The following is a 71,546-nucleotide window of genomic DNA, read 5'->3' as shown; positions in this document are numbered from 1 at the left end:
AGGCCAAAATCGTCATGTCAGATGTGAGATTCTATAATTTTTATTTTATAGAGAGTTCAGCTTCTGTTGTCAACAGAGTTTGATCTGGCTTCTCAATAGACAAAATTATAATATGAATTTTGAAGTCATAATATATTCTTCCTATGCCATCTTCATATATCTATTCAACTAATTTCTTCATTGTAATTTTTTGGATGATATACATTGTAGTTAGGAGGAAATTTTCCTTTTGCAGAATAATCTGTAAAGGAAATGATTTTTAGAAAATGTCAGTGTTCTTAAAGTTGGCTTTAGGATGAAAGGTTGAGGGGAAGAAAATTTACTTGTTTAAAGCCTTTCATTTTGGGAAGAATAGGGGCTGATAAAGGAGGATAGTAAAGGTCAGAAGATTTAATATCTTAGAACAAAGAAGCAAATCCATGTCAAAGAAATTGCCAACTGTTAAGCATATCATCTTTGACCCTCGTTCAGAGAAAATTCAACTTTGAAATTTTATTAACTATTTGGTTGTATTCTTGGATATTTCTAGTTTTGTATTCTTTTTCTTTATTTCTGATTGATTCCTGTCTATAGCTTTGAACCTCTTTGATATATTTGATCCATGATCAGGCATACTGAGAGAAAGTGATTCACAATGCTTTAAAAAATCTTCATATATCCATATTGTAATATTTGGCGCATTTTCATTCTTTTGGAAACTTGTTTTTAATTCATTGTTCATTGACCTAATTTTTGATGAGCAGAGTGTACCAGCTTCTGCATGTCTTAGAGTTCAGCAGTTCCCGCAAAAGAATGTCAGTGATAGTGAGGAATGCAGAAAATCAATTATTGCTCCTATGCAAGGGTGCAGACAGGTTTCAATAAATATCCACATGCTTTGTCATTAATGCAGTTCTAAGTAGTAAGTTGCATGTAGTGATGTGAAAATTTTCATTTCCCTGCATATATTCAGTGTTATGTTTGAAAGGCTCTCGCAATATGGAAGACAGTTTGAGGCTGAGACCAAAGATCAAATCAAAAGATATGCGGAGGCAGGTTTAAGAACTCTTGTAGTCGCATACCGCGAACTTGGTGAAGAAGAATATAAGCTGTGGGACAAGGAGTTTACAAAGACCAAAACTTCTGTAGCAGCAGACCGAAATGCACTAGTGGATGCTGCTGCTGATAAGATGGAAAGAGATTTGATACTTCTTGGTGCTACAGCAGTTGAGGATAAGCTGCAAAAGGGGGTAAGTATAAAGTTTTGACTTTTTTCTTACCTTTATTTATATAACTTTTGCTTTTATTATAGTATATATTTTGCAAACTTGAAACCTGTTACACATTTTTATATAACTTTTGCATTTATTGTAGTATACATTTTACAAACTTGAAACCTGGTACAGTTTTTTATGCATAGTGGCAATGAAATGAACTACTAACAGAAAAATAAAAAGAACTCCAGCTTCAGAAGTAGACCACCAAAATTGGGGAAAAATTGACCAAGTAAATAGCTATTAACACCATTAATTGTGTTCTTGATTAGTTGATAAAGTTTACTTTGTTTACATGAAATACAGGTTCCTGAATGTATTGTAAAGCTTGCCAAGGCAAGAATCAAGTTATGGGTATTGACTGGGGACAAGATGGAAACTGCTGTCAACATAGGGTACATCAACAAGGCTTGTTCTGGATTCTGTTTCTGTGGAAGTTGCATAAAGTTTACTCTAGTTTTTCTTTTTATAGGTATGCTTGTAGTTTACTTAGACAAGACATGAAACAGATAGTGATCACTCTTGATTCACCAGATATCCTATCCTTGGAAAAACAAGGGGACAAGGAGGCTCTAATAAAGGTACATCATCTTGGAAGTTTTTTGGCATTTAATTCTCTCTCATTATTATAGATTTTTGATACAAGGATTGCTTAGGCCTCTCTTGAAAGCATTAAGAAGCAAATTAGTGAGGGAGTATCACAAATCAAGTCTGCGAAAGAGAGTTCTAATACAGATAAAGGAAGTTCTTCTGACTTACCAAAGAAAAAAAAAGGAAGTTCTTCTGAATTTGCCTTGATAATTGATGGGAAGTCCTTGGACTATTCTCTTAACAAGATTTTGGAGATGTCCTTCTTTGAGCTAGCAATTAATTGTGCTTCTGTCATATGTTGTCGATCTTCACCCAAACAGAAAGCTCGTGTGAGTATTATGGATGTACAATTTAAATTTCCATGCCATATAAATAATAGAAATTCCATGTATATAGTTGGTTCTTGGCATGTCAAAACATTGTAGTCACATCAGACAAAACAAAAATGCAGGTTACAAGATTGGTGAAATTGGGAACAGGAAAGACAACGTTATCTATAGGCGACGGGGCAAATGATGTTGGCATGCTTCAGGAAGCTGATATTGGAGTTGGCATAAGTGGTGCTGAAGGGATGCAGGTTTAAAGATACATTTGCTTATGCTTATTTGGGCTGTGCCTTTTATCTGTGCTTAAATAGATTTATACTCTCTCCCAGTCCATATTATAATGAAGAAATTGAAGAGAATTTTTAATTTAATTTAGTCTACCATACCATGTTCTCAGTCACTTACGGTCTTAACTCTTTTGTGCTGCTTAAAATGTAGTCTTTATATGTGACCAAAGACTTGGTAGATTATGTTAAATTCTGGAGAAATTGAAGAGAATTTTTAATTATACATAATCAACCAAGCCCTCAAACCCATATCCATGCAACATAGGTTATTAGTAATATAATGTAAGGAATAGAATTTTAGAAGTGCTTTGATGTGGTCTTCTGATTTTTATTTTATTTTTATTTTTTAAAAAACTATTTTTTGTCTACAGGCTGTAATGGCAAGTGATTTTGCAATAGCTCAATTCCGTTTTCTGGAGCGTTTGTTGTTGGTACATGGCCACTGGTGTTATAGGCGAATATCATTGATGGTAAAACCATGCATCCATCTATTTCTCAAAGTCAAAGTCTTACCATACAAGATTTAGTGCTCACCTTCTCAATGCTTTCATGGTTCAATTTTATCCCCCTCAATGTTCTGAAATGAACATTATGAAAGATTCTATCATTTTTCATCTTCCTTCTATGCATCTTTTGTTAACTCCTTTCATGAGTTGATTGGTTACTCATGCTGAAGATGATCTTATTTTTTTCTGTTTGCATTTTAAGAGAATTATGTGTTTGTGAATGCATTAAATTGTATCATGTCTGTTGTTCAGATATAAATTTAGGAAACTTCATCCACAAAAAGATTTGTCACTGATGACTTTTATTTGTTGATTGCAGATATGCTATTTTTTCTATAAAAACATTGCATTTGGATTTACCTTATTTTGGTTTGAGGCATATGCTTCTTTCTCCGGTCAACCTGCCTACAATGATTGGTACATGTCATTTTACAATGTTTTCTTCACTTCACTTCCAGTAATCGCTCTAGGTGTATTCGATCAGGATGTTTCTGCCAAACTTTGCCTGAAGGTACTAAATTGTCATTTTTTTTTTAAATTTCTTCTCTACATATTGAAAAATAATCAAGGACCTGGTGGGTCGATATATAGAATTATTCTTTCTAGAAGTCAAGAATTGTATGCACTGAAAATTTTCTTTCTAGGACCAGTTCTTTTATGACAATGTGGTTAGTTGTATTTCAATTTTGTGATAATTGTATAGGATCAACACCTTTTGGTTTATATTTTTCCACTTCTTTTCTGAAAGTCTTGGTTCTTCCTCTGGGTTTGCTTTCAGTGAAGTTACCCCCATTCACTCAAAAACATGCCACCTCTGTCTTCGGATGCTTTTTAATATTTTTAATGATTTATTTTTACTATTTCTATGTGTCTGAATATATTTGCTTTGATTGTAGAATCCTTCATAAAGCATTATAAAATTTGGAGCTTTGATATAAAGTTCACCTCCAAAGTACTCTAAAATTCATCCAAGTGTTTTGATTTCTAAATGACTTGGTTTATCATCAAACACACCAATCACTGTGCGTATTAAATTTTATCTGATACCCTATGTAACCACTTGGAATATGATTAAATTTTATCATCAATAGTCACATTTTAGATGATAGTGACAAATTTAATGATAGTTACTTTTATAGTAACATTTGTGGTAAGGGCAAAAATGGTAGTGAAAATGAGAGTTCTAGTATAAAAAATGGCACAAACAACACAAATGATAGTGATTTCACTAGAGGGAGAAGTTTTATGATCTCGATGAAAATAAAAAATACCAGCATTTGAGGATAGAATGTGAAAATTGTTATGTATAAGAAATTGTTTCAATCCAAAATGAATATTTGTGAGCACTGTGGATATCATTTGAAAATGAACAGTTCAGATAGAATCGAACTTTCGATTGATCAGGGTACTTGGAATTTTATGTATGAAGACATGGTCTCTCTGGATCTTTCATAAAGCATTATAAACTTTGGAGCTTTGATATGAAGTTCACCTCCAAAGTACTCTAATATTCATCTTAGTGTTTTGATTTCTAAATGACTTGGTTTATCATCAAGAGACACAGGCTTTATCATCAAACACACCAATCACCGTGCGTATTAAATTTTAGCTGATACCCTGTGTAACCACTTGGAATATGATTAAACTATAGTTTATCTGAATTTTTTTGGTTCTTTCACATCTTTAAATGTAAACATATACCTCTATAAGATGTTTATGCTAATGTATTCATGTGTCTATTATTTCTATTGCTGGGTGATGATTTTTAAATTAATGATTTAATTGGAAGCCTAGGGACCATGTGCTAATCTTACTATCTTTTTTTACAGTATCCCTTTCTATATCTAGAAGGAGTAGAGGACACCCTCTTCAGCTGGCCCCGGATTATTGGCTGGATGTTGAATGGAGTCATTAGCTCCATAGTAATCTTCTTCTTGACTACTAATTCAGTCTTAAATCAAGCCTTCAGAAGAGATGGTCAAGTGGTTGATTTTGAAATACTTGGGGTCACAATGTATACTTGTGTGGTGTGGACAGTGAATTGCCAAATGGCACTTTCCATCAACTACTTCACTTGGATCCAGCATTTTTTTATCTGGGGTAGCATTGCCTTTTGGTATGTATTCGTGTTAGTTTATGGTTATCTCTCTCCAGCCATATCCACAACAGCTTACAGGGTCTTTGTGGAAGCATGTGCTCCCAGTGTTCTATATTGGCTAGTTACCCTTTTGGTTGTTGTGTGTGTGCTTCTACCCTATTTCTCCTATAGGTCTTTCCAAAGTCGATTTCTACCTATGTACCATGATATTATACAGAGAAAACATGTAGAAAGGTCTGAAATTGACATGTCTGATGAGTTACCCAAACAAGTTCAGGGCAAACTAATACATCTGAGAGAGAGATTGAAGCAAAGGGAGGTGTAAAATGTAAAAAAATGCTTCTAAACTTATGTTCTTGAAAATTGATTTGTATTTGGTTTCTTGCTGAGTTTGGAAGTGGCAATGAGGTTGTAAGCATTGGAAATAGTCTTATATAAATATGTAATTACTTTTCCACTTTATGTTACATATATATCATACACTATATTTTATATATATGATCTTTATCATCTAGTGGAAATTCCAAAAACAACACTTAAAACATGATACGAGTTTAAAATTTATACGACACAATTATTTAACCAAACCACAACATTGATATATATGACTATGAGGGCCTTGAAATACTGTTATGTCTTGTTGCTTTGTTAGATTAAATAAAGACACTATGCCCCATGTAGCTGTAGAAAGAGATTCATGTCATTGATGACTTTTATTACTTTTGATGCCACACAAGAGAGTGGGATAGTGATGGCAACAAACGAGGAAGGTTGCATGGGAAAAATGTGCCTTTAAAATAATAATTTGCAATGGGTAAAGGTAAGAAAAGTATGGGGTGGCTATTGTTAGTAATCATTTCTCTAATATTGTACCTATTCCACAATCCACTAATTTAAGATTAGGGTTTATGCTCAGGCATAAAAAAGGAGTTCCCTTTTAAGATTTGGGAGTTGAATTTGGATTGTGATTAGCATTGTTTATTGTTTTGTAATCACTATTCACTAGTTAATGCGTGGCTGCATGCACGTGTGAAATTTTTATTTTTTATCACCCAAAGCACACAGGGTAAATTAGTGTAACATAAAGTGCTCTCAAGAATAAAGTCTTTAGTCCCCTTAAACTTTGGGTAATAGGACAGCACAACTAGCTCAGTATAATATAATTTTTTGTTTTGTCTTCTGAAGGACAATACAAGTAATTATATGCTGTATATTGTTTGATATGTATAAATATAGGACACATTAATACAAAAATTTATCATAGTACCCTTTATGTTTTAAATTATTTATTTTGAATTTAAAAAGTATACAGGTTAATATTTTAAAATTATTTAATTATTTTCACACTTTAATTTTATTTAAATTTATTAATAATATTAATATTTATTGAATAATTTTTATATTTATCATATAATGATAAATAAAAAATATATATTAGGTGGTATATAATATATTATTATAAAGGTCGATGTTTATCGATTTTGTCATGTAAATAAATTTCAAAAATATAATATTTTTTCAATCAAGTGTTTTGTTTGTTATGTTATTTAATTAAAATAATTTTTTATATTTAAATTATATCAATAATATCGCAAGTCATAATTATATTAAACATTTTTGTATTGACAACATAAATTTATGTATTTTTTTTACTCAATATTTCCATGAAACATAATTTTATCAGACTAATCTAATTATATATATCTGATTTAATTATTATTAAACATATTCTAAAATATATTTTTTTTAATTTTTTATCCTTCTCTTTGGTTTCTCTCTCTGAACCTAGTCATGTTTTAACAATGACAATTGCATGGTGGCTTGGGAATGAGAGTTAAATTTCTAATATAATATCGTCATACCTACATCCGTCTAATAAAAATAAAATATCTGTGCTGAAATGTTTTTTGAAGAAAAAAAAGAAAAAAATTATATCTATATATTTTTTGGAATACATAATTTGAAATTTTATTTTAAACTAGAGTCATACCCAATAAACAATGTGACGATAGTATAAAAAATGTTCTCAAATGAGAGAGGTGTTGGTGGATATTTTATGCTTTAGGATAACAAGTTGGCCCATGATTTAATAGGGGACAAATATTTTTAACTCAATTTTATCTTGTCCCATGATATTTTTAAATCAAATGTTGGAGAAAAAGTTTTGCCCTGTCTAGTTAGTGCTTTATTTTAAAGCAGATCAAATAGACCCTTAAAAACAATTAAAAAAGAAGTATTTTATTTGCTAAAATAATAACATTAATATAACAATAAGAATTATTATTTAACAAAGAATTCATTTATGCGAAGGATGCAGAATCTTTGAAAGGGGAAACAAAAAGAACAAAAAGGAATGGCTGAATCGAGTGAACCTAGCTAGTCTTTGCCGTATCCAAGTGCAGTGGCTCAGTTGGTACTATGGGGGCTGAGTGGTGGGAGTGGACCTCGGTTCGAATCTCACCAACACCTCTGGGAAGGGGCCTAAGTACCGTAATTCTTGGACTCACACCCGAACTCTGGATTAGTCCCATAGGCGGCTCAAAGAGTCGAATCCGTGGGATACCAAAGGGTTCTGATTCGCCTCAAAGAGGTAATTAGGATCAGTTTCCAAAAAAAAAAAAACTAATCTTTGCCGTTTGAGCCAACTTTTTTTTTTTAGGTACATGTTTGAGCCACCCATTTTAGTTGCTAAATTAATAACAATTAAATTAATAACATTAATTTAAAAGTCTTTGCTGTTTCAGCCAACCATTTCAAGAAAAAAGTCAAAAAAAAAAAAAAAGTCTTTTAGTCCCCTTAAACTTTAAAAACAATTAAAAAGAGAAGAAGTATTTTAGTTGCTAAATTAATAACATTACTATAACAATAAGTATTTAACAAAGAATTCATTCATGTCAAGGATGCAGAATCTTTGAAGGGGGAAACAAAAGAAGCATGGAGGGATGGCTGAACCAGGTCTTTGCTGTTTGGGCCACCCATTTTAATTCAAATAAATAAATAAAAAAACAGTTATTTGAAAGCAGGTCAAACTTTTATCCACTTTTAATGAAAATGAATAATGTCCAAAATCTTAGTACGAGTGTGCAATTCAAACATCGTTTTCATTATTCTTTGAAATATATATATATATTTCTTTTCTTTTTTGGTAAAGTCAAAATATATATATTCAACATAAGCTCATCCTAGCTAGCTAGTTTACATTTAATTTAATTTCGGTGACCTTTTACTTGACCTAGATGGTTCGAATATTCTTGTAGCTCCAACTCTAACATTAATGTGCCAGATGATAGGTAGGTCTAAAAAAAAAATAGAAGATGAAATCTAAGCCAAGGTTAGTGGGAAATTGTTTACAATATTATGTCGTTAATACTTAATGTCAAATCATAAAGTTAATTGAAAATGAATCATCTCTTATGAAATGTTGTATAAGCTAGTCCTTATCATGTACGTACTTCTCTAATTTTTTTTTTTTTGGGGTTCTTGAAAATGTAATATATTTTATTAAATCGTTTCTGACTTTTAACAACAACAGGTCTCGTGTTAAATTAAATGATGGATTTGCTACGGTCAATATAGATAACTTATTTATATTGAGTCCAAAATGACGTTGTTTTAAGGCAAAAATTAAAATATTTTTATAATTATAATTTATTTCAAGATTATAATAGTTTTTTATTATAATTTTTTAATTTTTCAACTCAAAATAACGTCGTTTTGAGAAATAACTTATTTACATTTACGATAGAACATTAAAACCTTAATTGTAACAACATTTCAAAGAAATAAATGAAATTTATTCTGTTATGGATCGATATAATGGACACCTAGCAACCGAGCGTATGACCCATCTTTAGGGAATTCTCTATAAAAGGAAGGTAGGCAACTGAAATCTTAGTATTATTGTTGTCACTATACACAGATATTATTTCCTTTAGCTCTGTGCCTCTTATTTTACAGACTAATTTATCGCGACCTACATTTGTCTCCTTCAAATAAAAATGTTTTCGTTACCATATTATTTAAGGAAAAAATATTTATCCTTTTTGAAGGACATAAAATTGTATCATTTTAAGTGAGAAAAAGACACAATTTAATATTTTTTTAAAAAAACAAATTTTTAATAAAAACTACCAATTTTTTCTCCCACAGATTTTCATTATTTGTCTTTTTCTCGTTTAAAATAAGGGTTTGTCTACTCTCATGTTATAGAAGAGGGTATATCTTATGCTAAGACACAAAATGATGGGACCCACTACTAAAAAAGAGAAAAGAAAAAAAAATAGCAGCACATTTATCAAAGTGTCTATGACATAAGATAGTAGTCTCCTACAACATGAGATTAATATTTCCCTTAAAATAATCTGCAAAATCTTTACCAAATGTTGTTTCTTCTCTTTTCACACCTGAAAAAGTCTCATATTTCCCTTTTCACGTTTTGTATAAGGGTTGCTGCGTCCAATTCACATCAAGGAACATAATTTGGACAGTGAATTGATAAACAAGCCCAACGACATAACTTTGGTCATAACAAATTTATATAACACATTATCAACCTATTTTTTTCTTTCACATTCTGGCTAAAGTACTGATGACATTGCATTTGAAGTATCCCTTTTCTTTTTCTTTTTTGGATTCACATTGAAGTATCCTTCGAACAAAAGGAAAAATAAAAATAAAAAACCATATAAAATAACTATTCGAAAAGACGTGTTAGTTGACTTGGATAACTATTATAAATAAGAAACTACCGTATATATATATATATATAGGGGCAGGATATTCTTACACCGGTGTAAGAGTTAGAAGTCTTACACTCAATCTTGATCATTGATCCACTTGTATCCAATGGCTCACATTATTAGAAAATTTGAGCCCTTAGATATAAATTGGATCAACGGATAAGATTGAGAGTGTAACTTACACTGGTGTAAAATGATCATCACCCATATATATATATATATATGGGTTTTATAATTTTAATTTAACATGAGAATTTAAATTTCCTTACACACCCTTCGATTTCCGTGCTGACATGGGTCCTACATATAATTTTTTTTAACACATGGGTCTCACATGTTTTTTATCTCTACAACATCAGAATTGAATTCTCATTTAACATGAGAAAATTAAACCCCTATATATATATATATTATTGGATTTGCAGTAAATTAAAATTTAATAAGATAGATATACATTTAGTACAAAAAAAGAAGATATTTGTTAAAACTTGGGACATTTTAAAAATATTGCAATAAACAATTCTAACTATCCACATCAGAAGGGTAGAGAATTGTCAGCAGTTAGGTGTGCAATAAATTGGTAGTACCAAAATAACAAAAAATCACTCCAATTGGTTAATTAATTAATCAGCACTAGTCTACCAAATTTTTTTTTTAATCAGCACTACTTTCCCTCGAAATTGTCTTTTATATATATGGATTTGTGTTTTCTTATGCATTAGGAAATATCTCCTTTTATATTGTAGATTCAAGGGCATTGTGGCCCCATCACAATAAATGAAAAAATAAAAAAGAAGCACACATATGTGTCTATAGAAAGAATATTGTCTCTCCTACTACATGAGAGACATATTCCCCTATATATATAGATTATATTTTCTTATGTAACAGGAGATATGATATCTCATGTTGCTCTCACAATTTTATGTGGGTCTTATTGTATAGTAAAAGATAAAAAAATCGAAGCGGGACCCACACCTTTTTGAGTGTGTAAGAGAGACTTGTTGTGTCCTATGACATAAGATTAATATTTTTCATATATATATATATAGGGAAAAATATTTCTACAGCCACTTTAGATAAGGTTGTCTGCAACTACCCCTTTTTCACTATGTACGACCAGTCGTACTTAGTTATAATAATAAAACTGTTCTTTTTTTCTCTTTCCTCATACATTGTCGGCTGACGTGGCGGAGAGAGAAAATGCAATTTTAATATACGACCGGTCGTACTTAGTGAAAAAATAGTAGTTGTAGACTACCTTATCTAAAGTTGCTGCAGAAATGTTTTCTCCATATATGTGTGTGTGTGTGGTTTACCACCAAAAAAGTTTATTATCTTTACAACCAACCTAATTTCTGTTGATTTCCGTCAATCTAACGGTTAAAATTTATTGAATTTATTGGAAATTAATAAATAACTAATATATGCGATCCAATAAATTATAATCGGTAGATTGACGAAAATCAAGAGAGATTGGGTTGGTTGTAAAGGTAGTAAACTTTTTTGATGGTAAGTATTATATATATATATATATATATATATATATATATATATATTATATATATATATTTGTTTGATGAGAAAAGATATTCTTATAACCTATTTTTGTTTTCAATCACATCTTAACCGTTGATTTTCATCAATCAACGATTATCATTTATTGGGAATTAATAATCAATTAATGAGTTTAATTAACAATAATAATAATAATTAATTGACAGAAATCAACGGTTAAGATATGGTTGTAAGAGGTTATAAATAAAAATAGGTTGTAAGAATAACCTTCCTCATATTTGATACCAAATCGTAATCATTGATTTCCGACAATTTAAGGATAATAATTTATTGAAAATTAATAATTAATTAATAAATATGATCCAATAAATTATAACCGATAAATTTATAAAAATCAACAATTAAGATTCAGTTTTAGTTTGTCATTAGTGTCAAAAGATCCTATCTCATTTATATATTAGAAAAATATCTCTGCAGTTATTGCAAATAAGTTATCTGTATTTACTTTCAAAACGACGTCGTTTTGGATTGAAATATTAAAAAATTATAATTATAAAGACTGTAATAACCCTGAAATAAATTAAAATTATAAAAATACCATGATTTATGTCCCAAAACGATGTCGTATTGGGCATACTGCAGATAACTTATCTGCAGTAACTGTAGAAAAAACGAACCTTTTATATATATATATATGGATTAACATATAACATTAGCATAGCTAAGGGTGATAAATGAACCAATGACTATTGGCTCGGCTCGTGAATGCCTAAGCTTACATGCCTAAAATTGGTTGATAGAATCATGCTTGGACTTGTATAAAAGCTCGTTTAATAAAAAGGCTTCAAACTTCAATTCAAAAGATCAGCCTTAGAGTCTCTCAGGCTAACCTAATATATTAATTTTTATTTTTATCTTATAATTTTTATACTACTTGTAATAGCCATCTCTCTCTTCTCAATTCATTTCACTCATTTTATTGGTTAAACAAATTTTTTGAATGATTATGCTCTATATTATGCCTTTTGGATATACATTGAATTTATGAATATTTATGAATTTTTTTTTTTTGATAACAGAATATTTATGAAATTACTATTGCTGTTGAATGTATATTTTATTTGGATAAATTTTTGTTGTCTTTTTTTTTTTAACAGGCTAAATCAGACTTTTATTTTTTTGTAAATAAGTCAGTCACATGCCGATAATTATATTCATAACAGTTAAAAAGCTTGATCATTATTTAAATACGAATTTAATCTTTTAAGATCAAAACTTGATTCCACTATGTCCGTTAAAAATCCTAACTTTTCATAAGCATTGAAATAGATCTTCCTTTATCCAAAAAGAGAGAGAAAGAAATAGATCTCCTCAAGTTTATTGGCCAAGGTAGCTGCATTATTCAATTATCAAGTTTCTTCCAAAGCGAGGTTTTGATTTTTGTGCTTAATAATCTAATACTCACTCTTTCTTATTCATCAACGTCACACCTGGCGCAGTTTTTATATAACAATTGGATTTTCCTTCTCGATAAAGTCCACGGTTTGGGTCAAAAGCATCATTAACATGAATTCTAGAATGAATCAATAAAGACTTTAAATTAATACTTTCAATTCAAGGTGTTTGATGTCAGTGGAAACTTCATTATTCATCATTGCGCTCTGGCTAAGGTAGTTTTTAGTTTGGAAGAAATTTTTTTTAGTAAAAAAAATGTAATTGATAGGAAAATGATTGGAAAGTGAGTTTGATAGGAAAATGTAAAAAAAATTGTTTGGTTGACCGAAATATTACCAGGGAAATTTATTTAAATATGCAAAATCTATGTTCAGAAGAAACTTTGCACCTGTTTTTTCACTTCCACAGTTATCTCAAAATACCACATCTCAAGTGGTATTCTATAACAGTGAATTTCATCCAAAAATCAACACAAAAGTCATTTTTCCATCTATCCTATTTGCCTAGTATTTTTTGAAAAAACCTGAACCAAACGTGATATTTTCCAATATCCATTTACACTTTCCCATCAATCCAAAATAAACCTTCAACAAAACACTACCTAAGAGTTTGCACTCACTTTCCCACTTACCTATTTTTGGTCACGAATAATTTTGGAGGCGGGAATATTGGAGAATCTCTACGCGTAATATCAATTACAAATAGAAAGGATAATTGCTCTTTACACGAAAACATTATGAAATTGTGTGAATGTCATGAATCATGCGAAGAGAAACACAAAAACAGAAAGAAAAAATTAAAATTAAAAATTAAAGATCACTATCAATGATAAATTAATTCCTATGAGATTTCGTATAGCGTTTCTAAAGAGCAATTAATGGACAATATTTTTGCTTGATGCATTGTTTATGATGAACACGATCATAGTACATGTAAATTTTATATAGTTGATAAATAATCATCTGACTTAAAAGTTTAAGCTGGTAAGTGATGATCCATTTTTTTGTTATATTTGTACCGACTTAGTTTCACTAAAAAAACTGACATGGTAAGAGTCAAACTCGTGATTACGGAATTATGTCTATTTTGTCTACTATTCTTCAACACTTTTAAAATAACCAATCCAATTTTATATTATATCTTTCTAACAATAGTTATAGATACTGTACCTTCGCATCCAAATAAAATTAAATAATCATCCGTAATATTGTTATTAGGTTCAAACTATAAACCAACTAATTATATTGTATGATTATTTAGTTTGCATGTATAAATATTAGGGGTGTTCATCAACCGATTCAAACCACGGTGACCGAATCAAAAAATCGATAACCAAATAAACTGAAAAATCAAAAAATCAAAAATCGAAAAAAATCGTAAATTTTAATTGGATTGGATCGATTTTTGGATTGATTGATGAAAACTGATCTAATCCAAACCGATACAATATATTAATTCTCCTCTATCTACTTGGGTCTTTCCCCAATCATAACCAAAAATTTCTAAACCCAAGACCCATTAACTTATCAACTAAACCCAAGAAAAAACCTAGTCACATCTCATCAACAAAATTTCATCTGTGTAGAGCTTCATATCTCATTGTAAAAAAAAAAAATTATATTATCATTTAATGATGCTTTTGTATTTCAAATTTTTTTTTATAAAGTAAATATGTAAAAAAAATATTATTTGCACAATAATCATGAAACAAATTTTAGGATTTTCAAAAAATCGAAAATCGATATAATCCAAACCCAAAAAAATTAGATTGGATCGGATCAGATTTGAAAAAAAATCCAAACCGAATGAATGATTACATAATCAAACCGAAGGGATTGAATCAGATGATTTTTACTTTCAAAACCGATCAAATTCAGATCGTGAACCCGACTAATAAATATATTACTACCAACGAATCATATAAAATATTAAAATCGTTTTTGTTAAAAAAAAACAATTATTAAAGTGATGATTTATTTTCTAATTTTTTCATAGTTCAAGCCGAATGTAAAACAAATTTAAATTGTTACTAAATACTTCTTTTTTGTTCAATTCTCCATTTATTTTCATTCTTTTCATGATACAAGAAAGTTTTCTTTTGCCTTTTTATTTTTTAAAGGGATCGAAAAAGAAGGGGGGAAAGTCAAACAGAAAGATATTATACAACTAAGAAATCTGGAAACTCTTCATTCATGAGTCAAGACTAGCTGCCTCATGTGTCCAGAGGAGGATCATGTGGCAACACCAATGCTGGATTCAAGCAATTTTTCTAGAAGAGACATGGCTGCTAACTTTTTTAGTGATCATGTTGGGTCTATCCAACTATCTATCTAATTGTTTGAAATGAGGAAAAACTTATTCACCGTAAAAAATGGAAAAACTTTCCATAATTTATTGTTTGATGCACTTGATAATCAAATTTCGTTATTGTGGTATATTTGGATATGTTAGCTGGACACGGGTGGATGAATATGTAGGATGCTGATTAAAAATTTGCAGTTGGTAATAAACTAATAACAAGTAATTTTTTTAGTGAAAAATTTCGCCTCATTTGTGTATCATTTAATTTCTTGATATTTCAAATTCATTACTTAAACTCATTATAATTACATAACCGTATATATTTCAAACTCATGACTTAGATCCCTTATGGTTGCATCGTATATCACATAAATCCTTCATGATTCAAACTCATAACTTAGCCTCATTGTGACTAGATTGTGTATCACTTTACCCCTTAATGTTCCAAACTAATCACATGGACCCTATGGTTTTATCATGCATCGTTTAGAACCTATCATGTATCACAATTCACATATATGTGTCAAACTCGCCACTTAGACCACTTGTTTATTTGTAACAGAGAAAAAATTTAAATAGTATTATAATTTATTTAATTTATGTATCTTTTATTAATAATATATTCTTATTTTATTTATACAAAACTAAGATGCCTTAAAGATTTTATAAATATGAGATTATATGCTAAATAAAAGTTTTGATTAATATATAAATAAATTTTTTAGTTAGTATATGATGCCTTTAAGAGAAAGTTAAGATAATGTAATATAAGAAAATTATAAATATTTTTCATGTCCAAAAAGATTATTTTTGAATTATGTAAATGAAACTGAAAAATATGCCTTGCAAACAAATAAAATAAAATAGAATCATATAAATAATACATTTTATTGGTGAGTTTAAAATATCATAGGGTTAAGTAATAGACAATATAACCATTAATCAATGGGAAAAACATCTATCCTTTTAAAGAATATAACTTTATATCATTTTAGATCCTAACCGTTGATTTCCGTCCATCAACGGTTATAATCTATTGGGTCAAATTTAATGGGCCAAATTTATTATTAATTAATTAATAATTTTGATCCAATAAATTATAACCGTTGATAGACGAAAATCAACGGTTAGGATCTAAAATAATATAAAGTTATATTCTTTAAAATGAGAGATGTTATTCCCTTAATCATAATGGGTCTAACTAATGGCTTTGAAATATCGGGGTTACGTGATATATGATATAATTATAATGGATCTGCGTGATGAGTTTGAAACATCAAGGTTAAATGATACACAATACAATCATAAAAGTGTTGAGTTTCAAGTAATTAAGTGATACGTACTCTATTTACAACAACAAAAAAGTGATACGTACTCCAACTACAAAGCGTACCGTTTGACTGATGAGTTTAAAATGTCATGGAATTAAGTGTTACATGGCGTAATCAGAAAGAGGTGAAAGTGAAATTCTTTCTAAATTATATAATTAAAATTAAATCATTTGTCGATCATCTTGAACATACGACTTTATATTGATCAAAAATTAAATATTTGTACAAAAATACCAACTAAAGGAACAAAATCGGAACAATGACAAGACTCACGTTTTTGGTAATTTGTTTTACCAATTTGCCACGCAAATAGTGTTTTTTATCAGACTACCACGCATTGAAGTTCTTTGATAGCAAATTTGGTAGTCAATAATTTTGTAACATGTGGCACACTTTTGCAGGAAAAGCTAACTGTCACGTGTCCAAGTTTGCTATGATTGGTAGCGAACTTGGTAGCCAATGATTACGTGACACGTGACACACTTTCACATGAGAAGCTGACTGAACTAAGTTTGTTACCAGGAGTAGCGAACTTGGTGTGCTATGTGGTATAATCTCGTTACCTTATCAGAATTAATGTACCAATCACAATTAAAAAAAATGAAGGAAAATAGCTACTTAATTAATGTACCAATCACAACTAATATACCAATAATCAATCACAATTAATATACCAATCACCAATAACAATTAGTGTACCAATGAGATTAACTTTTAATTGTACCAATCACAATTAATGTATCAATCACTAATTAATTCGTAAGCCATAAATTTTGATTCAAATATCCAAATCAGATGCTTTTTTATTTTAATTTCACGTAACTTTTTGAGATCTATACAATGACACCTCATTTAACATATTTTATTTGTCACAAATATCGTTCGAATTTGTAACAATGATATCACAAACAATTAATGTACCAATCACCAATCATAATTAATGTATCAATCACCAATCACAATTAATGTACCAATCAAAATTAATAATTGTGATTGGCACATTAATTGTGATTGGTGATTGGTACATTAATTGTTTGTGATATCATTGTTACAAATTCAAACGATATTTGTGACTGATAATTGGTACATTAATTAAATAGCCTTTTCATTCGTTTTAATTTTTTTTTTATTTTGATTGGTACCTTAATTCTGATCCGAGATTGTGCCACATAACGCACCAAGTTCACGACCCCTACCCTTGGTAGCGAATTTCATCCAGTTAGCTTTTCTTATGAAATTGTGCCACGTGTTATGAAATCATTGGCTACCAAATTCCCTATAAGTCGTAGTGAATTTGGACACGTGATAGTCAGCTTTTTCTACGAAAGTGTGTTACGTGTCAAGAAATCATTGGCTACCAAGTTCGCTACCCGTCGTAGCGAACTTCAACGCATGGCAGTCTGATAAATTTTACTGTTCACGTGGCAGTTTGCTATATAAATGCCAATAATGTAGCATATTGGTCGATGTTCCAACAAAATTTGATGTAGCCTAAACTAGAGATAAAGAATTTCCTAAAATCCCTCAACCCTAATGACAGGATAACATTTTTTTTAATAAAAAAGTTTGAGCATAACGTAATGCAATCTGCATAGCGTAACAATCTGATGGATCTCACGAACAATCGGGGATTGTGATTATTATTATTTTTATTATTGTTGTTGTTGTGATTTTATTTGCATCAGACACGTTACTAATTTATATATAAAGCATGTGCCATGAGGGGGTTGCATAATCTCATGTGACCTGTAGTTGGGTAACATTGAGTTGTTTAGAGCAGGCAAAGACAATGAATTCATGCAATGCAGTTTACATTTTGGGAATAAAAAGAATTATTGGTTACATGATCATAATTTGTAAAGAAACGAATTTGACATCTATCTATGTATTATTATATAAAAGTATAGTCTATATATATACAGATAGTTTCATGTGAGTTAGTCAATAATAAATTATTGTTTTCTTCTAAAGCCTCATTATCTTGATGGAATTTTATCATGGATATATCACATAAATTTAGAAATGAGGATAAATTATGTTCAAAGTCATCTTAAAATTTTATGATTTAAAACTGTGAAAATATATCTTGAATTTATATTGAATAAATAAAATTTAAAAATATTTCAATTTATCACTAATTAGTGATACTAAATAAACTTTCTAGATATGCTCCTTTCTAGAAGTTTCACTGATAAAACATTTGACGCGTATGCTATTTATTTTTTCCCCCTGAATTCCTTGATTTGTAATTTTTTTTCCTTCACTCATTTTGATCACGCCATATTCAAGTGGTAATGATTATAACCTACAAGATAAATTTGGTGAATTAATCAGAGTAATTAAATTGCTAACCAAAACTGACATACCAATATTTAATAATAATTCAATTAATATTTATTTTGGTAATTATTATCATTAATTACAAGCAATTAATAATTACTCTTGTAAAAGAAAAGGCAAATAGGTAATTAGGTATGTAATTATAAGTATTTATTCTGAAATTCCAATGCTGCTAAATTATCTCTTTAAATTAGAATGTAATTAATAACGCAGAATACTTACCGATAAAAATAGGGGAATGATATTGTGACAACCAAGTTGTGTTACTACCAAGTGACTACCAATTAATCTCACCGTTAGATGGATTATGTTTATCCAACGGTTATATTTATTTCCATCTTTGTATGGTTATGATTTTCCATATTTAAATTGAAAGCATTAAATATGAAAAATCATAATCATACAAAGGTGAAAATAAATATAAAGTATTAAATTTGGAAAATCATGACCATACAAAGATGAAAATAAATATAACCGTTGGATCAACGTAATCGATCTAACGGTGAGATTAATTGGTAGTCACTTGGTAGTAACACAACTTGGTTGTCACAATATCCTTCCCCATAAAAATAATAGACACTTCCCAAGAAATCAGAAACATATAATAATAAAGGGTTTTATAAGAGTTATGTTGTAAGAAAAATGATTGTGCTATATTATAGAGATTCGTTTTGCATGCCGTAGTTTTTTCTTCTTCTTTAAAACATGCGGATCTCACAAAATATTGTGTGTGTAGAAAATATTTTATGATCATGTTAAATGATGAAAGCAAACCCCAATAATAAATCTTTATTTGGTATGAAATAATCACAAATCTAATATATCAGATTTCATACTAAAAGAGGCCGTAGGTAGTTTCTTTTTCTTTTTCTCTTCTAAGAGCAAGATATACTTATCATCAAAAAAGTTTATAATCTTTACAATCAATCTAATCACCGTTAATTTCCGTCAATTTAACGGTTATCATTTATTAAAATTAATAATTAATTAATAAATACAACCTAATAACTTTTAATAAATGATAATCATTAGATTGACAGAAATCCGTGGTAATTAGATTAGTTGTAAACGTTATAAAATTTTTTTTATTGATAAATAAATCCTTTCACCTTTCTTTCATACTTAAAATATATACTTACCTTAATAATCAAGTCTAGAAACAACATAGCCATATCCATATCCAATATGCGAGTTTCATGTGTCACACACATACACTAAGATACCTAACTCACGTCGCACCGCTCTTGATCGAGACTTCTATTACCCTTAAAAGCATGGTCATTTATTTCACACACCCTCCCTTGTCTCTCTCTTTCCTTTAAATCACGACTCTTCCAATGACAACACAAAATAAAACGTAATTTCATAATTATGTCTTTCAAGCGGAAGACACTTAGCACCAAATTAATTAGTGCAATCAAGAAAAAACTAAAACAAATAAACATAAGTCTTATGTAGTTTTATATTATATTTTTCTAACACGCATTCTCACACAAAAATTCATTGGGATTGAAGTATAAATATTACACATGTCCCACTTATTTATATTAAGAAATTTCATAATAGTTAATTATTTATTAAGGAAAAAATATTTGTCTTTTTAAAGAAGGAGAAGGATATACTTATCACCAAAAAAGTTTACAACCTTTACAATCAAGCTAATTATCGTTGATTTTCGTCAATCTAACGGTTATAATTTATTGGAAATTATTGGGTCGCATTAATTAATTAATTTATTATTAATTTCTAATAAATTATAACCGTTAAATTGACGAAAATCAACGATAATTAATTTAGTTGTAAATGTTTTAAATTTTTTTGATATTAAGTATATTATGTCCCTTTAAAGAATATAACTTTGTGTCATTTTAAATACTAACCATTGATTTCTATCAATCAACAGTTAAGATTTATTCGATTTTATTACGAATTAATAATTAATTAATTTGGCCCAATAAATCATAATCGTTAATTGACGAAAATCAACTATTAAAATCTGAAATGATACAAAGTTATATCATTTAAAAGTACAAATATTTTTTCCATTTATTAATAGAAGGAGATCGTGAGATTAAACATGTGATTACTTGATCACGAAAATTTGATATAAGGTAAAGAAATTGATTCAATCCAAAAATTTAAATTGATAGGTAAATGTCAGATTAATAATTTTTATATTATAACAGAAATTTTATAAATAAATAAAAAGTTAAAAAAAGGTTTAATTTGGTGGTATGTTACATGGTCAAGGGGGATGTGAACAAAGACAAAATAGAATATCTTAATTAATAAGAAGAAAAAACAAAGCGTCATTTCACATTATTATTATTATAATGCTTAACACACACGTTTTGCCAACCAAACAGTTACTTCAGGAGGCTGCTCTTTCCATCTTCCTACTTCCTCACCCTTCTTCTATAAATATGCACCAACCTATTTCTCATTCCTTCGAATTCACAAAGAAAAATAAAAGAAAAAAGAAAAAAGAGAGAGATAGAGATGGAGAAAGAAGAAGAGCACAAAGAGAGTGTGGACTCGTTGTTGTGTCCAAGTTTCAGCACCTATTGTCACTCATCTAACAAACTCGCTGATATAGCTCAACAGGTTATTCAAAACGACAACGATTTTAATGCTAACGACAACGACTTCGAGTTCGTCGCGTTTCCTAAGGCTGCGGATGGGGTTTTCTTCGACGGCGATTCGGGTCGTTTTTTCCCAATCTTCAATCGCGACCTCGTGACGGCGACGAAGGAGGAGGATGCTGCGGCGATTCAATTTCCGATGAGGAAGTTGCTTATCGGCGACGAGGAAAAGCGTCGTGAACCTTCGCCGACGACTTCGTCGTCGTCGTCGGAGGTGGAGGATGATCTGGTGGCGATTCCGGCGGGGACGTACTGCGTGTGGACTCCGAATTCGGTGAAGCCTTCGCCTGACAGATGCAAGAAGAGCAATTCGACGGGATCGTCGTCGACGAAGCGATGGAAGCTTCTGGATTTGCTGCGGCGGAGCAACAGCGACGGGAAGGAGTCGTCGTCGTTGGTGTTGGTGACGCCGTCGTCCGATTCGACGAAGAAGAAGAAGGGAGTGAAAGGGGAGAGTTCGAAAGAGCAGTGTGGTTCTCGAAAAGCTGAAATCCTCACTAGCAGGTTCGCCGGAAAAAAGATTCCGGCAGCGGCGGCGAGCGGCGGGGAGAAGAAGGTGTTTACGTCGGCGCACGAGGCATTGTATTTGAAGAACCGAGAGACGAGAAAAAGGTCCTATTTGCCGTATAGGCAAGAATTGGTTGGGTTCTTTTCATTTTTGTCACATAGAAAATTTTAAGAGTTTATATTTTTTATTTTTTTTGAAAAATTTTAGTCAGTTAATATTATATTATATGTTAAATTAAATTAAAAGTTAAATACATTATTACTTTTGAGTTTTGAGTTTAATCCTTCTTAATGTTCTCATCTCATATGAGATAATTGATCTATTGATAACTGAGGTCGGAGAAAAATAATTGGGAAAAGTTAAGAAATTCCCTGCTGATTTATTTTTTTTATCACATGTATCTTTATTCTTTATAATTTTTTCCATCTGAATTCACGTTTAACATCTAATAATTGAATGAACTTTTCATTTTATTTTTATTTTACTTGAATACAAAATTATTGATTAGTCTAACATAAAAAATTTGGTCGCCCGTAATAAATTTATTTCTTTAGTTAATGATAAAAACCAAAAAAATTCTTTTCAAAATTTAAGAGGTGCTTATAGAATAGAAGGTTGCTTAATTTTTTTAAAAATTAAGCAGAAAAAAAAAGTATAGGTAAAAGGTATTCAAATTAAATTTTTTAGTAATACAAAAAAAACTAATGTGTTGTCAAAATCATTTTTACAGCAAGTCTCCATATATTGATTAAGGTGTAAACTCATCTAATATTAAATAGTAAATTTATCAAAAAGGAAGGACACATAATTAAAAAGAAAAAGAGTAAACCACATTGTATTTATGAACTTTTTCCAAATATTTTTGTAGCACTAATTTATTCTGAGGCTATATCCTTTTTCACTAAGTACGACAGGTCGTACTTAGTTATAACAATAAAGCTATTTTTTTTTCTCTTTCCTCGTACATTGTCAGCTGACGTGGCAAAAAGAGAAAATGCAACTTTAAAGTATAACTGGTAATACTTAGTGAAAAAAGGGTAGTTGTAGACAACCTTATCTAAAATGGTTGCAGAAATATTTTCCCATATATATATATATATATATATATATATATATATATATATATATATATATATATATATACATGAGTTCGCTTTTAAGCCCAACACAATGTTGTTTTGAGATGAAAATCATGGTGTTTTTGTAATTTTAATTTATATCAGGATTATAATAATTTTTATATTTATAATTTTTTAAGATTTCAATACTAAAACGACGTCGTTTTGAGAATAAATGTAAATAACTTATTTCCATAACTGCAAAAATATTTCTATATATATATATATTGTAATGATTCCGAGACTATATTAGTTCTTAAGAGATTATATTTATTATTATCGTTAGATCAAAAAAATCAAATCAACAGTTATAAAATGATATAAATATGTTTGATTATGTTCTCTCTCGCTCTCTTTTTCATTATTTCATAGAGTAGTGGATGAAATGAATGTTTGTTGTGTTTTTTTTTTTTTTTTTAATTTTAAAATTAAAAGTCAAAACACAAAAAAGAAATAACTCATATATTTTCTAAATTTGATTATAAAAACTAAAAAAATAGTTATAATTTTTATAATTTTTTTTATAAAAACAGTCATTATTAAATAAGTTTTTTTATTTTTTTTTTAAATTAAAAAATTATTTTTGAAAACAGAAATCAAACAAGCTCATAATTTTTTTTGGATGGTAATACGAAGTTATTTAACTAATCATCTTTTTAATGATTAAACTTTAATTCTATGTAAACAGTGTGCCTAGCCAACCAACAAGGGTTAAATACTAAATGGAATATGGCGTGGAGTAATTTAGAGCATGGAATTTAGAAAATAAATAAGTGACTACCTTTTGTTTTAATGGGATTCTATTTGGTTAAAAAGAGATTGAGACTCATATGAGTAAGAGAAGGAAAGAATAAAAGAGAGGTAAAATGGCTTCACTGAGATTCACTGTCAACATCAATAGTCTCAATTCTTTGGTACTCATCTATCACCATTTATTTTACTGATGATACTTACATATCACCATTAAATTTATATACTAAAATTCTAACCCAAATTAATTGCACTCCGGGAGAGTGGGATTGAATTTCTCAAAGTTGAGCAACTTGGCTACTTCGACGCCATGTCATGAATAAGGTGTGAAGAATCGAACAAAAAAAAAAAGACCTTGATGGAATGATAATGATCACTAGGAACATGAACCTAAATGAATAGGTGATAAGCTAACGTCAAACGTGGTCCTTTTATACCCGTTAGAAGGTAATTTTGCTTTAATTCTTTACGAGGAACTAACTGATTTTATATCCAATTTTTTTAGAGGAGTTTAAAATCTTAATTCTGAATCCGTCCTGAATAAGATTGCTTTCTTGTGAATGATATATATATTTTATCCAAAAAAAACACTGATTTTATCGTCAAAAGAAGCACTTGAATCACTACACCTAAAGTGCATATTTTGGGATTAGATTTCATGTTTCATTTAACAAGAACAATTCAGTTACGTGAAATAATAGTTTATATGTCGAAAGTTCGATCCTTGGAGAAGTACTCTTGGGGAGAATTTTGACGTTCACCACACCCAGGTATTAATATTATTTGAAATGACCTAAGAATAACCAATGAGACATGATCTATTTTGGTATATTCCTATAAGATTTTTGTTGGAGTCGACACAATCACATGTACACACGATCGAAATCAAAAAGAGAAAAAGAAAAGAAAAGTGAGACAACGATTTACCCTTGTTCATTTAATGTGGGCTGCGTCTAGCAATATGCATTATGTTCTGCTCAGCGACACTCGTTACAAGCCACTCAATTTACAAAGGAAGTATAAATAAGATTAAAAATCTTAAGCAATAACAGTTATTCATGGGGCTCAAACCCAAATTACTAAAAAAACAGAAAAAAAATAAAGACAGAGGCCCACAATACCAGGCCTATGCGGTCCCAAGGGCGCTGCGTATAATAACCCTCACTAGTAATTGGGGATTTAATATTGAAGAATAATTAGAAGTAAAAGAAATAAAGTCACCCTTAGTGAAAAATGAGTTAAAATGACAGTTAAGGGATAAAAATGTGGGTAAACAAAGTTACCCGAAAAGTGAAAGTAAAGTTAAAAATATGACTAGAAAAATATTCTAGTCCATTAGGTAAAATTTGGTAATAAATGGAGGTGTGTAGATAGATAAACCTTTACCCAGTTAAAGTAACTTAAATTTTACACGGTGAAATCCTTATTTCTCCTTCTTTCTGCGCGCTGTTTCCTTTCTTTTTCGTCTCTCTCACTGATGCTCGACGCTTCCATGGAGAAAGGGACCTAGGTTAGTTTTTTTTATTTCCTCTCATTTCCACTCAAATTCTCACCAAAAGCCATGATGCCATACATGAATCTTTAAGGAAAAAGGCTAGTGAATCCATTCCACCACTCCATTTGGGCTGATTTGGCTTGTGGAGAGAGTTATTCATCAAACCCAATTCGTGACACTATTCATGCTTGTAGAAAAGTGGGGCTTTTGAGTGAGCAAAGCTTGGGGTTTGTTCTTTGGAGCTTGGAATAGCTACTATAGGTGAGAAACCTCTAATCCTATAGTTTTATTTTTGTGATTTATGTCTTGGAATTTATGAGCATGTTTTGAGTGAGATATAAATTAGTTTAAAATTTGAATTGATGATGGATTGTTGATGTGTTGGGTGTAGGAAGGTGGAATAAGCATGTGAACATGTATAAAATTGGAAAAAAATCCCATGGTGAGATGCCCTAGATTTCGGCCTTGATAGGGTAATTAGGGGATGATGTACAAAATTTATTGTATGTATTGGGAAGGTTTAATATGTTGGAATAAGTGGAAATTTGGTGCATTAGTGAGAATGCCAAAGTGGGAAAAAATCCTATGTAGTATGCTCCTATGTTTCGACCTTGATGTATATTGGAGGAGTTTAATGTTTAAAATTTAATTAGACATTGTGGATATGTATATATATATAAATATATACATGTGTGTGTAAGTTACTAACTAAGTGAAGAAAGAATAAGTAAAAAGAAAAGAACCCTTTTGCCTATTGTCATTGTGGAATTCGACCTATAGGGTGGCTTAGGGATATATTTTGTACATTTTATTTTAAATAAAATGTGTTGTAATAAATTGTATAAAAGTGATGAGTTTTGAAGAAAAATAGCATGATTTATGTTGAAAATTCCTAAGGGAATAGGTGATTAAATTAAAGAACACCAACGGTTATAAAGAGGTCTAGACTTGTGTATTGGCATAGGATTGGCAAAAACGCAAAGAAATGAAAAGAAACGATAAAATGTATGCCTTATGTGAAAACTAGGCATGATGGCATTTTATTAATTGGTATTTGTGGATTCTTGCTCTAGGTGTACCTAGGGACTAAAAAGGAATCAGAATCTCTTGAAGATATATAAGTAACTTGTGCAACAAGTAAGGGTATTGGTAAAGCTTCAAGAAGTAAGCTCTATGTTTAAGGAGTCTTTTCCTGCTTGAGTGCTCCACCATGGTTAGTGAACTATGGTTGGACTGTATGACTGTGATTTAGATGCTTTGTATAGATGCATTCATATAGAGTTATTTGATAACATGATATGTTTTGCTCTGATATGACTTCCGTAATATGATTTCTGTAACAATCTCTGGCCATTGTTTGTATAGTACCCAGATGTCTGCTTTGGGGTCCTCCCTCGGGACCGATGGTGTACGCCTCTGATATGTCTGGTTCCGCTTTGGGGTCCTCCCTCGGGAACACGTGTGTTGATTTCCGCTTGGGGTCCTCCCTTGGGAATGACGGTGCACATCTCTGATATGATATGGATATATGCTCTGTTCTGTTATGATATCTGTTATATGTTGTATTTGTATACTCTGTATCTGACTTTCATGCAGGAGTGAGCCAGGGGTATGGAGAATTCTCTATAAACCTGGAGCTTATTGAGATTTGTAATCTCACCCCTCGTTGGGGACATATTTTCAGGTGCCCAGATTCCCGGTGAGTCCTCACTAGGCAGGGACGCGACACGTGGCTGAGGCAGTTGACAGATTGGATTTTGAGTGGCCGTAGGCTACTACTTTTTGGAAGTATATTTATGTCATTTTGTATTTCCGCCTTTGATGGATCATGACATTGATCCTTTATTTTGTATATGGCCTGTATATGTTTTGTACATGTATGTCAGTTTGATGCATGTACATTTGAGTATTCAGGAACGTTATATGATGATGTAGTATTCAGATAGGTTTACGTTTTGCTGGCATGTTGTTAGATATAGTGGCACGGAGCCATGTTATGCATGCGCCCATGTATGGGTATTTGATTATATTTGGATATCTGGTATTTCTGAATTGATATGTTGTATAAACTGTTTATCAGGAAATGCTTCTGAGTGGGATTGGAAAATCCCCAGTTGTCCGATTTATAGAGGAAACTCTGCCCGATTTTCGTTTACGCGGAGTAAGAATTAAGTTAGAAAAAGAAAAAGTTAGCTCATATTTTCGTAAGTTAAGTCTTCCGCTGTTTCTGTTTATATCATGTGTATGTTAATTGAACCGGCTCGAGACGGGGATGTTACACTGCGTCCCGCAAACAATAATCGTCATTTGAATGCGAGGTATGAGTCATCCCCAATAGAGTTTTTAAATGTGTTGCATAGAAGTTTATTTGGATAAAATTATGAAGCACTTGAAATGTAATTTACTTTTATTTGTGGAAGACCATAAATCACACCAACATTCATTTTGATCTATAGGTGTTTAGTGAATATTTAGTTGAGTTCGTTTATCATTTTGAGCTCCCACTTACTCTTCAAGTCATTAACTTCAATCAAGATTTCATCGTTTAAGTTACCCCAACTGAAACCTTAGTAAGCTCAAAGTCTAGTGAGCATCCTTTCAGATTGAATTGGCTCAAAGTTCATCACTCCATACTAAAAAATCTCATGGAATGGCAGTATGACATCTTGACTAAATAAATGGAGTTAAAATAGTATAATAATAATGTTGTGTAAATATGGGTCCCTTAGCTTGTGTTTTTTTAAAGAATTTTTATAATTAAAAATATATAAAAAGTTAAGATAATTAAATAAACTTTTGAAAAATAAAACTCAGAAAAATGAAAATTTCTTGTATGCATTTGGTTTTTTCTTCCTGTAAAAGGATACTCATTCATTAGTCCTTGTAATAGCAATACAAGTTTTCTCCAGAGGAGGTAAAGTGGGCGGCTCGCCCCGTCCTGTCTCATCCCGCCATCAACTCGTCAAAAAATAAACTAGCTCGCATTGTCCCGCTTTTGAAAGTGGGCTGAAAAACTCAGCCCGCCCCGTCCTGTTTGGCGGGTTAGCCCGCCAGCCCAAGCCTATTTTATACTAACCCGCTTCGGCCTGTTTATGCCCGTCATCAACCTGCCAAAAAATGAGCTCGCCCCACTTTTGAGATGAGTTGAAAAACTCAGCTCGCCCCGTCTCGTTTGACGGATTACCCGCCGAGCCGATCCTGTTTTGCCGGCTCTACTGTTGTCCCCTAGGCTCATGCAACAGAAACTTTGGTTTAATTTAATTTTAACCGCTTCATATTTCAGTCTTCTCATCCACAATCAGAACATTTCCACCACAATTCATCGTTCATTCTCTCTGGAAAGGGTATATGGGCATATCATTCACTCTTCGATGTTCAGTCATTTACATTCGCCACTTTTTTCAATATTATTTTTATATGATGGTAGTGAGATTAGGCATAGTTCTTGCCTCATGTTGAAACCAGCAAGGGATAAATAAAAGCAGAAAGTAGAAGGTTGCTAGTTTCACTTAATTAGTTTCCGTAATTTTCATATAGATGATCATCCTACTCTTATTTTGCCCGGAGTTTGGACATACTTCGTATTCAGATAAATCTTGTTGGCCAGACTACGGAAGTCTCTTGGGTTTATTTTATGGGATAAATAAGAGTTATATTGTAGGAAAAATAATTTAGTTATGTTATCAAAAAAAAAAAAAAAAAAAAATAATTTAGTTATGTTAAGATAAGACAAAATAAAATAATTGAACAAAGTGTCTTATCATATTTTTTTATTATTATTATTTTTTGTCTTTTAGTGTTGCATGACTTCATGTAACATGATAAGTTAAAGACCCTTATTTTATTTTAATTTTAGTTATTTGGCCAATTGAACTCATGAATAGCCACTGTTATTTAGAGTTTTTAAGCCTATTTATATTTTCATTATAAACAAACAGAATGTTTTATAACAAGTGCAATGAAGAAAATATAATAAAACATTACTAGAAGTAGCATAGATTAAGTGAACTAGAGTAATCTATGTCTCATTTTCTTTCTTCCCTTCTCTCTTTATTTTTGAGCTTTTGTGTAGGGTTGTTCGGTCCCAACAGAAATACTAGCTCAAATTAAATATAATAAACTAGGTCAAATTCTAATTTTTGTATATATAAATTGGGAAAAGTATGTGTCATTTTAAAGGATATAAAGTTGTGTCATTTTAAATTTGAAAAAGAGATAGATAAAGGAGGAGAGAGATTGGACATAAAAACTAAAGATGTGAGTCCCACCTTTTTGTGAGAGTGAAATGACATAAGTTGTGTTATTTAAAAAAACAAACACTATCCACTAGGGCTAGCCTAGTGGTGTGGATGTGTGTAATAGGATGTGTGTTAGTGTGTGGTAGTGTGTTCGATTTCCTGTAATTTCCAAAAAAAAAAAAAAAAAACAAACAAACACTTTTCCCAAATAAATTTGGTGTCACAATTTTTTTTTTTGAGTTGTCATTATTTAATTGAAGGGATATGAAAAAGGACAGGAAGTGGGAACAACAAAATTGATTCCTTGTCTGTGTAACAAATTCTCATTTAAAAAACTGCTACTATATTGAACTTGTTCTGATTCCTATAATTGATTAAACATTATTAATTACAATAAGAAGATAAAAGATTGGCAACATATCATGCATGATTTTACAATTACCTTGCTTGTTTGATTGACTGGTCATCACAAACTATTCTATTCATCAGCACGTCTTTTTTTTTTTGAAGTCTTTTGATTTCCTTAGGAAGGTTCAAAAGGATCAAGGTTGGTTCTTGTGTGCGGCCCACATCTTTTTTTTTTTCAACTACTGCTTAAGAATTAGAGTGTTAGGAAATCTGGAATTTTTATTCTTAAAGAGGATTAAGAATTTACATCTACTTAATTACCTCGATTGACCATAATTTCAAGTTTCTGTTTCTATGTTTTTAGGATAGGATATGTCTCTGGTGGGAGACTTCACTATAAATTGTTTGTTGCTCTTATCCCTTGTGAATAGTTGCTTGAAGAGCTATGTATGAGTATTGTAGAGCTGGATTTCTTCACGTTTGTTAGCATTCACATAATAAAATAAGTAAACGTTGTTTGAAATTGCAACTACATATGTATGGTTATATCAAACTTGATTATTAAAAGGAAATTGGTATCATCTTTGCATGTGTACAACATATTTCGTACCTAGCAAAGGAGCTTTCCGGTCTTCTAACGCATTTGAGGTAAAAAGGGAAAAAAATTTGGGTAAAATATTTATCCTTTTAAATGATATAACTGTATGTTATTTTAGATTTTAACCATTGATTTTCGTCAATCAACGGTCAAGATTTATTGGATTTAATTACAAATTAATAATTAATTAATAAGTTTGACTCAGTAAATCCTAGCCGTTGATTGACAGAAATCAACGTTTAAAATCTAAAATGACACAAAATTATATACTTTAAAAGGACAAATATTTTTCCCAACTTTTTATTGCATTGATTCAAAATCCAAATATTTTATAAATAGAGATGTGCACGTTTAAGTCGGATATAAGAAGGTGCGTGACTTGCATATAAGCAAATGCATGCTTGACACGTGACGTGCTCGGCAATCACGCACATCTTCCATGCGGGACTTGCAGATTCCGCCACGTAGCAGACATGTCTTTGCCCATGCACAAGCGCACACCTCTCCCATTCTTCGTGTTATTTTGATAAAATATTTAAATTTTGAATCAATTCAATAAAAAAATTCTCTTTTTCCATAAAAAAGAAAAAAGAGACTAAGTTTTCCTGTACATATCAGGGAAGGAGTTTGCCTCTACCTGGTAAATCAAATTCTTACACATGGAGTTAAGTGACATCATAAATGAAAAAGTTGCAACGAAAATAGGTGTAAATGCATTTAGGTGAGTCCATATGTTATAATTTAAATGGTTGTAATATGTACTATTGAGGACTAATATGCAAGTTGCTCCAATTTTACCTAGAAACAGGACAAGAGAAATGTTGACATAATCTCGTCATAGTGCACATTGAATGTTGACATCAAAATGAAAGGCCAAGGTCACTATTTTGTATTAATATAACAACCAAAGTTGGTCCTCACTCATCAGAAGAAAAAACCACCACCTCTTTCCCTCCTTCCTAGCTACTCTGCACTAATATTTCCCAAAATCTCTTCAGGAAGCAAAATCCTCCATGAGTTGTTCCAATTTTGTTGACATTAATCTCTCCAACTTGGCTTGCTTCTTGATCATTACAATGACCAAAAAGCATTTCTATCATGGCGAATGGACAATGATTCTTGTGCAGCCATGTGTTAGAATGTATGTTTTTCTCTCTCACACACACTCTCTTCTAGCTTGTTATAGGCACATTTATTTATACATCTCTATGCTAAGGTGTTCTTAAATTATTGGATTAAAAGTAGTATAAATAGAAAGGCATAAGTGATACACATTATTAATTTTCAAATTAAAGAAGAAAATTTTCTTGGAATGAAGACAAGTTTAATTGGGACTTAATTTTTTTAGTAATGCTAGCTGAATATGGTAGAAAAAATGAACTGCATGTGAGTCTATATTATGAAGCTTGTTTGTGTATATATAAGACATCACCAACAACAAACACAAAGTGGCACACTCATAAATCATTTCTTAATGTATTTAGATATCCAGAGCCACAAATTCTAAGCTTCAAGGATAGGGTTTTATCTATAAAATCCATCGTTTCTCTTGTCCGTCACATATAAAACCATCGGTTACCAACGGATAGAAACAACTTGCAAGATATATTTAATTATTTTCATTATTTTTTCAATTTAGCCTTTAGATTTTGGAACTAATTAATTTGATGCTTAAGATTTTCTAATTTAACTCAATTCATCCTCGAGAGGCTATTAACAAAAAAATGAGACTTTTCTTCGACATCATTATATTTTATTTTATTTTATTTTTCTGGCATTTTTTGTAAAAAAATATAATATAAAATTATTAATAGACATTTACTTAATACTTTAAGTTTTTGAGTTGAAATAATTTATTATATAATATCACTCATCCATCGCATACGGTTATGAATTCAATCCTTACCGCTCCATTTTCTAGTGGAATCAAGTCAGCACATGATAGAATAAAAAAAAATGGACCTATATATATTATACTTAAATTAGAATTTGAACCATACTTAAGCTATTTTTAGTAAAATTAATGTAAAGAAAATGAAAAAAAAAAAATTTGAATTGAATTTCCAAAGTTCTTAAAAAACATCTTAATTTTCCAACAACGCAAAAAAGCAAACATTTCCTTTTACTTAGTGAACTGTTGGATCACTCTGTATCAACCATATATCCATATTGAAGCTTCATACAGAAGACAGAGGAAATATAGAGCGATCCCAACATTTCACTAAGTGAAAGGAGATATAATGTCACACTCTATATATTGCATCTTATACGTTTACATATGTTAATATATGAATGGAATGAGTCCTCCTAAGTTGTAGCAAAAGCAGTGAATAGAACATGCAGTTACTGCAATATTGAAATATACCATGCAATATTTTGTCCCTTTCAAATGCAATATTTTCACATACGTGGCAAACCAGCATTGCGTGCATGTCATAACATAACTTGAAAGGGGACAAACATATACCCTACAAAAACAAACCTCTTTAAGTCCCTTGGAATACCCAACACCACAATTTTTTTTTTTTTTTATCTGAATACTCATAAGAATTAACGACAATCTCATAGATAACATCTTCAACAATGGAATGGTCCATATATAACACAATGTGTGAAGCACTCAAAAATCAATTTTATTAAAGATAAAATATATTTATATATCAATTTTATATGTGATATGATTGTGTAGGTAAAAAAGGGTGTGTGATCCAAAGTGTGACATTGAGTTATGGTCATTCTCTCATAGTTAATCTCCAACATTCAAACCTCATCTAAAAGGATAGGAATGAAGCTCTCCTTTGCTTGGCTTTCGTTTTCATTATCTATCTTCTGGTCACATAAAAATGGGGATAGCCAATTAGACATGGCATAACAATAGCTACAACAGCTATATAGTGTCACCATTTGAGTCTCCATTGTCACAATGTCTACCTCTTCCATAAACGGTTGGTGCCTCTCTTCAATCTCTCCTGCAAAAACTTCACTCAGGAGAGCCACATTGCGCCATTCAGTCTTTGCAACTCTTAACACTTCTTCTTCTTCTTCTACCTCTTCCTCTTCTTTCCCTTCTCTCATTCAAGACAAGCCTGTTTTTGCTGCCCCTGCTCCCATCATCACCCCCACTTTGGTATATATAACAAATACACATTTGATCATCTCTTACAAATTGAAATTGTTATTTTGTTTGTTTGTTTCCTTGTCTTTCATATTTTTAAGGAAGGAAAATGTTATATTTACAAATTTTTTGTTTACAAACTCTTACGAACTACACTAGGTATGACCGGTCATACTTCAATCAAGAGTATATGACCGGTCATACTTAGTGTAATTTATAAAAAAAGTTTGTAAACAGATCATTTCTCTTTAACGAAACCCAAAATTCTATTTGAACTTTTGGATCATAAAGTGTGTTTGAGCTGCCATATATTTTGGCTTAGGTGATCATGTGCTCAACAATCTAATATGGGGTGAATTTGGTTGCTACTTGGAAGACAAACATTTCACTGTGTTTCTTTTCTTAAAAGTCTTCACGTGGAACACCATTTGATCTTTCATTGGCATCTACCACGTTGATAGCTTAGTTAGGTTTGAGTGACAGATGTGTGGCATGGATTTGTTCATGCACTAGTATGTGTCAGTACTCAGCACCATACAATTAACCAATATTTTTTCCTAAGAAGAAAATTCATACCAAAAATAAAAACTATACATAATGTGAATTTGCGTTGTATATATATTGGTGAGCTGTGTTATTAGTTGGAGGATTCTAAGGCGGATAAAGCAGCAAATCCAAACTACTATAGAAGAAAAGGTCCATTCTAAACCAGTTTTGCCAAATTGGCAACTAATTAATCCTCAGGCACACCAAAATATATCATTTCCAATTTTTGTATTTTTCTGGAATTTGACACTTAATATTTACTTAGTCGAATTCTAAAGATTATTTTCCTTATTTTTTTTTTCTGACCATAGTTATAGACTTATAGTTGTTATAATTTCACTAAGTTTAGGAGAAAATTACATTTTGTTTCTCATTGCTATTTTAGTGTAACTTTTTAGTTACAACTGACACCTTTTTTTTTTTTTTTTTTTTTTGGAGAGAGAGGATATGGGGAAGAACTATGAGGAAGCTATTGAAGAACTTCAGAAGCTGTTAAGGTAAATTTCAAACACTATCTTTGCTGGGAAGTATATGCAATATTTCACAGTATGACTCATCTTTTTTCTTGTATTGTGTTCAAATGTAGGGAGAAGAGTGAACTGAAAGCAACAGCAGCTGAAAGAGTTGAGCAAATAACAGCTCAGCTAGGCACAACATCATCTGATGGCATCCCATCATCAGAAGCCTCTGATAGGATCAAGAATGGTTTCATTTACTTCAAGAAAGAGAAATATGAGTTAGTCACTATACCTTATTGCCTTTATTAGTATTCCTTTCTTTTAATTAGCATAAGCTTTTCTCATTCCTATCATTTTTCCACAGCAAGAATCCAGCTTTGTATGGTGAACTTGCCAAAGGCCAGAGCCCCAAGGTATTTCTGTTTGATGAATTGTTTTCAGGGGAAGGTTATATTTACAATTTTTTTGTTTACAAAACTCTTACAAATTACACTATGTCTAATCGGTCATATTTCAATAAAGAGTGTATTACCGGTCAAACTTAGTGTAATTTATAAGAAAAATTTGTAAACGGATCCTTCTCCCTGTTTATATAATAGAACCCTTTTGGATTTAGATTGAAATTTTTTATTTTCTTGAGGCCTAACTTAGTATTTTTTTTTACTTTTTCTTTTTCAGTTTATGGTGTTTGCTTGCTCAGACTCAAGAGTCTGCCCATCTCATGTGCTAGATTTTCAGCCAGGAGAGGCCTTTGTGGTCAGAAACGTTGCTAACATTGTCCCACCATATGACCAGGTTTGTTTCCAATACAAGTAAAGCAATGCTAACATTATTGTAGTATCTTAATACAATAATATATACTAAAATGGTTACCCTTTTTTGTTTTACTCTTTTTGTGTATCAGACAAAATACTCTGGAACTGGGGCAGCAATTGAGTATGCAGTTTTGCATCTCAAGGTATATTACCAATCATCAGAAGATAAATGAATTGCACAATTGCATGTATAGTATGAATATTGGTATTTATGGGAAATGTCAAGAATTTTAACTCAACTAATTTTCCTATAGGTGTCAAACATTGTGGTCATTGGACACAGTGCTTGTGGTGGTATTAAGGGGCTATTGTCTTTTCCATATGATGGAACCTACTCTACGTAAGTCATTTTGCTTTACATAAAAAAAAAAAAAAAAAATACACTTCATCAATTATTTACCCTATGTCATTATAGTTGAAGCATAAATTTTCCATTTTTTGGTATTATAATTTTAGGAAAAATAAACTATGAAATCTTGCATGAAATGAAAAAGGGAGTACAACTTCCATCTAAGATGCAACTACCAGAAGAGACCAATGTAATTGCAATAAGGGAACATCATTTAAGATTACCTTGTTGAAATTGGAAGACAATTCTTAGAATATGATTATATTGAGCAAATTAAGGTGCTACCCTCTTACATTTTAAATGGAACTTAGAATTAATCAGATTAAGTATATCTTCTTATGATTCAATAAGAAAAATTACTTTTTACCTCTGATTTGTTTTTTGCAGTGATTTTATTGAGGAGTGGGTCAAAATTGGTTTACCTGCAAAGGCAAAGGTGAAAGCACAACATGGGAATGCACCTTTTGCAGAGTTATGCACACACTGTGAGAAGGTATGAGACAAATACAAGCCACAAACTAGAAGAACATTTTCTAATATTTTTTCGGGGAAGGTTATATTACAAACTTTTTGTTTACAAACTACACTAAGTATGACTGGTCATACTTCAATCAAGAGTATACGACCGGTCATACTTATTGTAATTTGTAAAAAAAGTTTGCAAACGGACTCTTCCCCTATTTTTTCATGTAACTCAAAGAATTAACTTGCTCATAATGATCAACTACATTAATGGCTACATGATGATTTTAGAAAGCAACCCATGTTGGTGATGCTTACAAAGTTGGATTATTTGCAGGAAGCTGTGAATGTTTCCCTTGGAAACCTGCTAACATATCCATTTGTTAGAGATGGCTTGGTGAACAAAACTTTGGCACTGAAAGGAGGATACTATGACTTTGTTAAAGGAGGTTTTGAGCTCTGGGGCCTTCAGTTTGGCCTTGCTTCCTCTTTCTCCGTATGAACATCAACCATTATCAATGACCTCATCTTGGTTCCCTAAGTATTCTCCTCCCTAAAATGTACACTGATATTATTACCCTTGTTATGAGCTAAATTTCTTAATAAAAGTAGATGGAGATTCTCCATCACTCTTTCAAAGCTCCAAATTAATGTTCCTTTCATGCAAAGATATTATAAGGAGCAAGTGTAATTTATGGTGTTTCACCACTGCATTTTTTTTCTTCTTTGTTAGGTAAAAGATGTGGCTACGATTCTGCATTGGAAGCTATAGGGTCATGCTTAAGAGGTCGTGTATCTGCAATGAAGAGGCCTAGCTACCTTCACTATATGATAATCATATATATATATTTATATATGGAACTATGAACTGGGGTTATTATTATGTAGGAAAATCTTCTTTTAATAAACGTTGGAAATCCTCTTGAGACAAATTTTAATAACATCTTTAGCTACTTTCAATTATTCAACCTCGTTCTTTTTATAATAGCAAACAATAAAAAAGGTTGGATATCAGAATTCAGAAATTGATAGGCATTATCAAACTTTTATTTATTTGGACGAAATATATTATCCACCCTTGAGGTTGATGTTTATTATTGGCCATACAAATTGGGAAACCAGATAAGTTGAACAGAAACTTTAAAATGTGACTAATACTTTCTTTTTGGGTTAATTCTCATCTACCAATAACACAAATTGGTTGCAAATGGATATTAACAAATTTCTTGCATGATTCAACAAATAAGACTTGATTCATTTTGCACTAACTTACTCAGAGCAATAGGAATGATGGTGTTTTGTAGAGGGTAAAGAGGCACCCTTATACTTAATTATCAACCAAAAGCATAGGCTCATGTGTCCAAGTACCAAGTCCACTCTAATAAGGACCCAAAAGCACTATTATATATGGAATAGTTCTACTTAATCACAATTTAATATGCCATGTGTTCAAGTGCCAGTGCACTCTAGGGTACAAAATAACAAGGTTTGCATGATATATGGAATAGTTCTACTTCATCTCAATTTAATATAGAGAAAAAAATATCTAATATTATTTTAGACAATTTTGTTCAATATTCACCGAAACGACGTCATTTTGGAGTTGAAAAATTAAAAAATTAGAATGATAGAGACTACTATAATCCTAAAATAAATTAAAATTATAAATACACCATGATTTTCACCCCAAAATGACATCGTTTTGGGGTTAAAAAATTAAATAAAATAAAATGACAAAGATTATTATAACCCTGAAATAAATTAAAATTACAAATACATCATGATTTCTGTCTCAAAACAACATCATTCGGTAAACATTAGACAAAGTTGTCTAAAGTAACTTTAGAAAAAACGAAACCTAAAACTTTTACTTTTGCAATTCTTTGAGTAACTTGGGTATTCTCCATTTTTCATTATTTTGCAAATCTTCTCACATTTATTACATTCACATTTATCTACACAAAGTATTCCTTACTTTGTTATTTTAAGGAAAATTTGGTGTAGATCCTCTGCACATAAAATAAAAGAGGTATATATAATTTTTTTTCTATTTACAATGACGCATTGAGATTTGAACCTATAATATATATAATTTTTTTTAAACAAAAAAAAATATTGGTGTGACAATAATACATAAAATAAGCAAAAGCAGTGTAATTTTTAAAATGCCAAATTTAATAAGCGCTAATTTCAGAAGAAATGTCAAATACCATTTTATTTTTATGTTGTTTCAAGAATTTACCAATGCAATGAGATCAAGATATTGTTATTTTTATAATTATTTACAAAATTAAAAAAATAAAATAAATAGAAAATAGCATTTTTATAACTAACAGTGGAAACATATCAACTAAAAATGAAAACAAAGAAGAGCCATACTATGGAAAATCTTTAAATATCATTGTATTTTAAGTATCATATCAAACTTGATTTCAAAAAAAAAAAAAAAGTCATAGCAAATATTTTATTCTTAAAGATTAATTAGGATCTTGTTCATTAATTAAGATAAATCTATGTAAGTAAGTAGTTTCGAATTTTGTGTATATATATTATAATAATTCAATCCGATACAATATTTTCCTTTTCAGTTTTCACACATATACACCTTTATGTCAATTTCTGATTAAACAAATGTTTTTTCCAATTTTGGCATTATTATTTTCAATGGTACTCTCTAACTGCCTTTACTAGAATAAAGAAAGATAACATAAACAGTATTTAAAAATAAAATAAAAAAATCAAACATAATCAATTTCCATGTAAATGAATAAATCTTCACCACAATGAGCATAAATAGAATAACATGCTTGTTCCAGTGCTCCCCCTTCTGTCAAAGTTGTATTGGGGCAGATAAATGTGGCAAGTTATACTACACAGTTTCATAATCAAAAAGTTGAAAGATAATTATCAGCAGCCAGTACCATAGTACATATGTACATTTGGACCATTTTATAAAGAAACAACCTAAGAATACACAGAAAATAGCTGCATTCCCTGGCATATGAAATGTATATACATGCAGGATCACTTGCTTATTATCATCATGTTTCATCAAGCTTTGGCTCCAGAGTTACAGGGATCTTCTCCTTGTGGTCACCTCGCAACACCTCCACAATCACCTGAATTTCAACATCATTAAGTATTAAACTAAAATAATAAATCAGCTTCATATTGGGTTTTCCTATAACTTTTTTTTTTTTTTTTTGGAAATTCCAGGATTTAGTAAGAGCCTGTTTGGATCCTCTTATTTTTAAGCTAGAAGCTACTTATAAGCTAAAACTAAAAAAAAAGAGCTTAAAAAAATAAGCTAAAAGCTGTTTGGAAATTACATAAAAGTTTTAGCTTAAAAATTACTTAAAAGCACATATTTCAAGAAAATTATCTTTCTCTCTATCTTTATCACTCTTCATTTAAAAAAAAGCACACAATTCAAGAAAAACAGATAAGAGCTTAAAAAAAAGCTCCTCCTAGGAGCTTTTAATTTTCAGCTTTTTTCTTCATTATAAAAAAAAAAGTTTTTCGTTATAAGAGCTTTTCTCAAAATCTGTTTGGCCTAGCTTATGCTTATAAGTAGCTTCTAGCTTAAAAATAAGAGGATCCAAACAGGCACTAAGAGTTTTCAAAATGGCAAAGTTACACCTTTATATTCAAATTAACAAGAGAGACTGTGCAGGGGGAGACACAAGAGCAATAGAACAAATGAATCAGCACCATACCTTATCACCCACTTTGCACTGGTCAAGAATTCTGTACAAATCACTTCCATTAGTAACCTTCTTACCATTCACAGATGTTATGATGTCACCTAAAATGAGTCTACCATAGGCATCGCGCTTGGTTGGTAGCAAACCCTACAAAAATCGAAATTTGACCAGCTCCATCAGCTAAATTCCTCACCATTAAAAAATGGTATAAGTAACTCAAGCTGAAGCATTTCTATGAGTAAAAGTAACTAGGTTTAGTAAAATAAGGTAAACGAAGCCTACACAAGAATAAATTAGGTGTGCCCTAGGTACTTGGATCAATTCTTGTGATTAGCTTTATTGGTTTTGGTGGAAGTAAAGAGTCTAAGTTTTTATGTTAATATGAAATTTATGCTACTATTAAATTTTATTTTTATCCTTTTTTTTTCTCAATCTTTTCATACTTTTAATTTGGGTTCATCTACCACCGACACCGACCCCAACTAGTTTGGAATAAAGGTATTGATGATATTGATGTTGATAAAAATAAATAATAATAAACTTACTGCTTTCCCAGCTGGACCACTGGAAGGAGCATCTAAGACAAGCACTCCACTTACTCCCAACTGCTCAACAGACTGATCTGGAGCAAACTTGATTCCCAAGATAGGTCTTGTGACCTTCCCAAACTTCACCAATTGGTCAACAATTCCATTTACCTAAATATATGAAATAAGAAGCACATGAGCTATACTAGAGGATATGAGAAAAGAAATGTGTGTGTTTTCATGGAAAGTTCTCTCCGCGCAGGAAGAAGCACTTTATAAAGAAAGGTATAAGTAAGAACTCACAGTGTCCACTGGAATAGAAAATCCAACGCCGGAGGATGCACCGGATGGGGAGTATATAGCTGTATTTATACCGATGAGGTTTCCAGAACTATCTAAGAGTGGCCCTCCACTATTACCAGGATTAATTGCTGCATCTGTCTGTATAACATCTTGAATTGGACGACCAGTTGCAGCAGAACTAATTTCTCGCCGAAGTCCACTATTGAGAAAGTATGTATCAGTAAAACCCAATCAATACAAAGCGAAATTAAAAAGGATTGGACAAAGTATCCAACTTACAAGTTATTAAGTATCAGCCGAGCATATGTTGATGACATACACATCTTAAAAACAAACTGTATTTACCATATGGAATGCCTTGCTTAAAAAGTTGAAGCTTCAAAGAAAGAGGAAACAACAGAAACTAAAGTGCTTCTTTAATTCAGAAAAGGGATTAAAGCCATCCATTTGAAGAAAAAAATGAGTTTCTATGATACAAAAAGTCACTTTAGCTTAATCCCCCTTATTTATATTTCACTTTATAAAAAATCATATTAGCAGATTGACATAGGATGCAGTCACATTTTTTATTTTTGGTACAATGGAAGCTGTCTCATTTATTATTGATTTAATTAGCTTTTGCATAATAGCAGACAGAACTTGACAAGAGTGATAGTTGACAATATCTTTCATTCATCTTTCCTGGTCCTTCTATTTCAAAATTTACAATACAGTGCATTTCATCTCGAAAATCGCTCCAGAAAGTTTTGACATATAGAACAAGAAGACTATTGCTGCTTTGTTTAGACACCTAAATAAAAGGTTTGAGCACAAATGTATAATCTGACATGAGGACAGGAAAAGGAATAGCAAATTAGAAACTCTTTTCTTAGGTAATGAAAAAAGAGTTACACCAAAATATTCACTTTACAGTTTTCATACCTGATGACACCAGTTGTGAGAGTGTGGTCCAGTCCAAACTGCAAACAAGAATCACATTGGAAAATTAATGAAATAGTCATTTACGTTGACCTCAATCATCAACAACAAATAGCATTCAAGTCATGAATTATTAAATAAATAAAATCATGTGAGATCCAACCATATTTTTAGATAGAGAGATGCAGATCAGAAGCCCTGCAGTTTTTGTGGAGCAGAAAGGGATACAAATCTGGCTCTCCATCGCAAGCATTTCTAACTCAGATCTCCAATACTTTTTTAACATAAATTTTATGAGAGACAATATAGTTACACAGACAACATTGTTAAATTAAATGAGAAAACAATTCTAACCCTTTTTCTAGCTTTAATTAATAGTAAATTCAACCAAGATTGTCATCATCTCTCTATTGGAAAATTCATAGGTAATGCATATTTACAATATGCATCAATCTGTAGGGACATCTCACCGGGTTCCCAATAGCATACACTTTTTGACCAACAAGCAAATCAGCAGAGATCCCAACAGGTATAGGCCTGAGTTTGTCTTTTGGTGCTTCAACCCGCAACACAGCAACATCCTTGTCTTGGTCAAAACCAACAACTTTGGCATCATAAGTTGACTGGTCAGCAAGAGTGACCCTGCACATCACTAGCATCTCTTTGAACAGGAGCAATCAATTCACTCACACATTTTAAGCCATCCAAACATGCGTATCTATTTACAATCAATCTTTCTGCTCAATGAGTTCAATTAAAGGAATCCAACATATCATATATCTAATTCAATGCAATGCAAACACACCCATATTGAAGGAGGTGCAAAGTAACACACATCATTATCACCTCCCTTTTGTTTTGATATAAGGCAAGTTACATATCATCCATTTAACGGAAATTTCTACAATACTACAGATGTATCCACTTTTCTATACATCCCTCCAATCAAAACCAAACACCAAACACTAATGCTGACATGTAATAGAGAAAAGTGGGGTCTTAAATACATGTGTTAGATTTTGAATGGAAGTAGTATGTACTACTGATGTATCAAAGATGAGCTCCCATTTAACATTAGATAAATTACATTATATGCCTGCATGACTTAAAAGTTCCCACTTGCCAGCATCATATGACTCAAAAATCAAAACCAGACATGTCAAGTTCTCTAACTAGAAGCAATAGGCAAAAAGTACAAGTTTGAGGAAGTGGATCAAAAGATGCAAAACCCACCAACCTAAGATCAGAAGCACCTCGGATAACGTGATAATTGGTCACAATATGACCCTCCTTATCCCAAACAAAACCCGACCCAGATCCTTGAGGAACCTCCAACACGTCCAACGTAAATGCATCCTGCCTAAACACGAAAAACCAACATTCACAAAAACAAAACAAACCAAAAGGGTATTCTCAAACATCAACAAAAAACATTAAAAATTTAATTTTTTTTGCAACCCAAAAATGAAAAATGGTTACTTGACGGCAAGGTTGGTTATGTAGACAACAGAGGGAGTGTTCTCTTGGAAGAGGCGAACGGTGGCGAGTTCATCGGATTGCAACTTCCTCGGGGTGGCGACGACGAAGGCGGAGGCGGAATCAGCGCCGGCGAGGAAGAGGGTGAAGGAAAGAGCGAGAGAAGTGCATAAAATGAGAATAGAATCCAAGAAGTTTCTGGGTATAGTGAGTTTGGGAAGAATTGTTGTTGTTGTTTTTGTTGGAGTTGGAGTTGAAGTTAGAGGGCGAAGGAAGAAGAGGGTAGGGGGTGAAATGGGGTGTGTGGATGTGTGAAGATGAAGGGATTTGGAAAGGTGGATGAGAGGTTTGGTGTTTGGATAGCGAGAAAATGAGGAAGAACAATGGAAGAATGTGGAAATGAGTGAACACGAAGTAGCCATTGTTTTTTTTTGGTTGGACTAAGGATGTCTGTTATGCTAATGTAAATTTTTTCCTTTTTTTTTTTTTTTCTTTTTCTTGTATGTGTGGTCGTTGGAATGGTGGATCATTTTTGAGTTTCGGTCATGTGAGTGTGTGATGGAGCTTTAGTTGACATTATAATATAAAACAATAATCTTATAGAATTACCTGACTCATCTTAAGTGAAATGTAGCTCTGGAACAAATTTTGGTAAGAAATTTTCGTAGCTATAAGCCTCTCTGACAAATGGGTGCAACGGTATAAATAGGTGAGTTCGGCGTACATACGATTTAGTTTATATTAGGTCAAATTTTATCTATTACAAATATTTAAATAGATCATGCTTAGATTTTTAAAAAAATCTATTTAAAAAAGAGGTCATAGGTTTTTTTATACATGTCAGGCCTATAAGCTTACAAATCGACTTATTATCATATTATTTAATAATTTTGAATAATAAAATAATATTATTTTAATTTTTTTTAATTATTAAATGTTTAATAGACTTAAACAGACTAACAGACTTAGGTTAAGATTTTTATTTTTTAAGTATAAATTATGTCAGACTTATAATTTGGGTCTACGCAGGTGAGTAGGCTGGCTAAATTTTTTTACACATGTCAAATTTATTTAAGTTAAAACTAACCTATTTATATCCCAAAGTGTAACATCAGAAAAAAAAATAAAAAATAAAGTGAAGTGTATTCATTAATCATTTTTTAGAAATATAATGCTTGTTTATTTATTTATTGATGAAAAAACAATTGAATGTGGAATTGACCTTTATATAAAGGGAAATATTACTCTTCTTTTACATAAGATAAATTCTCTTATGTTTTTTTACTTCGATTTTCGGACCTCACTCTTTCCTTTTTTCTTGTAATGGTGAGATCCACGTATTTTATCTCTATAACATAAGATAATTATCTTATGTGAAAGGAGACTAATAAAGCTTTTATATAAATTGCCTTTACAGGCATAACATGACTATTAAGCATTAAAATTATTTTGAAATAAATTATTCTTATCCCGTAGTCTGCAATTACTAGTTAAATCTAGAATAAAGTCATTTTTGGGTCCCTAGCAAAAAATATAATTTCCATTTTCGTCCCTTTCAAAGAAAAAGTCAGTTTTTGGTCCTTCTACAATTCCAGTTCTTTGAAAATGTAAAATTTAACGAAAATCTAATTTAGTCCTTAAAAAATGACTAATATGACTTTTTTTTAAGGGATAAAAATGAAAATCGTGTTTTTTCCTAGGGATCCAAAATGTACTTTATTCTTAAATCTAAAATACCCTTTTTGCATATAAGAACATACAACTAGATTGAAAATGATATCATTTCATAAATATTTTACACAAAATTCCATTTATATTCTTACTCAATCCTAAAAACAAAAAAATATTGACAATGAGACACTCTTTAATTATTATTATTGTTATTAAGGAATTTTGCGTGAAATTTACTAAATAATCTGAGTCTATTTTTTTATTTAATATGGCTAATATAAGATTTATCTAATAATAAAAAGGAGCATATAAAAACTGTATTACCAACATTAATTCTTTTCAATCTTATATATTGTAAAAAAGAAAAAGGCAACTCAGGGTGAAACTGGGCCGAGCCGGCTTACAGGGATCTACGGCTTGGCCTACGTCAGGCCAGACCTGACCTAATATATTTCGTAAAATAGGTCGGGCTAGGCCAGACCATTTGTTTTTTTTACAAATAAGTCAAGTCAAGCTAATAGTTAGACTCGTACTATGAGTCAGACAAAATTAAAAAAATTTGACATAAATTTGAGCTTTTCAAGATAAAACTTAATCTAACTCAGTTCACTTTCATCCCTGCTCACAAGCCTGCCAAGGCCCATTGTCCCAAATAAAATTTGTACCACGACTTTCCAAACCAAAGTGATTCGATACTTAATTAGAAAAACTAACCACTGTTGGAATATTTTTGGTATTTATAGACCTTGTTTTTTTGTCGTTGGTCCATTTTCGGATCTTAACTTACCTGACCCAACAATCCATTGAAGTCCAAACAGTTTAAGTCAGTTCAACCCGCACCATAGCAGGCAGGCTTAAAGCAATTGGTAACTTGGCCTGCATATTTTTTTTTTTTTTGGGTAATCAACATATATTCTTTTTAATTCGACCTGAACCATGATCAAAGCAGGAGATAAAATTTTGGCAATTAGGACATGTTTGAATTGTGTTTCCGTAAACAGTTTTTTAAATTTTAGAAGAAGAAATAAGTATTTAATAAGGCTTGTTTTGTAAAAATAAATCTAAAAATTATAACTATATTTTAGTTTTTAGAATCAAATTTAGAAAATACGTATAAGTTGTTTTTTTTTTATTAACTTTCAAAATACAATTTTAACTTTCAAAATTATAACTGTATTTTAGTTTTATGCTTTTGATCAACCTCAATTTTAAATTCAAGGTTTTTGTATTGGTTTGTCCAAATAAAGCGCGAATAGTGAACTAATGCTTGAAATCTAATCCTCGTAAATTCAAAGTTTTCGTATTGGTTTGTCCGAATAAAGCGCGAATATTTATTTGAGAGAAAATGCTTTCCTCGTGGGAACGATCTCGTACTCACGTACATTTTTATTACTTTTAGAATCGGTGCATCTGAGAAAATCACAACAAATATTCTCCATTTCAAAATGGATTAATTAAGAGAGTTATATAGTTTAAAAAAATGATAGAGCATGATTGGAAGGATTCACGATAATCTATCCATTTTTTCCTTTCATTCTAAATTTTTTTTCTTAAATTGTAGAATATTTATTTGAAATGGAAAAATTTTAGAAGCCTGTTTGATTCTGCTTTTTGTTTTTGAAAATTGTTTCGTAGAACTGTATTTTAGAATTATTTTATAGAATAAAATAAAAATAAAATGATTTGAATAACTTTGAGAACAAATTTCCAAAACTTGATGATGCTCTAGTGTTTTTATTTTAGTTGTTTTTATACAATCAAACACATATCAAAGTTATTTTTATTTTTATTTACCCAATGGGTGCAGCTCAGTTGGTAACTTGGCGCTGAGTTAGTGGGGTTGGATATGTGTTCGATTCCCGCTGAATGCATTCTTGGGGAGGGGGCTGAACCTTTAACCATCACTGTTCCCCCGCACTCCGGATTAGTCTCATAGCCGGCTCAAAGAGTCGAAGCTCGTGGGGATACCGGAGGGAGCCAACTCGTCTCAAAGAGATAATTAGGGTTGGGTAACTCCAAAAAAAAAGTTATTTTTATTTTATATTTTGACTTTTAACTTCCAAAATAAACAAAATGCATAAATCACATATTTCATTAACTACTCTATAAAATAATTGTAAGAAAAAAAAAAGTCAAACAGAGTGGTTTCGGAATCTATTTATTTCATAGTATCTTATTGTATACTTATTCAACATTTTTTTTTAGCAGCTAAGTTATTCAACAAAATAACTTTTTTTTTTTTGAATATCCAAAAAAAGAAAATAATAATTATTTGAAAGAGGAAAAATAAAGCTAAAATAAGAATTTACAAAATTCTATCAAAAGGTCTCAATTCTCTGGGTAAACCATCAAAATGTTCAGCATCTATGTCAGATTTTAGCATAGGTCGCTTCCCTGTAAGTTACAAATTTAGAAAGAGCATATCGATTATCATGACATGAGCTCAATATTAAAATTAAAAAATTAAATAAAGCTGAAAGCATTTCTGATTTTATGACATGCACCAGCACGTGTACAAGCCTTGCTTTATTAGCAGATAAAGTTTTTGAATCAAAAAAATAGAAGTTCTTGCAAAGAAATGAACCTGGCTTCTCTTTGACTATCAATTTGGATGCCTAATCCATATTGCATTTCACTGTCAGCATGATCTCTAGTGGCTGCAGAAAAACAGGACATTGTCAGCACATGAACATTCATATTCGCAACTATTTTCCGTCATAAATTCTCTCTCAAAATCATTTGCTAGGAAATTTGCGATGGAAAATAATTGCGAGAATGAAATTAACGACGAAATTTCCATAACAATTCCGTTGTTATATAGGTTTTTTCTTGTAGTTTACAAGCAAACTAGGAACCACCACAAACAAAAAAATAAACCTAAAAAGGAGCAAAAGAAACTCATATCCTAATACACACATGAATTCAAGCAAGATTGAATAGAAAAATCTCTCCGAACGCACCTGACACGTTGAAAGTAAAAGAAGGTTTCCACCATGACTTATATACTAATGCCATTGATTTGCTACGTGTTCCAACCTTTGCCTGAAAAGATGAGACATGATATATATACTTGAGTGAATCCTACATAATCTATAGAAACTTGTATAACATTGCATCAATTTTTTTTTACCTTCAGCAAGAAGTTTTCATTGGCTTGCCACGATCCACCTACTTGAAAATTTGAGAGTGAGATATTGTTTGCTATGGCATCTTCCACACTTTGACACAAAAGAAAATTAGATTGAATCATATTGGTGGAATTGCACACTTGTTTAAATATAGAGTAAATACCATTTTCGGTCCTCAGTAAATTTTACGATGCTCGCTGTAGTCTCTAGCAAATAAAAAAGTTATTTGTTGTCCTTAAGAAATTCAAAGTGGACTCAATTTAATCCTTTTGAGGGACTAATGTGGACCTTTTTTGAATTTGCGAGGGATCAAGATTTCAACTAAATGGGTCCATTTTGAATTTCTTAAGGACCACAAATAGCCTTTTTATTTGTTAGGGACTAAAGCGGGTATCGTGAAATTTGCTGATGACCAAAAAGAGTATTTACTCTTAAATATATATATTTGAGACCAAAAATTGTACCTTGTTTGTAACTCAAACCCAAAATCAATATAATTCGTAATTCCAACAACATTCTCTTTAAGGGGGTCAATTCAAGTATATGACTTTTAAAGTATAATATATTCTGATTCAACAAGAATTAAGTGTGCTAGTCTACTACAACTCAGTAAAAGAAAATAGCATATCTCAATAAGATTGAAATTGGTTGAATTTCAACAAGAATAATAAGTAAGCCTTGATGGAATTGTATCTAATTGCAAGGAATTTGCATCCAAAACATAACTCAAAAAATAGACCTGGGTAATTTAATCAAAATACCAATTCATGTAGTGACCCAACTCAACAACTAAGGAAATTACTGAAGTCCTATAACTAAAACCAAGACTAACAGTGTGGTCTTGCTAGCTAAGAAACAGGTGTAAGTATTGTATCTGACAGAACAAAATACAAGGATATGGTAACTTTTTTAAAAAAATTCATATACAAGTACAACATTAAAATATATATACTTTAGAAAATTTAAATAACAAATATTACGCGTAATATTCAATTTAAAAGGTACAAAATCTTTTGCATATTTATATGGTTTCATAGGTTTTACATGACTTTTAGTCTATTTTGTTATGCTTTTGCATAATTCTGAAATCTGAATTCTGAATTCTGAATTCTGATTTTGTGTTTCAAAATGTTTGTGGGTCTTGAAACATTTGAAATAGTTTTGATGCATTTTGTAAATTTTAAATCAGGTTTAATCGGTTTCAATCTTGTATTAACTAATTTAAAAAATGGAAGAATTTTTTTTTTCTGTATCTAATGTGTATGTATGACATACAAATAAGAGCTACAATCCTGTGCATCCAAACATCTTATCTTGCATTATGTCTTTCAGAAAAACGTATATATTTAAGATTACTATATAAAAAAAAAACCCCACTGGTAACAAATTTAATGCTAAGAGATAAGACTAACATCAAATAAAGCATCAATATGTTTGGAAAAAAAGATAAACAAGAGACAATTAAAAGAGAGAGTACAAGGACCAAAGAAACATACCCGTCTTGAAACAACCATATGTTGATAGAATGAGGCAATAAACTGCAGATTGTTTAGACTTTGAAATTTCAGTAAAATACTTCTCAAAATATTAATCAGAACTACACAAATCACATGTTAGGGCAGAAAAATTCCTAGAAAACTTATCGATTTAAGTTTAAATTGCACCATCACAAGTCTAAGGCTTATCATAGAGCAGGTTGATACAAAATTTAATATTGATTCAATTGAGATGGTTGGTGAAATCTTTAACAATAACAATCACTCACATATTACAATACTTTCTATTTGAAGAGGGAAAAATGTCATGTCATTTGTTGAGATATATAGTCCCACATTAGTTGTATGTGTAACTAATGTGGAGTTACATGGTATCAGAGCTTGATCCTCACCGCCTCCCACTCTAAATTGGAATTAAAATAAAAAAGCACAAAAGGTAGATCAAAAATTGGGCCTGTCATTGTCCACCCTTCAAGCCCAGTGAACTCTCGTGTGAGGGGGCGTGTTGAGATATATAGTCTCACATTGGTTGTATGTGCAACTAATGTGGAGTTTATAAGGCCTTAGGCACTCTCACCATTTGAGCTAACTTTTGGGGTGGTGTATCTCAAAGTTCTTTACATCTCCCACCAACAAGTTCTCCAAAGTATTCAATAAATGCAAAATATTAATCAATTTAAGTATGTGGACATACCTGAGAACTTTTGACAAGCTCAAGATTGAAATTGAAGGATGGACTCAAGGGGCTGCAGCCTGATCCCACACCATAGCCCAAGGCACAACTCCAATTCTTCAAATTTGAAAGTTTAGTGTTTTTATCTAAAAAAGCAGCACCACAAGGTGGTATATAATATTAGTTTAAATATCAACTCAATACAAGTAAAACCTGGTGTTACGTGATATGCTAAAAAAATTCTTTTAGTTTTTTTGTGACCTTTTTGGTTCATCCATAAAATTCAATTTCTTGAAACTACATGAAAATAATAAACCATTGATAAGTCAGCTTTCAGGTGAAAGCACTATCATATATATTTAAATACAGTGAAAGCACTCAATAACACCAATGCATGAATCATTCTGACTAAATTATTTGAGCAATAATGTCAGCTTTCAGGTGAATGCAATATATATCTTTTCCCTCTTACCCTATCATATGTATATGATTGCTTACAATATACAAAAGCAAATGTCTTCCATAAAATATCTTGAACGAAAGTTAAGCTCAAAACAGTATATTACTACATACCCAGCAGAAGGATAAACAAAGTTCAACATATGCACCAAACAAATTAAAAATTAATCTATAACACTAGTACTGATGTGATAAAGGAGGCGAACCGGAACAGTAGTAAAACTGTTCTTTAATGTCTGAAAGGTCACGGGTTCGAATCCAGAAAACAATATCTTTTTGATTATGCAAGGATAAAGTTGCGTACAAAGATTGCATCCACCCCACACTCGCTAGTCGAGTTTAACTGGGAGTGGTTTAAACTAGTACTGATGTGATAATTTTAATGAAGAAAAAAAAAACTAATATATTGAAACATTTCCAAACGAATAAAATCTGTGTAGTTCTTACCTTGTGGCTCATACTGCACCCCGGCAATTAACCTTCCCATCCTGCTTACCAGCCATGCACTTTTTGGTAATTCATTTTTCCCTGCAAAGTATAACATTTAGATAACAATGTTTATCATCATAGCTTCTCTAAAGATATCGTAAATCAATACTTTCAAAAATTTATCACAAAGTGTAAAATTTAGTGATCATGGTAAGAACAATTATAATCTCAAACTTTAACCACAGGAAGACAAATAGCTAGTTATATATAAATATCTTCAATTTTTACAAAGAGAATTATTTTGCAACTTTAATAAACAGATATTCAATATACAGTTCATGAAAATAATCCAAACTTCTATTGAGATTTATCATTAAGATATCCCTAGTGAATTAGATTACAGGAAGCCAAAGAGGAGGAAATAATGAAAGTGGGAACAAACATGAGATGCCTATCTGAGTATTTCCTGCCTCTAAAATATCTCTAACAATAAATTCATAAACACTTAACAACAACCACGTACCAAAATCAACTAATGTTTGTAATATAGTGGTTCAAAACAAAACTATAATATCAAGCATCACGTGTTTGTCATTTTAAATGACATAAAGTTATGTCATTTTACGAAAAAGATAGATACAAGAAAATATTTTTTTATTTAAAATTTTAATTAAAAAAAAACCACCTACTTTTCCCCCCATAATTTTTATTTTTTGTGTCTATCTCTCTTCTAAAATGACATAAATTATGTTATTTAAAATGACAAACATCAAACCCATAAATAAATCTGTTAAATATGTTCATTAGCATAAAATCAGGTAACTTACTGGCAAAAGGCATAAATGTGACTCCGAGGGATACATCTTTAGAACAATATCTCAACCCCATAAGGCCATAATCTTGAGAGGATTCTCTGTAGAATTTGCTAGTTTTGTCAAATTTTGCAATGTTGATGATGATGTACAAACTACAATAAAAACCTAACACATTTTCTACCACCATCATCAAACAAAACACACCTTTTCGTCATTAGGAAAGGGAACACTCCAAAAGCCCCAAATCCATATTTAGGATAATAAGAGCTCGATCTCATCTGCAAAATTCTGAAGAGACAAAGCATGCACAATATTCACCATTTCAAATAGATGAAAGCAACCGGGGATGTTTGGATGGAGGGTTTTGGAGCAAAAGGAAAGAAGGTAGGCTAAAATTTTTAATTTTTAATTAAGAGTAATACATAAAAAAAAATACCAATCTACATTAAGAGTTACGTAGATTAAAAAAATGAATGAAGCATGATAGGAAGGATTCATGATAATCTATCATGTATTCCTTTCATTCTAAAAAATTTCTTAAATAGTAGAATATTTATTTGAAATTAAAAAATTTAGAAGCATGTTTGATTCTGTTTTTTGTTTTTGAAAATTGTTTCATTGAATTGTATTTTAGAATTATTTTATAGAATAAAAAAAATGATTTGAATAACTGAGAATAAGTTTCCAAAGCTTGATGATACTCTAAGTGGTAGTGGTGATTTGGTGATTTAAAGTAATAGTAAAAATTCCATTAAAGCAAGAACAAGAAAACAAAAACAACTACAAAGTGTTCTTGTTATTTTTCTATTCTAAAAACAAAATATGGAGATTAATAAGATAAAAAGCGGGTAACCAAAAACATAAAACTGTTTTCAAGAACACAAAACAAACAAGCCCTTACCCACTGTTTCCTTTCCCTCCAAAACCTGATATCCAAAACATATCTTAAGTTTATGAGAAATTTTTTGAATACTAGGGAAATGTAATTACTAGGAAAATGGTTGGAAAATAAGTTTGGTAGGAAAATGTAAAAAAAGTTGTTTGGTTGACCGAAATATTACGAGGGAAATTTATTTAAATTTGCAAAATCTATGTTCGAGAGAAACTTCGCAACTATTTTTTCACTTCCCCAGTTATCTCAAAATACCACATCTCAAGTGGTATTCTGTAACAGTAAATTTCATCCAAAAATCAACACAAAAGTCATTTTCCTATTTATCCTATTTGCCTAGTATTTTTTTTAAAAATCTGAACCAAACGTGATATTTCTCAATATCCACTTATATTTTGCCATCAATCTCAAAATAAATCTTCTACTAAACACTACCTAAATATTCATGCAGGTTAATTAGAGATTCTTACGGATCCAGTGTTGACACTTGAAAGTCTACGAATGTACGAGGATCGTTAACATCACTGCAGACCCACACACAAAAAAAAAACATAATATTTACAACAACAACAACAACAACAACAACAAAAAAAAAACATAAAAGCTCAACAAACGTTAGTAAAAGAACAAAGGCACTGCAATGCAAACAATATAATAAAATAGAAAAAAAAAAACCTTTGCCAGCGAAATAAAGCATTTCCATTAATATTGTTTTCACTCTCATGATCAAGCGAACCTGAAACCTGGACAGGTTAAGCACAATTAATTCATAAACAAAGGTTTTTACTTATTAACAAACAAAAATAAACCACTGCCAGTTAAACCTGACTAGAGCGAGTGTGAGTGAAGGAAATCTTTGTACGTATAACTTTTCAGTCATAAAATAACAGTTTTATCACTACTAGTTCGCTTCTTTATTTAATATATTTAAAAAATAGGATTGATATATTTAAAAAATATTTTCTTAATATTCCTTTAATTATTATTCTTTTTGGATCTTCTGGAACGTGGACTTTTATGTCAAATTTATAGGATCATAACACACTACACACGCAACTCAAGAACGTTCTCAATCAGAATCGGTTGGTCGCGCGCCATTTTCACGACTCCATGAACATGACGTTTTCGACCTCGAAAACGGATTTATCACAATACCCACTAGCATTTAAAGTTTGAATTCTGTTTTTAAAACATTTTTTTAATTTTCAGAAAAAAAAATTATTTGATAAATCTGTTTTATAAAATTAATTCTAATTTTAATTTTTAACTTAAAAAAAAAAAGTCTGACAAAGTATAAGGGCATGTTTAGTGCATTTTATAAGATAAGGTCTGATAATACAAGATTTGATAGTATAAGACTTGATTGTATAAGACCTGATTAAATTTTAATACTATCCAGCGTTTGATATGATATTGTATAAAATAATATCCTCTAATATTTTAAAAATTAATATATTAAAAAAAATTAATATATAAATATTGAAATGATATATTAGTTCTTGGAAATTGTACTTGTAAGCAATATTAATACATCAATCTCTTATCAGGCCTAATCCATCACTACTAGGCCGGATTAAGTTATACATTATTTTGATGTATAAAGGGGTCCTGCTGTATAAGCTTATACTATATGATGGTCACACCAAACAACTGAAAATGTCATAACGTATAGTATAAGCTTATACTATCAAACCTTATACATCACAACAAACAAACTCTAATTTTTAACAATTCTATAAAATAGTTATATGAACAAAAAAAAATAATCAAAACACAATCAAACACATATCTCAGTTATTTTTATTTTATATTCTGACTTTTGACATTAAAAAAAATATTATACTTATTATCAAATAAATTTATCACCTCTTATTACCTTTTTATAACCGTTGGATAGTAGTTAACAAAACATGATAGAAGGACAAAAGTGAAGAGGAAATTGGTTGGAAAAAAAAAACACTTGTATCAAATAACATAAACTAAACTGACTTGTAGTATTGTTTTAAAACTCAAACCAGACATCAACTCGGTCAAAGTACTGTCTGTATCACTGGGTCATTGGTTCAACCGGGTTCAATATTGAATATGCTGTTCATATATTAAAAATATATAAATACATTACTTATATTAAAAATACACAAAAGAAAACTATTAATAATGGAAACTTCTTCATATTAGAGTGATGAATAAAGTGGCAACCTATTATGCAGCAAGCAAAAGATACCCATATCACAAGAAATATTTTTTCAAGCTTATTGGGTTATACTTCTACTATGCAAAAAGCCAAAAAAGGATTGTAGTTTTCATTGCTCAAGGCCAAAGTTTATGTACAGGTTTATTTAATCACCAATGCATGTTGTTTTCAAACAAATGATGAGATGCATTGCATTATATAATAAAAGAAAAAGGTCTCATAACACCCTTATAGCTACCAGAAACGACCATAGTCATTTTCAACCAACAACAAAAATGTCAAACTCCTTATCATCAACATCAAAGAAAAAGCAAGCAATAATTTCACACGAACTAAAGCAGAGTGGAGCCAAAATTTATAACCTATGAACTAAAAATATAACCAAAAAATATAAAAAATAAACAGAGTGACTGAATCAAACCGGGTTTCGTATGACTCATCGGGTCATCTGAGACCTAGTCAAGTCAACCGATCCAAACCAAGTTAATTGCACAACTGATCCAAATGGAAGCTTAGCCAATTTTTCAAACGTTGCTTGGTAGTAAATATAACATCTACCTAACAAACACAAAAGAATATATACCTATTTTATTAGTTATTCAACAAAATAGTTTTAAGAATATATATATATATATATATATATATATATATATATATATGGGGCAGGATCATCTTACACCGGTGTAAGAATGATAAGTCTTACACCAAATCTTAATCATTGATTTTCTACATCTAACGGTTAAGATTTATTAGGTCTCACTCATTAATTAATTTTTAATTCTCAATAAATCTCAACCATTGGATGCACGGAAATCAACGAGTTAAGATTTAGTGTAAGATTTATTATTCTTACACCAGTGTAAATTGATCCTATCCCTATATATATATATATATATATATATATATATATATATATATATATATATATATATGGGCATGATCCTTTGACACCGATATCAAACTTTGAAATTTGACACCAAATGTTAACCGTTAATTTTTATCAATCAACGATTATCATTTATTTGGAATCAAACATATTAATTAATTAATTATTAATTCTCAATAAATAATCGTTGATTGGTGAAAATCAACAGTCAGAATTTGGTGTCAAATTTTAAAATTTGACACCGATATCAAAGGATTATATCCCATATATATATATATATATATATAACCAAATCGAGTAGTTTCTGGATCTATTTCTTGGGAACAGTGATCATAATATCATTGTTTAAGAAAAAATATACCCAAAGTGCCACACATACAAGTTTACTACATCAGATAACAAACTTAGTTTGTAGGTGTGGCATCTTTCTGGTGATAGTTTTCTACTGCAAGTAGCGAACTAGGTGAGCAAAAAGAACATGTGGATACAAGTTCGCTAGACGCGAAAGGCTAGCAAACTACATTACAGTGTCTCAGATGTACTATTTTTTAACGCGATTTGACATTGGCATTATGAATGAGTCCCTTTTTACTTGCACAACAACAGCGTGTGCACTGTTGTGAACATCACGATTTTACATTTTTTTTATTAATTTTACTGCATCTCCCACTGCCCAAATCTTCATTTTGGAAAAAGTTCCTTTTAAAATAAATATGTGTATGTATTTACCTTTAAAATTTCAATAGATTAAAATTAATGTGCACCTTCAAATAAAATCAATATGCACTTTTAAATTAATATATTCTTACTTTGCTTATTTTTTATACAAGTTAATTTTAGAGGAGTCTCTTCCCTCTACTCTTTCCTTGCCGACAACTAATTTTAAATCCACTTCAAAAGCCTATGGTAAACAAGAAAAAAATCCTAAATCAGCCAAAGCCTTAATCCTAAAAAATAATTCTCATCTTATTACATAGGGATTTCATGGCATTTGGAAACCATATTACGAATTAGGAGGCCCAAAAGGTTACTTCCCTAGTTAAATCCTAATCATTGCACCTACTTCCCTACAAAGGCAAAGAAGCATATGTACGACTACGTAAATATTCTCCCTCATGCTCAAATTAAGGTAATATATAAACACAAATTTCATATCCATAATTAATGTGCATTTACATGATGTTTGTGTTGTTCTTTCTTCTTATTTAATTTATTTTCATTAAATAAATAATTTAATTTTTGATAAAGTATTACTGTAAAAAACTTTTACACCATCATTATAATTTTATAATTACGTTAGACTGGGAATACAAGAATAGTACACACTAGACAGTGCATACACAAGAAGTTAGACTAGAAATAGTACTTTACTTGCACGACACAATGCACACAGCAAACATTACAATGTATTTAGCTAGCCTGACTAGCGAACTTGTATCAGACTACCACGCGTTTTTTTTTATTGATATTTTAATCACTTGGTTCACTATTGCTAATAGGGAACTACCAGAAAAAAAAAAGTACCACATCTACAAACTAAGTTTGTTACCTTATATAGCAAATTTGTACGCACGACACTTTAGAAAAAAATTCTGTTCACGCGGTAATTTGATATGCTTTTTCTTAAACAATGGCATTATCGCCATTGTTCCCTATTTCTTGCATAGTATCTTATTGTATATTTATTCGACAGTTTTTTCTTTTTTAAAAGTAAGTTTGTAAATCTACTTTTGATTAACAAATTAAAAAAACACCTCTCCACACATTTCTTAGCATTTTCACACAAGCCATGGAGATCTTTTCTGAGAAAAGAAATGCTGATCCGTAAGCCATCAAAAGTGCACAATAAGCAAGATCCCTAACATAAAAAATGCAGCATATCGCATTAACATTCTTGTTACTGAGTGAATGCAGTGCCCTAGACTACATGCATTATCTACAAGAGGAAAAATGGAGCTAAAAAAAGAAATTACAAAATTCTATCAAAAGGTCTTAATTCCCTGGGTAAGCCATCAAAATGTCCGGCATCTATGTCAGATTGTAGCATAGGTCGCTTCCCTGTTTCCCAGACAATGCCCTCTGCTAGGTGCTCCTTGTTTGGCGTGAGCATTACAAAATTGGGATCAGCTCTTTGATAACTGCAAACAAGTCCAAGTAAACGTGCAAACTTACCAATGTAAGGTACAATTTTAGAAAGAGCATATCGATTATCATGACATGAGCTCAATATTAATAAAAAAAAAAACACTAAAGCTGAAAGCCATTCTGATTTTATAACATGCAGCAGCACGTGTACAAGCCTTGCTTTATTAGCAGATAAGTTTTTGAATCAAAAACATAGAAGTTCTTGCAAAGAAATGAACCTGGCTTCTCTTAGACTCTCACTTTGGATGCCAAATCCATATTGCATTTTACCATCAGCACGATCTCTAGTGGCTGCAGAAAAACAGGAAATCGTCAACACTAGAACATCCAGCACCAGGATGACATTTTCTTTACAAGCAAACTAGGAACCACCACAAACAAAAAATAAACCTAAAAAAGGAGCAAAAGAAACTTCATTCCTTGTTTCCCTCGGCCAGTGGGCCCAGTCAAATATTTTATAGCAGAGATAATCGCATATATGTTCAGAGGTACAAAAAATAATCTAGACATTTGACTTACCATTTCCATTTAAGTTTGCTTAATTATAATCTGAAGTACTACACAAATCATCAGATTTCACATAAGGAAATCTCACAGGATGAGAAACTGAGAACTATTTCACATTATAGATCTTAGACCATTTATCATGTCTACCACCTCCCACAAAAATTGTTTATCCACTAATGAGAGAGCACACACCACACGCCAATAAAATGATATCACAGAGGTGGTATACATCCAGAACACAATACATCACATTCCGAAACATACTTTACAGAGGACAAGCATGCCATCTAGTGCAGTTGATACTTAACCTTGGTCAAGGGTAGAAATAGAACTAGGACTTTGGAGCGGCCAAAATAAAAACAGAATCAGCATTTGTTAGGGGAAAAACATAAAGGTAGCAAACATAAATTCCACCAATAATACAGAATGTAAAAAGGAATATTTCAAACTTTGAAAACACTAAGGAAGCAATCTTCCTTTCCCCTCCCCCATCCAATCCCCTCAAAAGAGCCTCAACTTAAGTCCACCATTGATCATGGTATTATGGCTAAACAGATGTTGGCCTAAATATTATAGAAAATACAGCCGATTTAACGTATGCAGGATATAGTATAAATACAAACTGAATAACTAGGTTAGAAGTGTCATATTCTCGGATGCTAATACACACATGCAAAAGGAAAAGAAAAATTCCACTAAAGGAAAGATCGGGCGATAATGAATTGAAGCAAGATTGTATAGAAAAATCCCTCCGAACGCACCAGAAATGCTGAAAGTAAAAGAAGGTTTCCACCATGACTTAAATGCAAATGCCATTGATGAGCTACGTGGTCCAACCTTTGCCTGAAAAGATGAGACATAGTCTACTTGAGTAAATCCTAAATAATCTATAGAAACCTGTATAACATTGCATCAATTTTTTTACCTTCAGCAAGAAGTTTTTATTGGCTTGCCACGATGCGCCTATTTGAAAATTGGAGTCTGAGATATTGTTTGCTGCTATGGCATCATCAACACTTTGACGCAAAGAAAATTAGATTGAAACACATTGGTGCAACTGCACCCATGTTTTAATATATATTTTAGGCCAAAAAGAATACCTTGTTTGTAACTCAAACCCAAAATCAATATAATTCGTAATTCCAACAACAGCATTCTCTTCAAGGGGGTTCTTCACCTGTTAAATTCAAGTATATGACTTTAAAAGTATATTATATTCTGATTCAAGAAGAACTATATGTTAGTCTACTACAACTCAGTACAAGAAAATAGCATATCTCAATAAGATTGAAACAGGGTGAATTTTAACAAGAATAATAAGCAAGCCTTGATGGAATTCTATCTGCATAAAGGTAGACCTGTATCAAATTGCAAGGAATCTGCATCCAAAATATAACTCAAAAAATAGGCCCGGGTAATGGGTAAATAAACTTCTAATTAAAATACCTATTCATGTAGTGACCCCAACCCATCAGTAACCCAAGACTAACAGTGTAGTCTTGCTAGCTAAGCAATAGGTGTAAGTATTATATCTGACCCAACACAATACAGGGATATGGTAATTTTTTAAAAATTTAAGAACAAGTACAAAATTAAAATATATATACTCACAAAAATTTAAATAACAAATATTACACATCATTTTCAATTTAAACTGTACAAAATCTTTTACTTATTTATAGATTTTCATAGGTTTCACATGATTTTTAGTCCATTTTGTTATGCTTTTGCATAATTCTGAAATCTGAATTCTGATTCAAAGCAATTCAGTAGTATTACAAAATGTTTGTGGGTCTTGAAACATTTGAAATAGTCTTGATGCATTTTGTAAATTTTAAATCAGGCTTCATCTGTTTCAATCTTGTTGTATTAACTGATTTTAAAAAAAGGAAAAAATAAATAAATTATGTATCTAATATGTATAAGATACAAATAAGAGCTAAAATTCAGTGCATCCATACATATTATCTTGCAAGGTATTGCAAGAAAAACCAAACCAGAGGACAGAAAATAAGTATAGATGATCCCTCCACCAACCGCTTTCCATTATGTCTTTAACTTAAACGTATATATTTACGATTACTATTTACGATTACGAGAAAAAAAAACCACTGGTAAGAAATTTAATGTTAAGAGATAAGACTAACATCAAACAAATTTAAGCATCAATGTGTTTGGGAAAAAATAACATAAGAGACAATGAAAAGAGAGAGTGTGCACCAAAGAAACATACCCTTCTTTGAACAACCATATGCTGATAGAATGAGGCAATAAACTGCAGATTGTTTAGACTTTGAAATTTCAGTAAAATGCTTCTCAAAATATTAATTAGAACTACACAAATCACATATTAGGGCAGAAAAATCCCTAGAAGATTCAATGGATTTAAGTTTAAATTCCACCATCATATGTCTAAGGCATATCACACAGCAGGTTGATACAAAATTTAATATTGATTCCAATAAGATGATTGGTGAAATATTTAATGATAACAATCACTCAAAAACTACAAAACTTTCCATTTGAAGAAGCAAAAATGTCACATCATTGCCCAGCAACAAGTTCTCCAAAGTATTCAATAAATGCAAAATATTAATCAATTTAAGTATGTGGATATACCTGAGAGCTTTTGACAAGCTCAAGATTGAAATTGAAGGATGGACTCAAGGGGCTGCCTGATCCCCCACCATAGCCCAAGGCACAACTCCAATTCATCAAATTTGAAAGTTTTGCATTTTTATCTAAAAAAGCAGCAGCACAAGGTGGTATGTAACATTAGTTTAAATATCATACTCAATACAAGTATACCTCATGTTACTTAATATGCTCAAAACATTCTTATAGTTTTTTGTGACCTTTTTGGTTCATCCATAAAATCCAATTTCCTGAAACTACATAAAAATAATAAAGCATTAGTTTAAGTTCTTCAATCCCCTTACCCCACCGTACCTAACTCACAGCCCTATTTAGATTGCTTTCTGTTAGAGAGATATAATATAATGGGTTTTCATTTAATAGTTTGAGCTTTTAAATGAGATAGTTTCTTTTCTTGTTATCAAAGACTCCAAGACTAAGAGGTCACGAGTTCGATCCTCACAGCCCCCACTTTCTAGGGAAATTAAGTTAGCACAAGGAAGAACAGAAAAAATGGGCATGTGCAATATTCATGCTTCAAGCCAAAAAGGCTCTTGAATGAGGGGGTGTTTTAGAGAGAAGTAATATAAAACCATTAATGGATTTTCACTTAACAGCTTGAGCTTTTAGGTGAGATGGTTTCTTTTAACTTTCTATCTATTACTCCATCTTTCATGCAATTGTAGCTTTGAATGTGCGATTGTCAAAACACACACATATTTGAATGTGCGATTGTCAAAACACACACATTTGAACATAAACAACACATATGACTCATGTCACATATGTTCTATTCTAAAATTTAAATACAGTGAAAGCACTCAAAACACTAATGCATGAATCATACCGACTAAAAGATTTGAACAATAATGTCAACTTTTAGGTGAGGGCAACATATAACTTTTCCCTCTTGCCCTATCACATATATGACTGCTTACAATATACAAAAGCAAATGTCTTCAATAAATATCTTGCACTAAAGTTAAGCTCAAAACAGTATATTACTAAATAACCAGCAGAAGGATAAACAGAGTTCAACATATGCACCAAACAGGAACCAAACAAATTAAAAATTAATCTATAAAACTAGTACTTATGTAATAATTCTAATAAAGAAAAAAACTAATGTATTGAAACATTTCCAAACGAATAAAATCTGCGTAGTTCTTACGCTGTGGCTCATACTGCACCCCAGCAGTTACCCTTCCCATCCTGCTTACCAGCCATGCACATTTTGGTAATTCATCTTTTACTGCAAAGTATAACATTTACATTACAAAGTTTATAATCATATCTTCTCTAAAGATATCGTAAATCAATACTTTCAAAAATCCATCACAAAATGTAAAACTTAGTGACCATGGTAAGAACAAGTATAATCTCAAACTTTAAACATAGGAAGATCAACAACTAGCTATGTATAAATTTCTTCAATGTTTACAGAGAGAATTATTTGCAACTTTAATAAACAGATATTTCAATATACAGCTCATGAAAATAATCCAAACTTCCATTGAGATTTATCATTAAGACATCCTAGTGACATAGATTACAGGAAGCCAGGGAGGAGGTAATAATGAAAATGGGAAAAAAAAACATGAGTTGCTTATCTGAGTATTTCCTGCCTCTAAAATATCTCTGACAATAAATTCATAAACACTTCAGAGCAATCATGAACCAAAATCAATCAATGTTTCTAATAAAGGGGTTCAAAACAAAACTATAATATCAAGCATCATGTGTAAATAAATCTGTTAAATACATTCATTACCTAAAATCAGGTAACTTACTGGCAAAAGGCATAAGTGTGACTCCAAATGATAGATTTCCAGAACCATATCTCAACCCCATAAGGCCATAATCTTGAGAGGATTCTCTGTAGAATTTATTAACTTTGTCAACACTGTATTTTGCAATCTTTGGATGATATGAAAACTACAATAAAAACCAAATACATTTTCTACCACCATCATCAAACAAAACACACCTTTTCTTCAACAGCAAAGGGAACACACCAAAAGCCCCAAATCCATATTTCGGATAGTAAGCGCTCGATCTCATCTGCAAAATTCTGAAGAGACAGACCATGCACAATATTCACCATTTCAAATAGATGGGAGCAATCGGGGATGATTGGATGGAGGGTTTTGGAGCAAAAGAAAAGAAGGTAGGCTAAAGTTTTTAATTATGAATTAAGAGTTATATATAAAAAAAATACCACTCTCCATTAAATACCACTCTCCATCAAACCCCGACCAACAAGGGTGGGTTAATTAAGAGAGTTATATAGTTTAAAAAAATTAATAAAGCATGATTGGAAGGATTCATGATAATATATCATTTTTTCCTTTCATTCTAAAAAAAATTCTTAAATTGTAAAATATTTATTTGACATGAAAAAATTTAGAAGCATGTTCAATTCTGTTATTTGTTTTGAAAATTGTTTCATAGAATTGTATTTTAGAATTATTTTATAGAATAAAAACATAAATAAAAAAATTTATATGAATAACTTTGAGAATAAGTTTCCAAAGCTTGATGATACTAGTGGCATCAGTGGTGGTGGCAGGATTCAGGAAGCTCTGGTCACAGCTCTGGCACCTCCAGTGGGAGTGGTGATTTAAAGTAACATTAAAAAATCCCTAAAAGCAAGAACAAGAAAACAAAAACAAGTTCTTGTTTTTCTATTCTAAAAACAAAATATGGAGATTAATAAGATAAAAAGCAGGTACCCAAACATAAAACTGTTTTCAAGAACATAAAACAAACAGGGCCTTACCCTCTGTTTCCTTTCCCTCCAAAACCCGATTTCCCAAACATACCCTAAGGATTCATTGAAGTTAAAGCTTCTTACGGATTCAGCGTTGATACATAAAGGTCTACGAATGTATGAGGATCGTTAACATCACTGCACACCCACAAAAAAAAAAAAAAGCTCAAGAAACGGTAAAACAAGAACAAAGGCAATGCAAACAAAATAATAAAATAGAAAGAAAAAAAAAAAATTAATGAAAAAAACCTTTGCCAGCGAAATAACGCATTTCCAATAATATTTTCTTCTGGCTTACGATCAAGCGGACCTGAAACCTGAACAGGTTAAGCATAATTAATTCATAAACAAAGATTTTTACAAATTAACGAAAACGAAAACGAAGCAATGTGAGGTGAGGATATACCGTTGCGATGAGATCAACGTGAGGATCATCAATAGGCTTAAGCATGATTCTGGTGGTGAAATGCCTCGCTTGTTGAAAATAATCGTTGAAGAGGCACCTCAACGCGAGTTTCCCGAACAATACATCGTAGGAGGATTCAAGCATCCTCGTGCGCGCCGCAAGCGGAGGGAAGTCGAAGAGAGGAGGAACCAGCACCACCGGTGGCGGTGCCTCTGGCTCTTTCCATAACCACTTCCACATTGCGGTTCCTCTTCCTCTTCTAGGGTTTCAAATTCGATTGGGTCGTTTTGGGAATCGAACTGAGAAGTGGAAATAATGAGGAAAAAAAGGAAAAAAGGAAGTGTTGTATGAGTAAATGGAGATGGAGTGGTGCACACACTACACACTACACTCACAACTAAACAGCGTTCTCAATCTGAATCTGTTAGTCGCGTCATTTTCGCACCTCCATGAGTATGAGTATGACGCTTTCAACTTCAAAAACGGAATTGCCAATAAATAAAGGGTAAAACATTTCTTCAATTTTTTTGCAGCCATAGACTTATCAAAATTTATGCCATCTTTTTATTTTATTTTTCAACAAATATGGTAGATCTCATTAGGGATATACTAGGGATATGTATGGGTCGAACCGAATTGATTTTTTTGAAAAATCGAACCAAATTGGTTTAAATGGTTCGGTTCGAAAGTGGTTCGGTTCGATTGGAAACGGTAAAGTTCAAAATCAGTTCGGAAACGGTTTGGGTCGACCCTCTTTTGAAAAAAAAAATTAAAATTTAAAAAATAAAGTTATAAAAATCAATTTGTTTCGGTTTGAAAACGGTTCGGTTCGGTTCGTAAACGGTTTGGTTCGGTTCAAAATAGTTCGGTTCTTAAACTGGTTCTAAAAACTGGTTCGGTTCTTAAACTGATTCTAAAAACTGGTTCGGTTCTTAAACTGGTTCTAAAATCCGGTTCGATTCATGAACTGGTTCTTTAAAAATCGGTTCAGTTCTTAAACTGGTTCTAAAATCCAGTTCGGTTCATGAACTGATTTTTTAAAAACCGGTTCGGTTCGTGAACTAGTTTTAAAAATCGATTATTTTAACGGGCGGTTCGGTTCAATTCATGATTTAGTTCAATTTTTTGATTATTTTGCACACTCTAGATCTCGCACTTGCTTTTCTCTAGAGAAAATTCTGATGCTATGCGAGAAAGGTATAAAGCCCATAAATAAATTGTAGAATAAAAGCTCATATAATATAATGAATGTGAATAGTGCCTACCATCTTCTTCACTTTCATGTTTTATTTTGTTTTTTAATTTTCTGCATTATTTATTTAACTTTTACTTTTAAAATATTTTATATTTTTTAATTCCCTACAGTAAATTACAAAATTAATAACTCCATTATTTTTTTAACAAAAACTCATCAGCCCAAGGTCATTGGGCTTAAGTGATCAAGTCTATTTTTTGGGTTTTTTTTTTTAAGAAAAAAATATCACAAAACCAATCAAGTTGAAAGGCAGACATGACAAGCAGCTAATGCCAAGGTACCAAGGTAAAAATAAAATTCATAAAATCAACCAATTTTTTTGGGCATAAGTAATATTTGTTGAAAGGCAGTTCATGCCAAGATACCAGTAGTTACCAATGTGGCTCCATTACTACATTTAATATGATTTGATTAAAAACAATATATATATATATATATAATAAGTTAGGCAAAAAAATTAAAATATTATTATTTTAATAAATAATCACAAATATATAGCTGTTTCGAAACTATTTACGAATAAATTGCAGTTATTCACGTCTAATTTGGATGTGATCATTCATGCCTAACTTAGGCATGACTCATCGGTGTTGACACATGGCACAAAAAAGCAAGAGTTTAGTCGTAAAATTTTAGAAGGCTATAACTTTTGACTCGGATATCCCAATCTGATAATTTTTTTTATTTCATGTAATTTTTCGAGATTACGCAATGACACCTCATTTGACATATTTTATCTCTCACAAACACAGTTTGAATTTGCAACAATAATATTATAATAACATTTAAATCCAGAAGCCTACGAATTTTTTCTGAACCAAAATAAGTCATAGTACTCTTATTAATGATCTAAAATCAAAGAAAATTACACTCTAAATGTTGTTTTCACATTTTTAATAAATCAAAGTACTTCCATGGTTTTTTTTGTTGTGTAATCAATATGTTAAGTTAAACCTGGATCAGAAATCTTGAATTTTGGTACACCACTAATTGATTAATAAGTGTAATATAATAAATTATAGTTATTTGATGCACGTAAACCAATTACTAAGATTAAATATAAAACTTATTATACTTGTATTGATATAAGTTGATTCTGTTCTTGTATGTAGGATTAATTCTTGAGAAAGTTTAGTTACGTTATTTTATTTTTATTTATTTATGCTGTTAATATAAGTTGTCAATTGTTAAGAAGTTTATCTTTTCATACCCATTTATATGAACAAATTTTTCGGTAATTAAAGCAACATAAATAACAAATTTTAAAACTAAATTATATTAATTAATAATTGCTAGACTAATTATCCTAAGTACAAAATTCATCATGGTTTATATAGAAACTCGGGCCTGTTTGATTTATGTTTCTAAAAACCGTTTTTTAGTTTTTAGAAAGAAAGAGAAAAAAAAAACTTGTTTGAAATTGATTATTTTGTAAAATAACTCCCAAAATAATAAAAAAAATTATTTTTTAAAATTTAAAAATGTGAACAACTTAGAGGTGTTCTTAAAAATTATTTTTTGATTTTATTATTTTTGCGTTGACAATTTTATAATTATGAGAATTTATTAGTGACACTTTTCTAAATAAATACAATTTATTTTTCAATTTTAAAATATTGTGCGGTGACAATCTTGTAATTATAAAAATTCATCAATGGTATTTTTGTAAATAAATATTACATCTTTATAACTTTAAATCGAATTATATTCAAATAAATATGAATGGAATAGGTATAATTCCGTGCCTATCTTTGGGAGCAAGTACAATCATATGAAATGAATGAGTACAATGCAAGGCAATATAACAACCATAGTCACATCTCACATGAGTTTGTGGAGTAAGTTCTCAGAGAGGCAAGTCAATGAAATGAGTCAAACCTCTCTATTGAGCCTGAACTAGATTGATTTCTTCATAATTTTAACGAGCAAATATTGAACATTCTGATCATTTTCGAAGATTCATGGCTGCAGCTCCAAATAAGTAAATCCGCTTAGGGTTAAAAATATAAATGGATATTTTTTTAATATGAAAAAAAGAAAGAAATAATTCATTTCAACCATCGTGTATGAAAAGTTGAAGGTTTGAATATTATGTAATGATTTTTTCCAATGATCATATAGTGTTGATTTAATTTGATAAAAAAAATGAGGGACAACATAAGAAAGATATATCTTATTTATTTGTTACAATAATATAGGTATTGGAAAAAAAAAAAAAAACAAGTGATTTATCAAAAAAAGAAGAAAAAAAACCCAACTGATAGTGTAATTTCTAAATTCATTATCCATTAAAGCAGATTACAAAAGTTTACTCATAATATATAAAAAAAAAAACTATTGTGTGTAATGTAATGCATAACACAAAAAATATTATAATTGTTCTGGATCTATGTAAATATGTAATGGGTCACTTTAGTCTTATAAAATGAGTCTAACCCACCTTGAGGTACACTTCTCTGTAAATAAAATGTTAAGTCTTACATATATACTCTCTTGAAACCATAATTCTTCTAGCTGATATTATGCCTACACACTTAATTCTAGGGGTGTTCGCGGTCTGGATTGGATCGGTTTTGGAAGCAAAAATCATCTGATCCAATCCCTTCGGTTTGATTATATAATCATCAATTCGGTTTCATTTTTTTTTTCAAATCCGATCCGATCCAATTCAAATTTTTTCGGTTTGGATTAGATCGGTTTTCGGTTTTTTGAAAATCTTAAAATTTATTTCATGATTATGGTGCAAATAACATATTTTGTATATATTGGCTTTGTAAATTATTATTATTTTAAATACAAAAGCATTAGTAAACTATAATATAGTTTTCTTTTTTTGGAAATGAGATACGAAGCTCTACAAAGATAAAATTTTGTTGATGAAATGGGACTAGATTTTTTTCTTGGGTTTAGTTGATGGGTTAATGGGTTTTGGATTTAGAAATTTTTAGGCTATGATTGGAGAAAGACCAAAGTAGGTAGAGGAAAATTAATATATTGGATCGGTTTGGATTGGATCGGTTTTCATCAACCCATCCAAAACCCGATCCAATTCAATTAAAATTTGCGATTTTTTTCGGATTTCGATTTTTCGGTTTTCGGTTTATTCGGTTATCGGTTTTTCGGTTCGGTCACCACAGTTTGAATCGGTTTAGATCGGTTGATGAACACCCCTACTTAATTCAATTCTCAAGTCTCAACTTATTATCTGTGCATAGTAATCTGTCATCACACTTGATTATCTTTTTCATAAATACCGCTAGTTTACATATTTTATACTAACCACGATCAGGGGTGAAATTGAGTCAGATCTGCCCACAAGGACCTACAGTTCGACCTACGTTAGGCCAGACCTGACCTCGTATATTTCGTAAAATAAGTCGAATTTAGGCATTGAAAAAAGCTTATTTAATAAATAGGTCATAGGTCCAGTTTTACAAGGTCGGGCCTATAAGTCTACTGACTGAGCTATATTGTACTATTTATTTTAAATAAAATAAAATAAGTATGGCTTGAAGAAAAATTATAAGGTATAAATCTAATCAAATAAAATTCTTTTATAATTTAATTATATTCGATTAAATTTTAATAGAAATTTGACTTTATTTTTTATGTAGGAAGAACCAACATCTTAGCATGTTAATTGTGTATATGAATATATTAAAATATTTTTTGGAGAAGTTATACTTATTATATTTTTTTCTTACTATCTTTTACTACCAAATCTTAACCGCTGATTTTCGCCAATCTAACGGTTATAATTGTGGTTATGATTCTATTTGAATGTTGAAATTTTGATTTTTGTTTTAACAACATAATCTGAGTTTTTGTGAAGTTGATTCTTGGTTTTACTTAAAAGTTAAAATTAACAGGTTAACGGACTAGGCCAGATCATTTATTTTTAATAAATGGGTCCGGTCAAACTAACAGTTAGACTCATACTATGCTATCGGACCAGGTCAAATTGAACATTTTTATTATAGGCTTGAGTTTGTCTGGACAAGGATCGATCTAGCTTAGTCCAGTTTCACTCTTAACCACAATCCACCAAGACATAACAGTAATAAATTTTGCTTTATTTTGTTCATAAATAAAGAAAACTTCACTTTCACCTCAAAGTAATAAAAAATAGAAAATGAAATAACACAATTATCTCAAATTCCACGCAAATTATATATATTACCTAAATAACATGATACACAGAAAAACCAAATAGCTTTGCAAATAGTGATCTTCATCAACATACAAATTCATCATGCAATTCTATTTAGAGGCAGAAATACAAAGCTCTCATTATGCATAATCTCAATCACTAATAAATCGAAAAGATTTGCGAGTTATAAAAAATAAGCCAATATTGTTTGTGTTGGGTTTGCTCTTTTACTAAAGCCCAAATGGGTTATTAGTATGAGAAGAGCCCAAGGAACCTAGAGCCCAATGAGCTAGGGTTTCTTGGAACCCATATAAATAGTACCTCTTAAGTCATCAGCCTCCAAGGTCTTTTTTGTGAGAAAGAGGCAAGCTCTGAATCTAATCAGTGCCCACACACTTCCCCTTCCTCCTCGAGAGATAGTTTGGAAGATCTGCCACAGTCCAGCTTCAAGGAGGTTGTTCGTGCTGCGGCGCTGAGGTGAGCTGTTCGTGAAGAGGAATCCTACAAGGGAATATTCTACACGAGACCTGCGCACCGAGAGGTAATTGTGAAACAAGGATGATTCGGTAAGCATACCAATGTACTAGGTCCTAAACCGCTTCCGCATAAATCTAAGATTTCCTTCAATTGGTATCAGAGCCTTGGCTGTACATTGGTATGTGAATCTAGTTTCACTATTCATGTAATTAGTTTTGCTTCTTGAAATGTGGCACCTAGGGTTCTAGGATTATGGTATGAATCTAGCATGTGTATTTTATAATTAATATTCATAAATGTTTAAATTATAATCGGTAAAAATGCTTTAATCCATGGTTAAGGTCTCTCGTGTATTTCTCGATTTGTAACAAGGAGGCTAATCCCATATGATTAGGTTTCCTCCTTGCTGTTTTTGTTTATTTTTGGAATTTCTGTGTATTTTTCAAATATTTTGTAAAAGTTCAAGATCGAGAAACCGCGAGTAAGATGCGCAGTCAGAACTGTCGGAGACTTTTCGAGGTCTTCCCGATCTCGGAATGAGGCGATCTATATATGGTTGGAAAGAGGACGGAAAGACGAACGCAACGGTGGGTGGCTTACCGCCATCTGATTTTACACGCGCCCCCACGCGCCTCCACAAGATTCTGAGAGTGGCCGCCACTCTCCGGCAAAGAATGGGAGAGTGAGGGAGCGTCCGGCCACCTTTTTGGGTGATTCCGGCGGCGGTTCACTCGTCTCTACGTGGAAGTCCTTCCCCTGGAGTTTCAGCTTGATTTGACTTCGGGTGACGGCGCGGCAGACCTGACGGCTAGGGTTTCTCTTTCGCGTCCTAGGGTTTCTCGCCAAAGGATTGGGTCTTTGGGCTTTTGGGCCCATGAAACCCTAAAGGGGCTTGAGACAGATACTATGGGCTAGGCGAAAGTCGAATTCCAAAGTTGTATTATTTTATTTTATTTTATTTTCTTTAAAATAGGAAGGCCATGGATTAAAGTAATTAGATTTTATTATTTAATGCTTTTATTGATTGGTATAAATTATATGATTGATAACATGCTTTATTGCGATAACATGCCATATAGAATAGGTGGTGCCATATTGTTGCATAACTTGTATGATTGCATGAGCATAATAGCTATTATGTCTTCAGCGACTAGTATGATAGTTATTATGGGATTATTTTGATTTTAAATCATCCTAAGAAATTAATTAATAATTATTATGATTTTTATTAAAAATCTAGATTAATAATTGAATTAATTAATTTTGGATAATTAACATCAAGACAAATAATCGTTATGGAAATTATTTTGATTTCAAATTATCCTCATAAATGATAATTATTATGATTGTTGCAATCTAGATTAATAATTAAGTCAGCTATTTGGATGATTTAAATCTAGAAAAATAATTAGAGAAAATTTCCTAAGAGAATTCTTTTATTTTG

General features: G+C 31.1%; 6 protein-coding genes and 1 long non-coding RNA gene across 15 annotated transcripts in view; 4 read left to right on the top strand and 3 right to left on the bottom strand.

Moving 5' to 3' along the window:
- Window positions 1-5,531, top strand: part of LOC133306833 (probable phospholipid-transporting ATPase 8) — an 8,991-nt gene extending 3,460 nt beyond the window's left edge. Inside the window, exons 3-11 of the mRNA XM_061507216.1 lie at window positions 744-854; window positions 953-1,229; window positions 1,560-1,648; window positions 1,726-1,834; window positions 1,910-2,173; window positions 2,296-2,421; window positions 2,829-2,927; window positions 3,283-3,474; window positions 4,793-5,531. Of these exons, the coding sequence (XP_061363200.1) occupies window positions 744-854; window positions 953-1,229; window positions 1,560-1,648; window positions 1,726-1,834; window positions 1,910-2,173; window positions 2,296-2,421; window positions 2,829-2,927; window positions 3,283-3,474; window positions 4,793-5,386 (1,861 nt within the window). The 3' untranslated portion in view covers window positions 5,387-5,531. The remainder of the gene's footprint in view (window positions 1-743; window positions 855-952; window positions 1,230-1,559; window positions 1,649-1,725; window positions 1,835-1,909; window positions 2,174-2,295; window positions 2,422-2,828; window positions 2,928-3,282; window positions 3,475-4,792) is intronic.
- Window positions 5,532-21,210: 15,679 nt separating this feature from the next.
- On the top strand, window positions 21,211-22,100 carry LOC133306843 (uncharacterized). The gene has a single exon (XM_061507233.1). The coding sequence runs from the start codon at window positions 21,245-21,247 to the stop codon at window positions 22,064-22,066; it is 822 nt and encodes a 273-aa protein (XP_061363217.1). The 5' UTR covers window positions 21,211-21,244; the 3' UTR covers window positions 22,067-22,100.
- Window positions 22,101-25,241: 3,141 nt separating this feature from the next.
- On the top strand, window positions 25,242-27,114 carry LOC133306824 (uncharacterized). 2 transcript variants are annotated; one of them, XR_009750960.1, is made up of 4 exons: window positions 25,242-25,273; window positions 25,453-25,519; window positions 26,624-26,758; window positions 26,943-27,114. It is a non-coding gene; the product is annotated as an uncharacterized LOC133306824 (long non-coding RNA). The 2 variants fall into 2 exon arrangements; XR_009750959.1 differs by having other exon boundaries at window positions 25,250-25,519.
- A 6,197-nt stretch (window positions 27,115-33,311) lies between these two features.
- On the top strand, window positions 33,312-37,119 carry LOC133306842 (carbonic anhydrase, chloroplastic). Of its 4 annotated transcripts, none has more exons than XM_061507231.1 (10): window positions 33,312-33,569; window positions 34,542-34,600; window positions 34,690-34,843; window positions 34,930-34,974; window positions 35,240-35,356; window positions 35,466-35,519; window positions 35,631-35,716; window positions 36,113-36,218; window positions 36,525-36,683; window positions 36,921-37,119. In XM_061507231.1, exons 1-10 carry the CDS (start codon window positions 33,366-33,368, stop codon window positions 36,957-36,959), a joined length of 1,023 nt encoding a protein of 340 aa, XP_061363215.1. In that variant the 5' UTR covers window positions 33,312-33,365; the 3' UTR covers window positions 36,960-37,119. The 4 variants fall into 4 exon arrangements, 3 of the variants coding, with proteins under 3 accessions (XP_061363215.1, XP_061363214.1, XP_061363216.1); XM_061507230.1 differs by having other exon boundaries at window positions 33,314-33,569; window positions 34,690-34,839; window positions 34,926-34,974; XR_009750961.1 differs by having other exon boundaries at window positions 33,316-33,569; window positions 34,690-34,839; window positions 34,926-34,974; window positions 36,525-36,747.
- Window positions 37,120-38,948: 1,829 nt separating this feature from the next.
- LOC133306831 (protease Do-like 1, chloroplastic) lies at window positions 38,949-43,589 on the bottom strand. The gene is made up of 8 exons (XM_061507212.1): window positions 43,119-43,589; window positions 42,877-42,999; window positions 42,110-42,281; window positions 41,643-41,680; window positions 40,722-40,920; window positions 40,437-40,589; window positions 39,904-40,038; window positions 38,949-39,306 (listed from the first exon to the last, which is right to left on the bottom strand). Exons 1-8 carry the CDS (start codon window positions 43,535-43,537, stop codon window positions 39,229-39,231), a joined length of 1,317 nt encoding a protein of 438 aa, XP_061363196.1. The 5' UTR covers window positions 43,538-43,589; the 3' UTR covers window positions 38,949-39,228.
- Window positions 43,590-47,091: 3,502 nt separating this feature from the next.
- Window positions 47,092-53,776, bottom strand: LOC133306826 (uncharacterized). Its single transcript, XM_061507208.1, has 9 exons — window positions 53,744-53,776; window positions 53,354-53,421; window positions 53,149-53,202; window positions 51,991-52,074; window positions 51,799-51,896; window positions 50,990-51,070; window positions 47,371-47,443; window positions 47,291-47,310; window positions 47,092-47,180 (listed from the first exon to the last, which is right to left on the bottom strand). The coding sequence occupies exons 1-9, from the start codon at window positions 53,774-53,776 to the stop codon at window positions 47,092-47,094; spliced, it is 600 nt and encodes a 199-aa protein (XP_061363192.1).
- Window positions 53,777-57,580: 3,804 nt separating this feature from the next.
- LOC133306838 (uncharacterized) lies at window positions 57,581-64,656 on the bottom strand. Of its 5 annotated transcripts, none has more exons than XM_061507221.1 (13): window positions 64,221-64,656; window positions 64,064-64,131; window positions 63,899-63,952; window positions 63,009-63,115; window positions 62,835-62,918; window positions 62,216-62,296; window positions 61,030-61,151; window positions 60,644-60,685; window positions 59,511-59,587; window positions 59,336-59,426; window positions 59,172-59,253; window positions 58,122-58,194; window positions 57,581-57,896 (listed from the first exon to the last, which is right to left on the bottom strand). In XM_061507221.1, exons 1-13 carry the CDS (start codon window positions 64,458-64,460, stop codon window positions 57,728-57,730), a joined length of 1,290 nt encoding a protein of 429 aa, XP_061363205.1. In that variant the 5' UTR covers window positions 64,461-64,656; the 3' UTR covers window positions 57,581-57,727. The 5 variants fall into 5 exon arrangements, with proteins under 5 accessions (XP_061363205.1, XP_061363206.1, XP_061363208.1 ...); XM_061507222.1 differs by having other exon boundaries at window positions 62,835-62,920; window positions 63,032-63,115; XM_061507224.1 differs by having other exon boundaries at window positions 63,009-63,100.
- Between the last annotated feature and the right edge of the window lie 6,890 nt (window positions 64,657-71,546).

The sequence above is a fragment of the Gastrolobium bilobum genome, unplaced genomic scaffold, assembly GCF_033153095.1.
Source record: "Gastrolobium bilobum isolate Gb01-03AN ecotype WA unplaced genomic scaffold, APGP_CSIRO_Gbil_v1 utg13820, whole genome shotgun sequence".
In the NCBI taxonomy this organism is placed as follows: domain Eukaryota; kingdom Viridiplantae; phylum Streptophyta; class Magnoliopsida; order Fabales; family Fabaceae; genus Gastrolobium; species Gastrolobium bilobum.
This window is presented reverse-complemented; position numbering and strand designations above follow the sequence as displayed.

What these genes read in the sequence shown, in the direction of transcription:
- LOC133306843 (XM_061507233.1), top strand. Translation starts at nt 21,245, where the DNA reads ATGGAGAAAGAAGAAGAGCACAAAGAGAGTGTGGACTCGTTGTTGTGT.
- LOC133306831 (XM_061507212.1), bottom strand. Translation starts at nt 43,537, where the DNA reads ATGGCTACTTCGTGTTCACTCATTTCCACATTCTTCCATTGTTCTTCC. An exon ending in CTCACAACTGGTGTCATCAG is followed by an intron (nt 40,921 to 41,642) that starts GTATGAAAACTG and finishes CTTTCTCAATAG; the next exon opens with TGGACTTCGGCGAGAAATTA. An exon ending in TTTCTATTCCAGTGGACACT is followed by an intron (nt 40,590 to 40,721) that starts GTGAGTTCTTAC and finishes TCATATATTTAG; the next exon opens with GTAAATGGAATTGTTGACCA.
- LOC133306838 (XM_061507221.1), bottom strand. Translation starts at nt 64,460, where the DNA reads ATGTGGAAGTGGTTATGGAAAGAGCCAGAGGCACCGCCACCGGTGGTG. An exon ending in TTTTACTTTCAGCATTTCTG is followed by an intron (nt 58,195 to 59,171) that starts GTGCGTTCGGAG and finishes GTTTTTCTGCAG; the next exon opens with CCACTAGAGATCGTGCTGAT. An exon ending in GAGAGTCTAAGAGAAGCCAG is followed by an intron (nt 57,897 to 58,121) that starts GTTCATTTCTTT and finishes ACTTGTTTGCAG; the next exon opens with TTATCAAAGAGCTGATCCCA.
- LOC133306842 (XM_061507231.1), top strand. Translation starts at nt 33,366, where the DNA reads ATGTCTACCTCTTCCATAAACGGTTGGTGCCTCTCTTCAATCTCTCCT. An exon ending in TTGTCCCACCATATGACCAG is followed by an intron (nt 35,357 to 35,465) that starts GTTTGTTTCCAA and finishes TTTGTGTATCAG; the next exon opens with ACAAAATACTCTGGAACTGG. An exon ending in TATGATGGAACCTACTCTAC is followed by an intron (nt 35,717 to 36,112) that starts GTAAGTCATTTT and finishes TGTTTTTTGCAG; the next exon opens with TGATTTTATTGAGGAGTGGG.
- LOC133306826 (XM_061507208.1), bottom strand. Translation starts at nt 53,776, where the DNA reads ATGGCGCGCGACCAACCGATTCTGATTGAGAAC. An exon ending in GATAGTCAAAGAGAAGCCAG is followed by an intron (nt 47,311 to 47,370) that starts GTTCATTTCTTT and finishes CTGCTAATAAAG; the next exon opens with CAAGGCTTGTACACGTGCTG. An exon ending in CAAGGCTTGTACACGTGCTG is followed by an intron (nt 47,181 to 47,290) that starts GTGCATGTCATA and finishes TGTAACTTACAG; the next exon opens with GGAAGCGACCTATGCTAAAA.